The following is a 72,089-nucleotide window of genomic DNA, read 5'->3' as shown; positions in this document are numbered from 1 at the left end:
AACCTAAGCAAAGAAATGAGGGAAATAAACCCTATCCCTTCTTGATCTTGATTCTCCCTTGGGGGAAGCAAGATCCTGAAGGGAAACTGAATTGAAGTGCTGAATGGGATATAGATAACAACAAATTTAGTCTAAATGATATCCTAGCAATGGGAGATGACCTTTCTAATTTTGATTTTGACTTTCATTTTAGATTGCACTCTTCAACTAAGGTGACGCTCTCCCCTTGATTACTCCTAGAGCATGAATGTTTTCCCATGCTCGGTGTTTTGGCAACAAACAAGAAGATCAATAGGGGAAAAAGAAACTCACCAGATTAACTCAAGAACTGCATAAAAATTTGACTTCCAAAGCTTGTTGTGTCCTTCCTGACAACCTAGGTTTGGGCCAAGTTCGAAGTGGTTTTCCTTCATTCTCGATATTATTTTATGAATCCCTCTAGTGGATGGAAAGAGCATGAAAGGACAAAACTACCCTAAAAAGTTTAGATCGATACCACAGTCGGATCTTAATATATGAAGGTTTGAAATTTTATGAATCATGGTCGTGTGGCATTTTCTCTCTTCTCTTGTTATCGCCCACTCATCTTGCATTCCACGTTGAGAAAGAATTTTCTCTGCAAAAATCTAGTGGGAAATTGGATAAAATATTGAAACAATTTCAGAAAAAATTAGCAAACAACTTTAGTGATTCCAAATAAGTAGTATTTGCCTTTTAAAATCTATTTCTTCATAAATCTAAAGCTGAAAAAATCTGCAAAAATTTAGAAAATCTAGAAAAATCGTAAATTCACATTAAAGTCAATTTCAATCAGTTCATAGCATGATAACAGGAAAATAATAACAAGTGGATGCAGATATTTATGATTATGCATGATATTTCTATAGTGATTTGCATGTTATCAACCCTCAATTTTTAGAAGGCCATGGTCACATGCACTCAAGGAATATGAAACATCTGGAACATGAAGTGCCTCGTGCCTCTTCATATCCCGTGTGCCTCTTCATATCTCCACCAATGGGTTACTGTAATCCTTCGATATCATCTACCAATGTAGTTTCAACAGAGAGAGAATAAGATTGTGAGAAAGAGAAAGAATGAGAGAGGAAGTGAGAGTGAGAGGGGAAGAGTGTACAAGGGGTAGACTGAGAGAGGGAGAGGAGGAGAGAGTGAGAGATGGAGCGAGGGGTTAAGGAGAGGGAGCGAGCGAGAGGGTGAGACTTATGAAATTCTATTATATATTATATCTATACGAACAGTCTTCAGGTTGGTTTGACATGCGAACCATTCCCTGACCAAAATTTTCAACACCCCTAAAAAAGGCTGACCAACTGTCCGATTCAGTTTGGCCTGACAAAACTTCAGTGAGACAATGTTCTTCACTAATGTTCTTCTTACTATGACTCGAGTTTTACTATAATGTAATTTTTACTTGACTTCATAAAATTCAATTAGTCATTCTATTGTATCAGCTCAAGTTTTGATAATCTTAAAGACTTGATTATTTACTTATGCAGTAATCATGTTGGGGATGGAGCTGATTTCATGGCCCAATTAGGTAACGTCGATTTGAACCCAAAGCCAACTTTTCATTTGGCGATTTAAGTTTTTCTCCAATAAGAAATTCCCCAGCTTTCCTAGTAAAAGGAGGTATGACATGCAGGTTAACTTTGTAATAGAATGCATTTAACATGTTTTTTTGCATTAACATGACCAAACTTTCGTATTATCATAGGCTAAATTGATTTCAATTGTTTTTAGCATGAATGCCTAAATTTTTTTCCTGACTTTGTTTATTTTAAGGAATCAAAGAGAATTAATTTTATGAGAGAAGAAATATTAAATAGAAATATTAAAGCTTCCTATGATGTGTTCCAGGATTTCTTCCAAATTAACCACTATATGTCGCATGTCATGCATATTCAATGTGAAGATATGATGAACATTTTATAGGTCTAACCATATAATGGGCAACCCAAAGGAAGACATGGCTCTATGACAAAATAAAAGGATTAATTATGATGAATAAGACAACATACCTGGTCAGGTGGATGCATGAGACGGATAATGGAGTAAAGAGAAAGAAACGATAGAGGGAGATCGCGATAGAGAGAGAGAGAGATAGCAAGAGAGAACACAGCAAAGAGAGCAAGTGAGAATGCAGCAGAGAGAGAGATGGCAAGAGAGAACGCAGCAGAAAGAGAGAGAGATGGTGTGAGAGAACGCAGCAGAGAGAGAGAGAGATGGCGAGAGAGCACTATTGGGAGAGAGAGGGTCTGATGGAGAGAAAGAACAATGGAGAAAGGGAAAGAGATTGCACGATTGAGAAAGAAGAGAATGATAAAAAGAGAGTGGGGAGAGAACGTAGACAAGAGAGAGAGAGAGAGGAGAAAGATAGATAGAACACATCCAATAGAGAGAGACGGGGAGATCCAGATACAAAGAGCGATAGAACATGATAGGGAAAGGAGAGGGAGAATATGGTAGTGAAAGAACGAGCAAATAAGAGAGAAGATTGAGAGACAGAATGCAGTAGAAAGAGAAAAAGGAAAGGGGAAAGAGAGAAGTATCGAAAGGTCAGTGGCTGGTTTACTGAAAGGAGATGGCAGCAGGAGGGCGTCCCCTCAGCGACAACAGCAGCAGCAGCAGCGGCATCGGCTGAGGAGAAACCATGGGGCAAAATTTCTCGAAGGAAACTTTTCTTCAAAAACAAATTTGCCGTTGAAAACAAGGAATGTTTGGGATCTTATAGATCCAAAGAAGGGAACAAGAAAGTGGGCAGAGTGGGGGGAAGAGAGTGGCGGCAGTTGCTACTCCAATGACGTTAATCCATGAACACTATCGTTGGTTGTTTGTATCACGGTCGTGGTTGGGTTCGTCCTATAATCTCCACCCATGCATTAAATAAATAAAAAACCCCTGAACATTTCCACACTCACATATGACATGATATGAATAGATGAAAATATATTAATATACATGTAAAGTCCTCATGATTTGGTCTTTGTTTTTTTAAAACTCGTATAAATCCTAATCAGCTGGTAGTGGAGCTGAAAAAGAGATAAAATGGGTGTTGAAAAGTATCCAGCACACAAGATTTAATTTAATTTAAAGCCAGATATTTGACAACCCAGATATGGGATTCAAATGAAATTCATAATTAATATTTTTAATATTTCCCTAACCCATATAGACTCAAACTATATATCATGGTCTAAAGCGACGGTAAATTCATTCTAGAACTTCATGCCAAAAATAGTTGGAAAGGTGGACACAGTAAATTTCTAAAGCTAATGGTCTTGCATTCTGAACTGTAAAACTCTATGTTTCTTCTTCATTGAATGAAACTTTGCTTATTAATTATCAAAATGCTAAGCAGAATGATGGACCATAATGAGGTTTCAAGACTTACACATCTTAAGACAATTTTGGCATCATTTTATGGATACTACCTTGATTTTAATATTAATTATCATCTCAAGCATTAACTTTGACATTCGGTGAAAAGAATACTTTTTAATGTACAATTTCTACATACCCACATCAGAGAGACCCATAACAGATAACATGGTCTGTGCATGCCCGGAGAGAGAGGAAGTGTTTATTTTATTCAATCCATATTCCAACTTAGCATTTATATAGTCATACTATTGTTTATGTGGGATGGTGTCTAACATTTTATTTCAACATATCTTAGGGCATGACGATGGTAGGACCAAAGAATCACAGCCTGTTGGGCGACAATCATAATATAATAAGAAACCAATGAACAGGCTTTGAGCTGACCCGCCCGACATGCGCATCTTATTATGGATATTTTAAAATCAGTGGATATAATCTCAAACAGCTGATATTCTTAAGCAATATACGATGAAAAAAATAAAATACAGGGAAAAATCATTTTTATTTCCCTTTTAAAGCTTCTGATTAATCATCGGTTGCCAATGAGGTAGGTGGGGCTGCCCGACAAACCAATTAGAGAAGCAGCCATTGAATGGGAGCTGATGTGACACATGGATAACATGCTAAGTATTGTAGAAATATAATGCATAATCATAAATATCTGCATCTAAATCTCCATATTTGCGTGTTAACAAAAATAATTAAAATTGTCTTAAGTGTGAATTGATGATTTTCCTAGATTTTCTAAAAGTTCTATGGATTCTCTTGACTGTAGATTCATGAAGAAATTAATTACAGGGCAAAGACTACTATTAAAAATTTATAACAGTGTTTCCTAATTCTTCTGGATCTTTTTCCATGTTTTATAACAAATTCCAACACTAAATTTGTAGAGATATTCATTTCTTAATGTGGAAGGCAAGATGAGTGGACGACTGCTAGAGGAGAGAGAAAATGAAGAAGTCAGACGGCCATCATTCACAAATATTCAAACCCTCATATCTTGAGATTTGACTGTCAGAACGACCTAAAATTTTGAGAGTAGTTTTGTATTATTTCTGGTCTATCCATCAACTAGAGGGTTTCATAAAATAATGTCGAGAATGGGGGAAAACCACTTCGAACTTGGCCCGAATTAGGTTCCAGGAAGGACACAACAAGCTTTGGAAGTTAAATTTTTATGCAGTTCTTGAGTTAATCTGGTGAGTTTATTTTCCCCCTATTTATCTTGTTGTTTGTTGCCAAAACGTCGAGCATGGGAAAACATTCATGCTCTAGGAGTAATCAAGGGGAGAGCGTCACCTTAGTTGAAGAGTGCAATCTAAAATGAAAGTCAAAATCAAAATTAGAAAGGTCATCTACCATTGCTAGGATATCATTTAGACTAAATTTGTTGTTATCTATATCCCATTCAGCACTTCAATTCAGTTTCCCTTCAGGATCTTGCTTCCCCCAAGGGAGAATCAAGATCAAGAAGGGGTAGGGTTCTTTCCCTCATTTCTTTGTTTAGGTATTGACTATTTTAGGAGGATCAAGACCTAAACACCACAACCATTCTAATATTTCATTTAGGTGATCTGAATCTTTAGTGGGAGGTTCAGATTTCTTGATCCCCTTCTCTCATTTTTCATCATCTCTCTATTTATTAGACATCCCATTTCTTCGTTCTCAATTTATATTTCCTAAACCATAAAATAGATTCATGTTTTGAGAACAGTTGCCTCCCTATGGATCGACCCCTATCTCATTCTATACTCAGTATATTTTGAAAAAAGGGAATTTTATAAATTTTATTGCATTATCTTAGATCTAACGACACAATTAAAATTGCATTTAATCACACCATTTTTAGGCTTATCAAGGGTGAACTTGTTCTAAAAGATATGTGGAAATTTTCATCTTGTTATATCTCAGTTTCTTCTTTTCTACCTCTCTTTGCTGCTCACCTAGTATCATTCTTCTCCATCCTGTATCGCTATTCACTTCCTCTTTCCCTACATTCTGCAACCTGTATCCTTCCTCACTTCCTCTTTATCAACACTCCCTCTTAAAATCTCTCCCTCTTGCCGACTCCCTCTCTATCTCTCTCCCTCTATCTCTCACCCGCTCCCCATGGTTCTGTCTCACTCTCTTCCTCTTACATCTGTCTCTCATCCTCTTTACTGCTACCAATCTCCCTCTTTCTGCCTCTCATACTCTCTCTCTCCCCTCCTCCACCTCTTTGTCTCCCCCTCTCTCCCTCTCATTCTCTCTCTCACCCACTATCCTGGTCTCAATCTCCCCTCTTGTTCCCTCTGTTGGAATTGATCGCTCTCTATGGAAGAATCTAGAATGTCTATTTGCTCTTTTTTCCATTTCCCCTTTCACTTCGTGTGACAACCCAAAAATGTTTGGCCTTATTAAACAACACCAAGTTGGTTGCATAATTGTAAGCCTTGGTTATTTTATTTTTCTTTCTTCATTCTACGTGAGCCTCTCTTGTAAGTGAGGTAGCTACAGCTTTTGGCTTTCAGTTGGTATCAGAGCTTATGTGTTCTTGGTGTCATCAGGTCTTAGTGATGATGATAAGATAAAGTGGAGGGGGTGGAGAACACAGTCCTAAAGCATGCATCAGAAAATATGACGTCAATAGGTTTTCCAATGCTAATGAAGGTCACCGATGCTGTATGGGAGAGGAAGATGATGGTGGTTTTAGAAACCCATGTACTCTGGGAAGGCATTCAGTAAGGAATAGTAGAGAAGATGAAGGACATGATAACGCTTATGATCTCAATGGAGAATTGCCAGAAGACATGTTGGAGCAGTTGGACAATGTCGTCTCTGTTAGGGTCCCAAATGGGGCCCTACAAAAGACCCACATTAGATTGGAGAGGGTAAAGCAAGCAAGGATCCATGAGTCTATGATGAGATTATGAACTTCTCCCTATGGGGGAAGAAGAAATCATCGCTGATTTTGGAGGGAAATTCACTAGCATCATTTTCTAATAATTCTCTAGAGTCTAATCATTTTCCTAATACATCAATGCCATCATCTTATCTAGAATATATTCAATAAATATCATGACTATATTCTATTTATTTCATCATTAAGACATATGAATTTTTTAAATAAAGAGAAGGGTCAGCGATTATTTTTATTCAAATAAGCTTTAATGTTCTCATGATCTATAGGAACTTAAGAATATCTGTTATTATGATGAGATGAATGATCATGGATAAAATCAGAGAAACTAAAAAAATTGAGAAAAAAGGCATCGTGATATTAAGAATGCTCAGAATCAGATATTTGAGCTTTATATTTGACCTAATTTGCTCTTGGTGTTTTTATGCCAACATTGAATTTCAGATCCCATCCTATCCGCACCCCAACTTTTAACTTCTAGATCTGTATCCCCTTCTTTACTTATTTAAGTTTTTATGGAAATATATGTGGCCGGCAAGCCAATCACACATTCCACAACTCGTTCCATATTCATTAATAGAACATATTCATTATAGTGCACGTGTGATGCGTATAATGAAGTCCATGAATACATGATCGGACTTAGTGAATTATGATGAGATCATAATGCGGAGATCACTAGTCTTTAAGCATGTGTTCTAAACATTCCTATTCAAAGGATACGCGAGAAGGACATCGAAGTATCCGGATAGAATAGCACTATCTAGCCTCACTCATATGATAAGTATGGCTGGTCCCGTAGGCATTACTGTGGCGACACTAAGGATAGATAGTGGGTGCTCTTTAGTGGAAAGCGTTCGCTGAATTGATCCGTACGAATCCCTGAATGGTATTCTACCGAACTGTCAATCAGGTTGATTCACATCATGGTTGTGTAAGTGGTCCTTAGACTTGAGACACCAAAGACGTCTTGTGGACGGACGGTTGCACTTTGGCTATGGCCAACGAGTCTCTAATCATGGGATTCTAAACGGTCTTAGTTCAGGTGCATCAAGAAGTACACAAAGGCGATTGAGTGGTCAAGATGGGATCGTCCACCCTTGGTATAAGAGGTGACAACTCAAGGAAGACGATGCAACGAAGTCCTTGGCCAAGGCAGTGAAATATCGGAGAAGAGTTTTCCAATGATTTCCGAATGCATCAGTATTAACTCGGATGATCAATTAGGGTTTGACAGTTGACCATACCCTAAGTCGTCCAAGGAGCGTCAAGTGGATGAGGGATTATACATACACGGTAACCGATGATGAACAGGTTCCATGAGAGTGTCGATACACACTCCTTTGTATCTTCTAGGACACGAGGTGTAGCTTGGCACCCCACGTGTCGGAGTCTCAACCTATCGATTGGGTTAAATCAATACGACATTAATTAATCTATATGATGATATAGTTAATTAATTTGGAAGGCCAATAAAAGTTATTTGGCCGTTGGAGTCATTAACTAGACTGATACATGGGCCTAGAGGGTCGCACGCAAATGGTCTTTTGGGCGTTGGAAGATATACTTAAGTTTTGGGGTTTTTTATGAAAAATACCCACTTAGTATAAATAGGGAAAGGCCCTGAACAAAATTCACCCAGGCCAGAATTGTTCAGGGGCCTTTCCCCTTCTTCTCCACTCTCCCCACAACCCCTCTCCATTCCTGATGTGATCGGGACGACTTAACGACGCCGACGGAGAAAGAACGGGGCTTGTCAACGAGAAGGAGGAGATCCGACGCGCCGAGGACCACGTGGATACGTCTAGAGGCTGCACACTTGAGCAGCTCGACTCGTCTCGCTCTGGGATCAAAGAAATCACGGATGCGATCCGTGAAAAAGTATTTTGTTTTAATGTTTTTGTCGATGCCGTTCGATTCGCATAAGTCTTTCACTGCAGATCGTTTTGATTTTTTCATCCATCTCAAGGCCCCTAGAACCCAACAAGTTTTTCCCTTTGGATTTTCATTTCCTAATTCCTGGATACATCATTTCCCTTAAATTTTTTTTCATTGAAGTATAAGAAGTATCATCACGAATTAAAATTAAACAGTGATTGGGTTGAGTTTCATCCAGGTATCAATCGTAACAATAATATTTATTTACAAAATTTCAGCTATTATTTGTTCATTATTTCAATCAACATACCAACCATGATGTGTGATAACATAATTGCTGCATAGCTATTTTCGTACATTTTAGATGATTTTTTCTTTATAATATTGAGTTTATCTTGTTATTATATGGATTAACTGAATATTTATGCCTCAGCTATAAATTCCAGTTTCTACACATTATAGCTATTTTTAACTAACCTCCTTGATTTCTTTGAAGTCAAGCAGTTTAATTACTGATAAATACTTTACAGTTCCACTTTTGCAGAAATTGAGAGGAATGAAAAGAGGCAATTGTTAATGAGCTAGAGTAGTTCTGGGAGCTTATTGAGTCTGAAAATGGGTTTAAAATGGTCAAATGGTGTTTTGGGCCTTCAAAAAAACAACCAAAGGAAGATGAGCCACGATCTGACCTGCCCATTTGGATCTCAAGTACTTTATGAAACAGGGAAGCTGAAAGTTATAAGGAAAGGTCTCAATTGATAGGAAAAAGGGGCAAATGGCGATAAAATAAAATAGAAAATCACAAGGGGGTATTTTAGTAATTCTCCTTATGTATAAATATTCTCTTTCCCCCTTTTTTCCCTCATTCTGGATGTGCTTTAGCAATTCTCTGGCCATAAGGACAAGGCATTATCTAGGATCCATGTTGCTTAACCTACTTATTGTATGTTTGTTGAAGTTTTCATTCAATCTCATCTGTTGTTTGCATTAAAAAATGCCTGATCCTAGTAAAATACAAGGATCCATACTTGAAGGGAGGCATTGAGGGCTCAAGAGACATGCAATAAGATTATAGGAACTTATATCTCCATTTACCTACCATTCTCTATCCATTTCCCCCTTCATTCTACAATTTTGTCACCCTAACACATGTTTTCCCTTATTTCTCTCTCTAGAATCATCTATTCTCCCTTATTTCTCTCTCTAGACTCGGTTTCCAATTTTCCACTGCTGTTGCATGCTGTAAATTTAGCAGGCGCGCAGTAGCAGGTGCGCATAAGGCACACCCTTCCCCCCACAAGTCTACGCGCAGGCAGCGGCGCGTGTACTGGTCAGATGGGTTCCTCCTCTTCTAGACTTAGATGAATTTTAGCTAATTTTGGAATTGGGTGAGCTGCCCTGTACTGGGATTGGACCAACCTAGACCAAACTGAACCGGGCATTTTCCATATTTAAAATGGGGCATTTTTGGTATTAAAAAAACTAACAAATGTGGAAAAATCTCCAAAATTGATATAACCAATTTCCAGCTGTTCTAACATTTTAAAAAATCTAGAAAACTATCTAACTATCACAATTATTATTTCTAGTGGTTTTTTACTGTGAATTTAAGTCTGAAAAAATATACAAGTATATATTTTCAATTTCTAGTTCTAATTAAAATAAGAAAAATTAGTATGAAATATTTTAGTGATATTCTTTACATTTCTGCTTGAAATTTAATTCTAGATAATTATATAAAGAGACCAAAATAAAAAGAAAACCCATAAATTATACTTCTCGCTTTTAAAATCATTTCTTTCACTTCTAAACTTAAGAAAATTTCTGAAATAAATTTTCTGCTTCTCTGTGGATCAACCCCTTATAGAGTATTTAAATGGAAATTTTCATAAGTATTTTTTGGCTATGTCTAGATTGAAACAACGACATAAAACCCCACAAATTTGGACTTATCAATGTGCAGGTACGCCAAATCCGGAGTCATTAAAATTTTGAGATCTTAACTATGAAACTGTTTTCTAGCTTTAGAGTTTTCTAGATGGGACTAAATAAATCAAGTCTTATGGTCATTGTCATTAAAAGAATTTTCATAGGATAAAGACTAATAAAGATTGTCATTGTTAGTTCAAAATTTTAACTGTATGCAGTATGATATGAAGATAAATACTCATATTTATATGGATAAGTATTTGTATATCCATGAGTTTTAGTTTTTTTTATGAAAATTAAATTAATGTATTCAGATAAAAATATTTGTAATAAATTTTAATAATAATAATAATGAACTTCATCTTCCAAACAATGACGATCATTGATAAGTACCAATAGGGGTATTTTCATCTTTTTTCAATTTATATTTTGCCAAAAAAATTATATGATTTTCAAAATTAATTACTCCATACAAATATAGGGCAGAAAGTAGTCAAACCATATGAAGTTACAAATTTAATCTCTGAATTTTTCGATGCTTTAAAAAAGAGTGTTTAAAAATGAGAATCGTATTTTATATTTTTAGAAAACATAAATAATTACATAACTTAAATTTGTAATTATTTATTTGTAATTCTCCAGAAATTGGTAGGGGCAGTTGTGTCGTTGGGCACATTGGAAACATGTGTTGTCATCAATAGCTACACATTCTGTTGTTCTAGTAGCAGCCAGCAGTCAGGTATGTGACCATGTCCCACAGGTGTGCAGACTATGTACGCAAGTGGTGGGCATGCTGTATGTTTCCTTGAAGTCAAAGCGCAAAGTTGTGGGTTGTCAATGGTGGGAATCTGGCAGGCAAAGTAAGAGGAGAGATATCAGGGGAAATTAGAATTTATGTGATTGTATGGCCTGGCTTTCAAGTAATGTATGTGACTTTCTATTCCGCGTCAATGGAGTACTCATCATTCTTCAATGATATACCATTTGACTTCTTCCCTGCCTTTCTTCGACCATCTTGAGCTCATGATGTCGATTATCTTCTCCATTTTATCTTCATATTATGGCGAACAAGTGAACCCACAAGCTCATCCCTGGATCTCATCCAAGTTAAACTCTTCAATTTTTTTTACCTCCATGTTCCAATATTTTGAAAGAGAACTCAAGACTTTGTTGGTAATATCAAGAGTTATAAATGGCTTACCCAATGATGTCATAACGTTTAGGAGCTTGTCTTAGTGCCCCATAATCTCCTTGATCTTCTCCCCTTCATTCATCCTGAAAATTGAATTTTTATAATATATATATGGTTTTATAGACCTTAGATGTACCTTCATGGATAGTACATAATTTATCCTGTGTCTCTTTTGCAGTTATGAGAGATGATATATTCTCATGCTCTACGGTTTCCATGGAACATAAGATAATGTTCATGGCCTTGCAGTTAAGTGATATATCCTTCTAATTAACCTTAAAGTAGTAGGGATGAAGTCATTAAAGTAGTAGGGATGAAGTCATTTTCACTAGCCATAGGATCTGCCCCTAGGCACCAGTTATGGTGTTAGTCTAGGTAGGTTCTGATATAAATTGTCAGTTGAATTGACTAAGGTATGACCTAAGAGAAAGGTTGAATTAGGTTCTTGAATTTTTATTCACTTTCATATATTTAAAGCTTGTGAAATCTGATCTACCTATGTAGGCAATTAGATAGATGGTAGGGTAGAATCAGTTTTTTATGCATCTTAGGCTACTTCTTAATAATTTTTGAAGTTATCCAACTTGAGATGATGATGAGCCTTATCCAGGTTTGTGTGAATACCCTCCAAGCAAAACACTTATAAATAAGGCGTAAGAAGGATACCAATAAAACAAAAGGTTGGCGAAGCTCTGTTAGCCTTGGCCCCCAAAGTCTTCCACAAAACAATGATACTTTCCCTCCTTCAACTCATCTCCCAAGTCTCCTTTAATTCAGCCCTAAAGTTGTACCAAGTTGAACCCCAAAACTTACTAAGATCTACTTAAAGTTTGTATAATTATTGAATCCAAAAACTAAGAAATATGCAGATAATTTCATCCATATAGATATATAGAAGGATATCAAATAGTAAATAATCACTTAAAGCATTTCAATGGAAAAGACTTTTTAATATCTCCAGGTTCTTCCTGTTATCTCTATCTCCTCTTCTATGTTGATGCAGATTTAATCCTTCTCAGGATAAAATTCACAGCCTGTTGAAGATGTGTGGTAATCCAGTTTCGTTGTTTGAAATCTCGTGTGGAGCACTTCTGGATGTTTTCTTGTTCTCTTGTTGTATCTTTCAAAATATTACACAAGAATATGAATAACTATCCATAGACAGAGGAGAACCTAAAGAATAATCAGAAGTTTGTTTTAGGATGGTTCTTTGAGTGAGTCTCCTGTAAATCATCCCTTGATCTTATTCATCAATATGTAAGCTTTAGAAAATAATAAACTAATTTGAATATAAATATTTAAAGTAGGTAGTTTTGGGTTCTATAGGCCTTGACATGGAAGAAGACGACGATTCCACGCAGTGGAAGACACATAACAGATCATAATGGCATTATGGAGGACCAACCAGCTGACCGCGTCCAGACTCATCACCAGCCCTTACGCGGAGCCAGAGCTGACGGGAAGAACCAACACTTCCACTATCAAGCTTGAAGAAACAGTCGCGTCATCTTGGAGAGTGCCGAGACGTCTTTGTGTACTTCACCTTTTCATTGTTTTTGAATTGTTGGAGCCCCCTCCTGCGTGAGTACCGGCCTCCCCCCATCGTTCGTGTTTATTTTTAGTCGTGTTTAAGTGTCATCTTTAGGGGGAGGAAACCCATAATGGGCTTCTTCTCCCCCTAAAGAATCCCTTTTAAAAGGGACGCCCAATAGGCCTTCCTCTTAAAGGGGGCCCAATTTGGGCTTCCATAACTGCCACTTCCCCCACCTTTTTAAGAGGGGAAGAAGTGGAAGTTAAGAACAGGAAGTCATTGTTGTCTTGTTGAATTCTAGATCTCGTTGTTCAAGTTGGCAGTTGTTTATTTTTTTCTTCCCCTGCTCATCGTTCCAACTTGTTGCTGCTGAAGAAGAAGAAAATTCGTCCTAGAAGAAGAAATCGACATCAAAGACGAAGAAATTCAACAACGAAGAATAAAATTAGAGGGTCTTTGTCGCCACCGAATATATCTCTTGATCGCATGTTTCATCATCCACGAAGCAGTTGTTCCTCAGTCCACCAAGCGGTTACTTCAGAACGCTCGTCGGTGAATATTCTCAGCCGCTCGATCCAGAAATTTCACCAAAACTTATCTTTTTTTGGAGAACGTTGGAACTTCCCTATTGAAGAAGAAAAGGTGCTTGGGAGGTCTACGATCTGGATTTCGCTCCTCCCACCCATCGACGGAGAACTCCCACTACCCGCGGCCTGCTCGATTCCCCTTCTCTCCGTCGTTGCAGGGTATCTTTACACGATCGAGATATTGCTGATTTTGCCAACTTTTGCTAACAATCGGCGATTATCAGAAGTCCCTATTGGGCCAAGAAGATCTTGCTTGATCGTCGTTCACCAGAAAAACGATCCTCGGTGGTCAGATAATTTGAAGAAGATCCGACATCCTGTTAGTCCTGGTGATTTGTCCATCGATCTTACTTTTGTGGAGGGGAACGAAGGTTGCTGAAAGCTCTCTAAAGCCCATATCTTGTCGTATTTTCTCTGGAACCTTGCTGGAATCAACGTCAGCTGTGAACATCAGTACGTCATCGCTCTGGTCTCGAGGCTTTAGAGACGTCGTATTAGGCCTTGTTGGCCACCAGACTTGATTGAAGTTCTCCCGAAAGATCATCATATCAACAACATTTATTTTCTTGGGAGAAGATCGATGCCCCCGAGCGAAAACTGCTGTTGACGAAGAATGACAGTCACTCCCTTGTTGGTCCATGATGGGAAGATTCGTGCAGATTACTCGGTGCACACCGACGAATCCACAGGTCATTCATCTTGTCCCCCTTTATTTACTATGCTAATTGCTTCTTTCAGTGCCTGTCTCTAGATTGCTCATCGCCGTCGAGTGAATCTAAACGTGAATTTAGGATTATCCATTTATTAAGTGATAGTGATTCTCATTGACGGTGCCTGATCTGTTCATTCACGCTGACGGTGTGGACGCTCATGGACGGTGAACGTTCCCCCATTACGTTGGCTCGCAAACTAAACACTCGGATCATTGGGAGCTTGAGCGGTGACTACACCCGTCACGTGTCGTCTAATTGAATTACGTCTCGGATCATCGAAGAATGACGTACTTTTCGTTAAAACTTTACTCAAAAATCATACGCGTACTTTTCTTGTTATCTCATTGCATTTAGTGCCGACCTTGCGGACGTAACACGAGGTGTCACTTCCGACCATCGTGTTACATCATGGCATCATTAAAATCATGAAACAAAGTACCTTTGCACGAATCACATCCGTGATTTCTTAGATCCCATAGTGAGATGAGTCGAGCTGCTCAAGTGTGCAGTCTCCACATGTATCCCCTTGATCCTTGGCACGTCGAATCTCCTCCTCATTGATGAGCCTCGTTCTACCTCCACCGTCGTCGTTACAACGTTCTGATCGCATCGGGCATCGAGAGGAATGTTGGGAGCAAGGAGAAGAAGGGGAAGGCCCCTAAAAATTCTGACCTGAGTGAATTACATTTAGGGCCTTCCCCTATTTGTATTAAGTGTGTATTTTTCATTAAACCCCCCAAAACTTAAGTATATCTTCCAACATCCAAAAGACTATTTGCGTTTACCCTCTAGGCCCATGTATCAGTCTAGTTAACGACTCCAGTGGCCTAATAACCTTTATTGGACTTCCAAATTAATTAACTATATCATCATATAGATTAATTAATGTTGGATTGATTTAACCCAATCGATAGGTCGAGTCTACAACACGTGGGGTGCCAAGCTACACCTCGTGTTCTAGAAGATGCAAAGGAGTCTGTATCAACTCACTTCATGAAACCCGTTCATCATCGGTTACCGTGTATGTATAATCCCCCATCCACTTGACGCTCCTTGGATGACTTAGGGTATGGTCAACTGTCAAACCTTAATTGGTAATCCGAGTTAGTACTGATGCATTCAGAAATCATCAGAGAACTCTTCTCCTGATATTTAACTACCTAGGCCAAGGACTTCATCGCATCGTCTTCCTTGAGCTGTCATCTCTTATACCGAGGGTGGATTATCCCATCTTGACCACTCAATCGTCTTCATGAACTTCTTGATGTACTCGAACTAAGACCATTTACAATCTCATGATTAGAGACTCGTTGGCCCTAGTCAAAGTGCAACTGTCCTTCCACAAGACGGCTTTGGTGTCTCAAGTCTAAGGACCACTTACACAATCGCGACGTGAATCGACCTAATTGACAATTTGGTATAATACCATTCAAGGATTTGTACGGATGAATTCAGCGAACTCTTTCCATTAAAGATCACCCACTATCTATCCTTAGTGTCTCCACACTAATGGCTATGGGACCGGCAATACTCATCATATGAGTGAGACTAGATAGTGTTATTCTATCTAGATATTTCGATGTCATTCTCGCGTATCCTTCGAATAGGAATGTTTAGAATACATGCTTAAAGACTAGTGATCTCCCTATTACAATCTCATCATAATTCACTAAGTTCAATCATGTATTCATGGACTTCATTATAAGCATCACACGTGCACTATAATGAATATGTTGTATTAATGAACATGGAACGAGATGTGGAATGTGTGATTGGCTTGTCGGCCACATATATTTCCATTAGGTAGATAAATTCATCATGTTTTCACTGGTCAAATTGTGTCCGACTAGCATAAATATTTGACCCACGAAATAGGACCTGGTTATAAACATGTTATAAGATCTTGTTTCCAAACTTGATGCTTCATTTTGTTGAGCAGATGGTTAAACATAACATGTCTTTATATACATGAAGTTAGTCATCTAATGCATAAGTGAGTTCCATAGTCTGAACCATATGAAGTTACTTAACTTCATAAGCATAATTCTTGATATGCATTATGACGACTGATCTAATGGAAATCCACCAACTAAGGGTTGATTTGGCATAAACCACTTCGAAAATTCATCATAACACTCCTTATAGTAAGGTTGCATCCCTTGATTCCTCCATGTGGGCTCCACCTACTTGGTGTGACAGCTAAAGAAATAGGAAAAAAAGACGTAAAGAAGAACTGGAAAAGGATCCCAGTTCCCATTAAGAAAAGGAAAATAAATCAAACTAAATATTATCACAATCATAAAGCTAAATTTGAAGCATCGTGTATAAGAAACTTGATGCCCATGTGTACATACCGATATTTGAGAATGAGTTTCCTTGTAATTTTTGCCCAAAAAAATAAAACATCAAAGAGATCAAAAGTAAAGAAAACCCTGCTAAAAAATTTCCATTTCCATTCAAATAAATGATCATGCCAATTTTTAAAAAGAATTTTGCATAAGAAAGGTTCAACCTCAATTTCATTACAAATTTTTGTCCTCCTTCTCTTAGGTTGAACTTTGAATAATTCACCACGCTCACTGCAAAATTCTTTCTTCATTTCTTTTAGCATCAACATTATCCTCATTGAATCCTTCACATTGTTGTTTTCCTTCACATGACTTCTGTCATCAAGAAATAACATGTGAACGTCATATATTATTTTATCCACTTCTTCCATTGAGATCCTTGACTCCCCAAAATTATCCCTGCACAATTTTCCAAAAGAATCATGTCTTGAAAATTCTTTCATCTCTTCTCCATTCCTATTATATATGGGTTTACATACAATTCCAGTACGCTGTGCTTCTGAAAATGGAATAGGAGGTTGATACTCTTCAAGATGAGGATGGGTGTTTTCAAACTGACCTTCTTCATCTCTTTCCACTGTTTCTCGCATATCATCCTGAAAAATTAACTTAGAAGCATCTCATTGTGATTCCTCATACCCATGTATTTCATCTTCATAAAAATGTAAATTCAAGATTTCCAAAATCTCCATCTTAATAATTTTCATTTTTCTAAGAAAATAATCTTCCTCGAGGGGACCACTTTCTGCTAATAAATCCTTCAAAATTTTACAAACCTCTTTCTCCATATGTAAGATCCTTAAGAAGTATTCTCTCCTTTCATGAAAATCATTTGTTTTATTAGGAAACCCTCTAATCATATCATGAAGTAGAATCATTTTGGTAAGACATTCATGTTTGAAAACATCCTCATATTCAAGAAAATAATTCATCATAAACTGGTCACTCTCTTCGGAGTCATCAAGTTTAGAAATTTTCTGTTGAATCCTTTCAAACTCATTAACAAACACATGATGCTCGTTGGAAAATCAAGATGATGCATTTTGCAATGAAATTGTAGAGGAAAGTACTAAAGATGGTGATTGCCACCACTCATAGTGCGGATATTCCAAAGGGGGTATGGCATGAGTATGGAAGCCATGATCGTGGTTATTATGAAGAGAAAATTTAGGGATTGTCGCATCACTAGATTTAGGATAATACGAATGCTCATAAAGATTGGGGAAGGCCTCATTTGAATGGTCACAATCATACGTATAAGGATTGATGCCACAATAATTTTCTTCATCATGATGCAAGGAATCTCTATGATCAAGAAAATATTCAGATTGTGAATTTTCATAAAGATAATGATCATGGTGATAATTTTGATGCAACTCATGATAATAAGAACTTTTCCCATAATAGTGAGACATGGTTGCTTCATATGCTTAAAAAATATTATCTATTGATAGCAATACAATGTAGTGCAATAATAAAAATTAGATGAATACTAAGCACTTTAGAGAAAATTAAACCAAAATGATTTTGAATACAATTTTAAAGCACTCAATTGATAGAAATGAAAACTAATTGAATTTCCTTAGCGTTGCTTCCCCGGCAACATCGCCAATTGATAAGCCAAAAATAGGGGTAAATTTGATGCAATTTTAAACCCTTATCATTGCCAATTCTTAGCTCATACAATAAAATTTATAAAACCTCACTTAAGATGTACAATGGCGAGTAGAGGTGTCGTCCAAGGGAAGTTAGTAAGGAATTTAACTTGATGATTTTCTCGATAATTCAACCCTAATTAGAATTAACTTGATTTTTAATGAAGATCAAATCAACCTAATTAGACGAAGTTAGAGAGGGAGGTAGAAGAGATGAGAAGAGTAGAAGAAATAAGGGGGCTCTAAGTTGAATTAACTGATCCAATAGAAAGGATCAATGAATTCAATTAGAGAGGTTAAGAAGAAAAGAATTCAATTGAAAGATTTGGTTGGTTGGTTTTTTGTAGGTTTGATAATTCAGATGTAACTACACTATTAGATAATAATAAAAAAAGAAATTTAATATCCTAGAAATTGAAGTTTTTGTTTAGTTTTCTTTTGAAACGCACTTGAATACCCAGTTAAATTTCTCAATTACTCCTCTCAATCCTAATCAGGGATTGTACATGCCGCTCAAGCCAAGCGATTAAGAAGTTCAGACCAGAATCAAGAAGAATAATCACGAAATTAAACTAACATCATCCAAAATGCACCAAAACTTCAAATACAATGAAAGGAAAGGTACCAAACATGTGGATTTAGGCTGGAGCTCCTCTTTGTCTTGCAGCTGTGATAGAGAACCATCAAGAATGAGCTCCCCCTCTCGAAATTTAGCTTTTATACTTAGGCTACATGGTCAAAATCACCATTTTACCCCTGTTTAGTAATTAATTTTTATCTATCAATGTAGGAATGATCCAACTATACAGATAGAAAGAGGGGATCAAGGCGAGAAAATCCATGAACAAATCATCTCAATCGGACTTCAGGATCAAAAGTTATCAATAAATGAATTTTAAACCAATTTAAGCCATTGGATTTAAATTCATTTATTTATTCATTTCTTTTTTTAACACGCCATTCTCATAGGCGGGCGCATTTTGAATTCTCCTTTTTGCGGAGAAGGCCTTTAGAAAGCTTGGAATTGCTGCTGAACGCCACCCAAAAATAATTGTGTGTATGCCCCTTGCGCATTCTCTCTCCTTTGATTTATCATAAAAACCATTACAAAACAGTAAATAATTGCAATAAAACCCTGTAACTGTTTCAATAATAGATTTACGCCTGCATACACGACCGAGAGCTGTTTTTGAGGGCATAATTGCAACTGAAATTTATGAAAAGCCCCTAGAAGAGTAGAAATTGCTTTAAAACTCATTTTCTCATTATAAATATATCCTTTTCCTCTTTAAAAATTCATTTCTCACTTAAATAAATCTTGAAAAATCTAATTAAATCCTAAATAAATTCTATAAAATTCCATAAAATTCTAGAAAATTCAGTATTTCATCCCCATAATAATTAAACTCGAAATTAAATTTTAAACCTGCCATTTTCATTTAAAATAATTATTTCAAGCTCAAATAAATCTCAGAAATTCATAAAATTAACAGAAAACTAGGAAAAAATCAGAAATCACTTGGAAACATTCAATTTATGTAAATATATGATAACAACCCCATTTTAACTCTTTAAATGCATAAAATTGTGCTAATAGCATGAAATAAAAACCAAATTTAGGGTGTTATCAAAGCCCCCCAAAAAAACTTTACCCATTTTGGGCCACAAAACCAACTGATTTTTAACTAACCACGCTTGACTCAATAGAAGTCAAGCATTTTTATTACTGATAATTATTCGTTCTAGTTTCACATGTGTAACACTAAAATAATTAAATTAGATAGCTATGTATAAGATGATAGGTTCATGATTTAGAGGCCTGAAAAAACATCTAATAAATGTAATTATTGGTACATTTATGATTTTTTCAGAATACTTATGAATTTGATGGAGGATAAGCTAAACATAAGGTTGCCGCTAGGTTTTTTTGGTGATTCTCATATTCCTGTCTTTTAGATGATCCTTTGATAAAAACTGTTGCAACCAAGTTGTTGGAGATATAATCATAAAGTTCCTTACCCATTTATAGAAACAGTAATGACGATTATAATCATGAAATTTCCTTTACCCATTCATAGAAACAGTAATGACAATTATAAACATGAAAATTTAGAGAACCGGGGTTTCAGAAAAAAATAATGAGCATGTAAATATATTCAGCCAAACATTTACCTACACTATTTTCTTAGCCAAATCCTAGGATCACAAAATTCAAAATAATATGATTTTCGTGCTCTTGTGCCAATCACTGCGTCATTCGTTGTAATTAAATAGGGAAAAATTCCACTAGGCTTAGGCTGAAAAGAGAAAACTCCTGGAGAGGGTTGGTTCCAAGCTTTGCCCTCAAATTGTCCAGTTACTCTTTGATAAGTCTTCCATCACCCATACCTCGGATTTCATCCATAGAACTCCCTGACATGCCCTCAAGGTCAGGGTGCTCACCTGATCCACCATCAGCTGGGCCAAACCAACTCTACAACAAGTCCACTAACTCCTCTTCCAAGTCCCAATTTTCCCATAGTTTTAAATTAAAATTAAAACAAATTATAAATCCTCTAAAAAGGGCTGTTCATCTGCCACCTCTTGAATAATACCCACATCACTATCTCTCATTTTCTGCCCACCCACCCAGCAATAATAGCGAAAATATCACACACATAGGAGGGAGATAGATGGGTAGTCATGCAAAGAGCATAAAGATCGCTCCTTTATGTGGGTCTGGTTGGAGGGTTGGCTTCTAATTACTCTGCCCAACCCACTAAATGAGACCCATCTTCCTCCCCAACTCCCCTTTTCTTCTTCTTCTTCTTCTTCCTCTGCCGCCCGCCTTAAATGCCCATTCCACGACTCAATCCCTTTAATCCCCCCAAAATTTCCGAACTTGGCGAGGTGGGTCTGATCGGAGAGCGAGAATGGAGGCCTGCGCGTACTTCCAGTACCTGGGCTCGCTACCCTTTTGGCTGTTCGCCCTCACCGCAGTTGGGTTCTTCTCGCTTTCGAAAATCTCCTTCAAATCGCTCTGGTGGGTCTACATCAGTTTCCTCCGGCCGGGAAAGAACCTGAAGAAATACGGCAGCTGGGCAGTCATCACCGGATCCACAGACGGAATCGGCAAGGCCTTTGCTTTCCAGTTCGCTCGGATCGGCCTCAATCTCGTGCTGGTTGGGCGCAATCCGGAGAAGCTTCAGCAGACGGCGGAGGCGGTGAAGGCGAAGTACGGGAAGACCCAGATCGAAACCGTGATCATCGATCTTGCCGGGGATCTTGATGGTGGGTTGGTGCGGCTAAGGGAGAAGATTGAAGGTTTAGATGTGGGGATTTTGGTTAACAGCGCCGGGGTGTCTTATCCTTACGCCAAGTTCTTCCATGAGGTGGATCAAGAACTGCAGAAGACTATAATCAAGGTAAATGTGGAGGCGGTGACGAAGATTATTCAGGCGGTGCTTCCCGGAATGCTGAAGAGGAAGCGCGGTGCCATCGTTAATATCGGATCCGGCGCCGCTATAGTTATTCCTTCGGATCCGCTTTACGCGATCTATGCCGCCACCAAAGCGTGAGCTTCCTCTAATTTCGCTCTTTTATTCTTCTTCTTTTTTTCTTGAAATTTGGGTTCGTCGATCTTCTTGATCTGTTGGGAAGTTCGAATGTTTCTTCTGTTTTTTTATCATTTTTTGTTGAGCTGTTTAATCTGCTGGGAGGTTCACGGTGCAGTCTTGCCTGTCCGTGCTTCGATTTCTTCTTTGTGAAATTCGGGTTTTTCTCAGCTATTTGAAATGGTGGGAGGTTCAAATACTTAATTAATTTTTCAGAAAAACTTGTTGAACTGTGTTGGGAGATTGATGGTGCAGTTTTTCCTGTTCATGCTTAAGATTCGGCTGTTTGAGATTTGGCCTGGTTGAGCTTTTTGATCTATTGGGAGACATATTATTTTATGCAAGAAAATGGATGAGCTGAGTAATCTGATTTTATATTGTCGCTGCTGTCTTGCATGTTCGTGCTTTAAATTCGGGCTTTCTGGATAGGGAGCAATTTAATTTTTTGTTTTTGGATTCGGGTCTTTTGAGCTTATTGATATGTTGGGAGATTAAAATATTTCTTATTTTTTATAAATTTGTTGAATTACTTTATCAGGTGGGGAATTAAACGATTTCATCTGTTGTTTTTTTTCTCAGCTATGTCGACCAGCTATCTAGGTGCCTTTACGTTGAATACCAGAAGAGTGGCATTGATGTGCAGTGTCAGGTACCATGCTCATCTTTTTTCTGCGCCATGCATTGGCCCATTTCGATTATTTTATTCGTTCTTCTTCAAGGATCTATTTTGACTGACTTGTCATTGGTGAAACTCAACGGTTCCATGTCAAAACCGTGCCAAATTTTAAATTTTCATGGGTAATATGAAAATTTTAAGTTAATTAATAATTCGTGCATGGAAATAGAAAATTAATTATTAAGAATAACGTTTGCACTTTGAAGTTAAAGTATTCATGATTTTTTCACGTTAATTTTAATTGTCTTGAAACTTACAATTAGTAGTCCTGGTGTTGGGTTTCCTACCCTTCCACTTGTTTTAAACTTATTTATCTTCCTCTGCACTTTGTGCTCTTCTCATGTTTACTGGGAGGGCGTCTTCTTCAATGAATCTGTTTTTGGCTGATAAATTATCACTCAAACTTATCTTTTTTAAGTTTGTCGAACACTGCATACATTACAGTAATTTAACCCAATGTTCACGCGTAATGTGTTCTTTCGCCAAATCTGCTTGACTGAAGGGTTCTCCTGGTGTTTACTGATTAGTCGTTGACTTTTTTTGGGTCAAATTATCTGTAATTGCACATGTCGAGAAATCCTTAGTCAAGTAGAACGAATGTTGATGCATTTCAATGTGTTTCTTTCTTGAATAAGGGATTCTCGGAGAGTTCAAGTTTTTCAACACTTTGACTAATTTAGTAAAATCAATTTCTTTACATCGGGTAGGCAGATAAACGCCCATGTCTGATCTTTCTTGTTGATCCTGAGGAGATTTTCTTTGATTCTTCTCCCGTTTCCATCAAAGGATCTCTTAACTTGATGGGTCTTCTTTCCGTTTACTGTCCAGATCTTAGTCTCATATTAGTCAAATTTTCATTCATTGCATTTGCTGCGAAATCTGTAATTCAAGTAGACGAAGCTTTGTTTGATTATCACCATCATAATTTCCATGATCTTGTAGAATAATCCTACAATTTCCTTTGTCCTTTTCTCTATGGTCATTACTTCTGCTTCATTAAATAAGAAATCAGCTTCCATTTGACGATGGCATGGATTCTCTATTTGTGATCCTCGTCATCGTCGGTTTTTCTTGTCAACCTCACCATCATAATTTTCATCATCATCTTTATCTAGAATTTTCCATGTTTTTTTCTGTTTTCGCTAGTCATCCTTTTTATTCATTATGAAATCTGCTCCCAACTGAAGATGGCTAGCAACCTCTCTGTCTTGCCATTGTCGTCGTCATCATCATCATCAGTATCACCATCACAATTGTTAGCGTCATCGTCATCATCATCATCATGACCATCACCATCACCATCATAATTTTCATAAATTATGATGATCGTTATCTCAATTTTCATTGTCATCATCTGGTGATAGAAAATATATGAAACCGTGAGACTCATAGAGAGGGTGAAATGTGAGCAGGTGCCGCTGTACGTGGCGACGAAGATGGCGTCGATCCGGAAGTCGTCCTTCTTGGTGCCTTCGGCGGACGCATACGCGAAGGCAGCGCTGAGATGGATCGGGCACGACGTGAGGTGCACGCCGTACTGGCCCCACTCCCTCCTCTGGTGCTTCGTCTCGCTTCTCCCCGAGTCCCTCGTCGACAATTGGCGCCTCAACTTCTGCCTCAACATCCGTAAGAAGGGCATGCAGAAGGAAGCCGCTCGCAAGAAGGAATAAAAATCGGTATAACTTAAACTCCCCCACTCTTTTTTTTTCTCTAGAAGACTATTAAAGACTCAAAATTGGCCGACCTTGTTCTCCTAACGATGGGTTTCTTTGTATTTTATAAATGAGTGGATGAACCATTCCTGAGAGAAACGATCTTTGACTCCATTGGGGTTTGTCTCGTTTCACTCGATTTCTTCCTTGGGATGGGATGGATTTCACTAGATTAAATCAAGTGGAGAGAGAAAGCGCCACCCGGGTTTTTGATTCTACATAGTTTCCATTCATCCCTGTATACTTTCATGCGATGAGCAGTGTGGTGAGATTTTTTGAACTTATCCAACGTGGAGAAACCATGCTGCATTATCCAATGAGATTGTGAAGTTTTGGGTCAATATTTATGAAAAATACGGCTGATGACCTGTTATTTACGCGAATGATGACTGCAATTTCGGCGAGTGAACACCAAGTCACCTTCTTCTTCCTCTTCATGTTCTTCCTGTTTATCTTCGCGTTCGTCCTCTACATCTGTTTCCTTGTATGATCATTCACCGATATTTTCATTCTTCTTATTGATAAATGGATAATGTATAGATCAGTTATTTGTATTATTAGTTATATGTGGATTCATTTCTTCTTTGTTTCATTTATTTTTCTTCCTCTTTTCATCTTTTCTTCTTCAATTCTGCCTCGTTTAGTCTTATTTTTCTTCCTTTCTCTTCTTTCTTCGCTTCTTGTTTGTTTTTTCATTTTTTCCCTTCCCCTCTTTTCTCCCTCTCCTCTTCTACACTTCTTATTTTTGTCTTCTTTTCTTCTTCCATTCTTCCTCAATTATGTGACGTTTATTCTTAGCTTTTCACACTTTCTATTTTCTTCTTTCTTTTTTCTTCATTTCTTCTTTATTTCTTCCTTCACTTCTTCTCTTTGCCCTTTTGTCCCTTTCATCGTCTTCTTTTCTTCCTATTTTAATATTGTTTTGTTTCTCTTTTTATTTCAATTTTACGTCCTTAATCCTTAATATTTATAAAGTGGTTGTGGGACGAATTCTAAAGGTACTTTCAAAGCTATAAAGTCATTATTAAAATCACTCATATACATCCCATGTCTATTATTTATAAATTATTCGTTAATATTTAGTACTATGTATTGAAATTTATGTCTACCTAACATCTGATATTAATAAAATACTCATTAATATTAATTTAATATGTATTAAATATTAAGTTATATTTATAAGCATAGAATATGAAGAACTTTAAAAGGTATTATCCATGTTACATGGCTATTATTAAAGAAATTCATGTCTACCTATAGCTGATATACATAATATTCATTGAATTTTAATCAACATCTATTCGGAATTAGTGTTTGCCAGATGTATGATGTATATAATATACATTAATTTTTTATAATATTTATAAAATATTCATTAATGTTTAGGAGTGGTGAATGCCAATATGTATAAAGGTATTTCACAAGTTATAAATATTTTACTAAAAAAATTAAGCTCCACCTAATATCTAACATATAATATTAATTATCGTTTTATTAATATATATACATGTATATTCGAAATTCACATCTACTGAATATATAACGTGGATGAAATATTCATTAATATATGCTAATATCCATAAAAACATTTCATAATATTTATAAGTGGTGGATATCAAGACTTATAAGGCTATTCTGGAAATATTTCATGTCTATTTAATATCTAGACATTAATATTTTTTACATCTAGTAATATTTTATGTCTACCTAATATCTGATCCCTAACAAATATCCATTCATATTTTTTGTCACTATCTATTAAGTATTTACGAATATCGATAAGTGATTGACGTAAAAATTAATTAAGGTACTCATAAATGTATAAAGCTATTATTAAATAAATTATGTCTACTTAATATCTGATATATAAAATATTAATTATCATTTGATTTATATCTTCTCAAATTTCATGTCTACCTAATATGTGATGTCTACAAAATATTCATAAATATTTGTTAATATCTAAAAACTGTTCATGAATCTCTATAAGTTGTGGCTATCAAGATTTAAGAAGGTATATTCAACGGTATCAACATATAATTAAAATTATATGTCTGCCTAAAATCTGACGTGGAAATAATATTCATTATTATTTTATTATAGCTACTAAAAGTTCATGTCTACCTAATAGGCGATGACTATAAAAATATATCATAGTATTTTGTTCGTACATATATATGATTGATTAATATCTATAAGTGGTATTAGTGAAAATTTTTTCTAAACAATAATATAAATAAAAAAATTGATGTCTTCTAATATCTGATTTATCTTAAATTTTCATTTATATTTGATTAATATCTGAAGATTAAGGCTTATTGCATTTTAGTAAAATGCCTGAGTATGTGTTTTGACTATCAAAGTGGACTCTACCAATTCTACCTTCATTAAATGGGTTTACCGACATGTTTATTGACATCAGGATTATGCATATGAACATAATCTACTACATATGATTCAAACTATGCAAGGACATAGTGTTTGACCATCTGGTCAACTATAAAAATCATTGAGTTAGGCATTGATATTTTTATGAGATGCTGATAACCAGGTCGTACGTCTCTGGTGAAACATTCATGTTAATTAGGCCCCATTGGAAATTGAAACATAAGGCTCAACATAGACTTATCCACCAACATTAGATACTGATATATGAATTAATGAATTATTTTATAAGAGCTTAAGTACATGTTAATAAACTTAAATATTTAAAATAGTTGGAAGCATATGATTACAGATATCAAAAATAATTTTGTAGTATTTTTATGTATAATCCATGGAGGAAATGAAATTATTGGTCTCACCTTTTATGACTTTGTGGCAAAGTTATAATTTTTCCAATCCAAAATACAAGAAATTATTTTGGCTTAGTTTTCCTCTCAAAATTATATGTATTAAAAAGATAGGTTTGTGAAAATTACATAATTTCCTCTCTCACATTCGAAGCTCATATAGGCAGATCTAGCCCTCATTCAACATTACCTCTTCTTTCTCCCTAGGTAAAGATATTATTATAAAGAGCAAGCATCACATCTGGCCTTCTGTAGAAATCTACAGGCTGTTTTTGAGAAAAGTTTGCACAGTAAGTTTTTTTTCTTACATAGGATTTGGAATCGTGTTTCGTGGTGCAGGTTTGCAAAGTTACAAGTAGACAAATGCTGCACCCTAAAATTTGGGCAGTCAATGACCTTAGGCTGAAGATCACCATTTTTAGGCTTCCCCTATTCGTTTTTGAATTTTATTATTGAAAACATAAGTTATTCCTCGCAATTATAAAAAAATCATGAGCTTTTGAATTTTACAACTTTGATGCAAAATTCAAGAAAAAAGGAGGAGGAGAACACTAAGACCCAAGATTCACATTGTTATCAACTTTGCTCTGAAGAGCATTATTTAAAATTTTGCTATTTTTGTATTTTATTTATCAAATCCATGCCATATATAATCCTGCCATTTGACACAGAATTTAAGAACTTTTAGAGGAACAAAGCAGCTAACTCTGGAGATTTACTCATACAATCATCATCAAATCAATGTGTGCTCATTCTTCAGGTTTATCTGATTATTTAGATAGTTAATTCATATTTCCCCTGTGGTAGTTTGAAAATTACATGCAAGAGAATGAGGAAACATCTGGAAGTTCTCCGACAAGATTTTTAACAAATAATGATTTTTATTCTATATTGAATACACTTAAAATCTGTGGTTGAAATTATCTGCATTTCTGTAAGTAGTTGGATTAATTAAATATACACAAGGCTTTGGGGGCGAAGTAAAAAAGATCAAGCATCATCGCTTCACAGAAGACTTCGGGCATCGAGGACTAAAGAACTTCACTGAATTTTTTTATTTTTATGCTTGGGAGGCATTCATAAAAAAACTTGGTAAGGTTCATCATCATTAAGGACTAGCTTAATTTGTATAAAAAAGAGTATAACATATCATGTATCTCATTCCCTAGATAGTTAGATCATATTTCATATAGTTAACTAGATTGGACTGAATTTTTTTAAAAATAACTAGTTCCCTCCTCTTAGCTCATACCTTGGCCACTTAACTAAGAATATCTAATCGCAATTAATGCCTAACAAATATTTGATGTCTATCAAATATTCACTATTTTTAATAAATATTTTTAAATATTATTTAATATCTAGAAAGTGTTGTATTTAAAATTATAAAGATATTTTAAATTTTATATAGCTATTATTAAAACATTCCTGCTGCTTAATGTATAAAATATAAATAATTTTTACTAATATTTGATAAATATCTACTAAAATTCATAACAACCTAATATGTGATGCTTCAAAGTAATCATTATATTTCAATAGCTATATATACTAATTAATATCTATAAGTGGTGGATGTCAAGATTTGTAAAGGTATTTTCCAACTTATTAAGCTATTACTAAAAACCCCATGTCTACTTGACAGATGATATATATTAATTACTCATTTACATTTTCTTAGGATTTATTTAAATTTCAGGTCCACCTAATGTATGATATTTTGAAAATATTAATTAGTATTTATATATAAAAAATTTGAATATCTTATAACTGGTGGATGCAAATAATTTCAAAGGTATTTTGATTTTTATAAATCTATAATTAAAATTCATCCTACCTAACATCAGTATCTTAAGATCAAGCTTTACAAGCATTTTAGTAAAAAACTTTATAATGTAGTCTGATGAATGTTCTAAATAATGCATGCCTTAATAGGATTCATGACCAAGAATAATAGGTCCTTAGTCAACTAGTTTACTGATTGTAAGTAAAGACCAAATAGTGTCCTTAGTTACATTAAAAGTGTGCTTCCGTTGACCATATGGTGAAAAATTCAAATCGTAGATTTAGAATGTGAACTTTCAATGACATGAAGGTAAACATATTCTCTAACATTTTGAAATATTTTTCTAATTTTTACCTCATCTGATTTGTTTAATAACATTTTCAAATTCCTACCTACTACCTTCGGGTATTTAAGGGTGAATTTATCAATAATCTAATGAAGATTAAATACCGGAAGATATTAGTATCCAATGGTGATATATTGAGAAATATGATGTACAAAAAACACAACTGAAATTTAAAGAATTTTTAAAGCTGAGGTTGTTGGCATAACAATTAGTTTTTAGTCTTAACAATCGAGAGGTGTTTTGAAATGATGTCATAATGGTAAATATAAAAACTTGAAATTAAGATGATTACTATTTCGTATTGTATAATCATGATCAATACATGTGATTGTTGGAGTCTTGATAAATTATCATTGTGGCCTTTCACATGTCTAAGTCCATATATATAGTTTTGAGCCCTAATTTCAAACCCCCCTTTCTCCTTGATAATTGAAAATTACAGACCAAAAGCTAAAGAGATCTTTCACTCTCTGAAGAAATTTTCAAGCAGCTTTTCAGCATTTCCTCAAGAGTATTTTTTTTTTACACCAGTCCAAGTGCATAGAACTTGGAGTCATCTTTTTTAATACAATACAAAGGAGATAAAGCTGACATCTGAATTTTACATGTCCTCTGCCCTTGTGATAAGTTTGATATTTTTAATATACGTTTTAGGTCAATTTTGAGGTTGTGTTTAACTTATAACTAGTTTCTTACATGCTTACAAATCCATAGAACTTGGAATCACATATTTTGGTTAATTTTTGAAATAGTTACAGGGGTCTGAACCTGGACATGGAGGAATCAAGCGGTTGACTAAGAATGTGGAAAGATCAACCTATGGAGATCGACTAAATTTGGTTTTTTTTCTGAGATAAAAAAATTGGTAATCATGTTAAAAATCCATACAATTTAGAATTGTATCATTTGTGCAGGAATGAAGAAGATATTTTAGTTCTTAGCATTAATGGTCAGATATTATTCAACGAATTTCATCCAAAAAGAAACATGGAGAAGAAGATGACTAGAGGAAAGAGTGAGAACAAACAGGGAGGTTCTGCTGCACGGAGGTCTTAATGTCATTTACTAATTTTTATCTAAGTTAAAAAAATTATTATCTTAAAGAGTATTCATGTTGAAATACATGAAATTATAGCTTGTCTTGAATACTACTTAAGGAGACTGATTATATACTAATATATTTTTATACCTTGTCATGTGGGATATTGTTCATAAATATATTTTTATTGTTAAATTATTTTTTTCAGTGAGATTAATGCTTTGGGGCCATAAAAAGGAGGCTTTAAGGGTAGGTTTGTGGCCCAAAGTAGAGAAGGCTTCAAGGGCCAAGTTGAAGTAGGTCAAGCACTGTCGCCCCTTGGAAGACTTTGGGGGTCAAGGATGACAGAGTTTCTCCAACCTTTTCCTTTTTTTGGTATCCTTGTTCAGCCAAACATGGTTAGGGCACATCATCACCTCAGGACGGATACCCCCAAATAGCATTAAGGATTGGCCTAAGCTGTCTAAAAAACATAGCTTTGTCTCCCATTTCCTCTACATAATTTCCTAGTTAAAAAAATCATACGTTACTTAGTAAAGAAAAGGATAATACAGCTAGAGAACTTAATTCACCTCCATCTTAGGTTATTCATTAGCCCCTTAATTTAAAAATATCATTAAACATTTTCATCATCTATTCAAAAATATCTGATGTATATAAAATATTCAGTAATATTGTTTAATATTGATAAAATACCTATTAATATCTATAAATCATTCATAAAAATATAGAAGTGGATGATGTGAATAATTATAAATGTATTTTCAAATTTATAAAGATATTATGAAAAATAATTTCTACTTAATGTCTGATACATATAAATATTCATTAATATTTTCTCAATATCTGTTCAAAGTTCATGTCTACGTTATAGATGATGTCTATAAAATATTTATTAATAATTTGATTTTGATTTATCAATAAAGTGGTGGACGTCTAGAATTATAAAGGTACTTTAAAAGTTACATATATGTCATTAAAAATTTAGGTCTACCTTGTACCTGATATTCATAAAATATTCAATAATATTACATTGATATCTATTAAAACTCGCACCCACTTAGTATTTGATATCTAAATAATCTTCTTTGATACATTGTTCATATCTATAAAATATTTATTAATACATATAAGTTGTGGATGAATGGAATTATAAAGGTATTTTCAAAGTTATAAGACTAATATTATGAATTCATTTATCCTTAAAATTGGTATTATAAATTCGAAATTCATGTCTGGCTGACATCTTAGGTGTAGGATAGATATACATATTTTTTAATATCTTTAAAAAAAATTCATTTATATAAACTGTAGATGACAAGAATTACAAAGGTATTTTCAAAAGGTATAAAGTAAATATTAAAAGATCCGAATGTCAATAAAATATTTTTAATATCATGTCTACCTTCTCTCCAATGTATATAAATGTTGATTAATAATATATTAATACATATTCTCAAATCATGTCTACCTCAAATCTCATGTCTATAGAATAATGACTTATATCAACTGGTGGTAAACTCCAAAAAATATATTTGAATTTTCCAAGTAATAAAGCTATTATTTTAAAATCATGTCTACCTTATATCTGATATATATAATATTAATTAATAATTTACTAGGATCTATTAAAAGTTGATGTCTACATAATATCTGATGTTTATTCAATAGTGATTAATATTTTGTTACTTTGTATGAAATATTTATGAATATCTATAAGTGTTGGATGTCAAGAATTATAGATATATTTTCAAACATATAAAATATTATTTTAAATTTTTTCCCTACCTTGTATATGATATCAATTAATGTTTTAATAATATGTATTGAAAATTCATGGAAATCTAATATCTGATTTTGATAAACATTAATTAATAAGATATAATATATTTTATAAATCCATTACTATGTATCATTAGAAAGCATATTTAAAATTATAAATCTTTTAGTAAAAATTATTATCTTCCTCTTGTCTGATATATATAATAAGTATTATTATTTTATTAAGATATTATTATTTCATTTATGCTTAATGTTTGATTTTTATAACAAATGAACATTTTATTAATACATAAGTGGTGGATGTGAAGAATGATAAATGAATTTTTTGATTCATCAAGCTATTGCTAAAAATTAATCTTCCCCTAATATCTGAATAAAACTAGTAAATTCGTTTATATATAAAGGGGTGTATGTCAATATTTATAATGGTTTCTTTAGGTTATAAATCTATTCTTAAAAATGGACAATGGAAATTGATTCAGATTATTTATAAAATAACATATAATCATAATACCTTATGTGGAACTAATTTCACCCATGACTTGCTCCTTGTGAGATTCTCTTGAAGCTGTTTTTATGCACAACCTCTATATGTATCCATGTGATCAATGTGAGGTTGAATCTCCTCTTATTCTTCTTCTCCAAGTCTTCTTGAAGATCTACTAGATCTTCTCACCATGAATTCTATCAATGTTGAGTGAGTGGATTGAAAAAGAAATAAGAAAGGGGGCTACGCATTGCTGTCATGAGAGCCTAAAATGGATGTCCCTCTTTTCATAAAGCCCGCATATTTTTAAGTATATCCACCAACATCCATTAATCCTATGTGTGTAAGCCTCAAGTCCCATGTATCATTATAGTAATTAGTTTTGTGGCCTATCATTGCCTAACATATAGATTAATGAATTAAGGATCGATTTAACCCAATTGTTAGGTTAAGTTTCCAGCTTGTCGGATGCCAAGCTACGCCTTGTGCTCTAGAAAATAAATAGTAGTGGTTGAACTCTCTTATGGAACCTTAGACATTATTGGTTACTGTATATGTATAATTCTTCATCTACATGAAACTCCCGAGTGACTTAAGGTATGGTTAATTGTCAAACCCTAATCTGTCATACAATTAGTATTGATGCATAACATACATCATTAGAGAACACCTTACCCTGGCCATGGACTTCATGCATCTTCACCTTGAATCAATCTCCTCTTACATCGAGGGCAAGTGTTCCCATCTTGAACACTAAATCACCTTCATAATCTTCTTGCCACGTGTTTGAATTATGTGATTAGAAACTAGTAAATCTTAGTAAATAATATAGCCAACCATGCATAGGATGTCCTTGGTGTCTTAGTTCAAAACACCACTTATATGATAGTGATATAAAACAACCTGATTGATGTTTAGGTATAATACTATTCAGGGATTCGTACGTATCAATGTAATGAACTCTTTCCCTAATGAGTGCCCATCGTTTGTCATTGGTGCCTCCATACTAATGACCATAGTACCAACCATACTTATCTATAGTTTAATGTCATTCTAGAGTATCCTTCAAATATGCATATTTAAAATACATGATTAAAGACTAGTGATCATTCTATTATGATCTCATGATAATTTTGTAAGTCATTCCATGAATTCATGGACTTCATTATAAAAATCACCCTAGAATATTAATGAAGAAAGTTTTAATTCAATGAACTTAAAACATGTCATGTCATTGTGGCTGGCTTCAATATAAAACTACTATTAAGAAAATCATGTCTACCTAATAGCTAACTTACAAAAATATTCATAAATCATTTATTATCATCTATTTTAAATTAATGCCAACCTAATATCTGATGTCTATAAAATATTCATTAAAATCTAAGAGTGGTGGATGTCAAGAACTATACATGTATTTTAAATTTTATAATGCTATTATTAAATAATTCTTATCTGGCTAATATCTGATCTATAAAATATTGATTATTATTTGATTAATATCCATTCCAAATTTAATTCTACCTACTGTTTTATGTCTACCTCATATTCATTAATAATATGCTCATATCTATAAAATAAAGGATGTTGTGAATAATAGAGGTAATTTCAAAGTTATTAAGTTATTATTGAACATTTCATGCCTACCTAAGATCTGATACAAATACACTCATTATTGCCAATATTTTGAAAAATAAATTCACAGTAGATGTACTATATGTACACGACATACAACTTTAAATCAATTTCCCCGAATGTGTGATTTTGTGCAGTGTGCAGTGCAAGGTTTTGCCCCAAAATTGCACACCCCACGGGGAATGGGGAGAGCTGAATTTTCACATACTTGGTGCGAGCCTGAATTGAAATTGAAATCCTAGAGAGAAATAAGTCCACCCAAATCATTCAATACAACAATATGAACACAACTCCAAGGCAAAAAAATGGAACTACCCACTTTCATTGAAATTGACTTGAAATTGAAACCCATCAGACAAAAAGCAGTCCGCTAGGATCATTCCATACAGCAATATGAACATAATCCTATGGCAAACCAATGGAAATACCCCCTTTGTCAAACATAAAGCACTTGAAATTGAAACCCATTAGGCAAAAGCCAGACCAGCAGGATCATTAAATACAACAGTACGAACACAATTCTAAGGCAAACTGATGGAGACAACCCTTTTTATCAAACATAAATAAGTTGAAATTGAAACCCACTGGGTAAAAAAGAAAGGACAACCTGGAAATCAGCCCAAATTCAAAAGGGGAAAAATGGTAGATCCCTCGTAATTGGAGATTTGCTTATAACTTTCGCGTCCAATCTTGGAACGAGCTGAAACCAGTCTCATTGGATTCGGAAGGCGGAAATCTATTGGAATCAACTCAAAAATCGCCTCAAACGGATCAGTATAGCTCGTTCTAGAGGGAATTCAAGATTGGAGGTAAGTTTTCATTTCCGAATTTTATTTCTCAAAGTTCGAGCAATATACAAAAGGAAATATTACGGAATTTGGACTTAAACTGTTCGTCTTGGCGAGGAGAATTCACAGGTACCATTTATTTTTAATTTTTACGTCTTTAGATCATGTAAATTTAAATTTTTAACTCGCCCTCGCCGAAAAATCACAAAAATACAAATCGCGGCCCGCAATCCAATGCGGGCCACTGACTCAGCCGTGGTCCCAAGCTGGCCACCTGACGTGTCCGACACGTCAGGCAGCCAGTGGGACCAGCGCAGCTGCCCATCCGACGTGCAGGACACGTCATCGATGGGCGAGCTGGAGGCGTCCCCGCATGGATCCATCCAGGCTGTCGATTCCGACGGCCTGGATGGATCTAACGTTATTAAAAAAACGAAATAAATTTTTTTTTTTAAAAACCCAAAAAGAACTAGGTTTAGCGCAGACGCCCGCCATCATTACTGCGGGCGTCGTTTGCCCACTCATCCGGACCGTCGGTGACGACAGGTGTCACGCTTTAGACGGTCCGGATGGTGGACTCCCGATGGACCCCCCGGAAATTCAAAAAATTGGGCGGTTGGCGGTGAACTTAGCGCCAGCGCTCGACTTTTATTGACCGTTCAACGCCGCCTGTGTCAGCAGCCACATTTATTGCACCTTCCACACCAGCGGCGCCCGCCATTTTTTACCAGTCCGACTCATCACTGCCGTTAGATCTTCCGGAGGACCACGGGATCGACGTCATTCCGTCCGCACCGAACCGCCACTGATGCAGACACGTCGGCTGAGTTAATCCAAGTCGACATTGTCGACTCGGATGACTCAGCACATGGCGACTCAGCGGGTACCGGCCAAGTCGCTCTGATCGACTAAGCCTCTCCCGCCCGAGTCGATTGGGTCGCGAACGACCAAGTCGACCGGGTCAACTCGGCGAATCACACACGAGTCAACCCGATTGACTTGATCAAGCCAGACCGAGTCGACCCGGTCGACCTGGTCAATACTGACCGAGTTGACTCGGTCAATATTGACCAATCTTATCTAGTTGACTCAGTCAATATTCGCCGAGTCAACCTGGTGGACCTGGTTGACCCGACCCATATTGATCCATTGGTCAACGTAGACCACGTTGACCAATTTGCCTCGGTCAACTCCATGGGTACTGCACACTTGGCGAGCGTTGACCGAGTTGACTCGGTCAACCTGGCTCAAGTCAACCATGCCGACTCAGACATCTCGGGTTGTGAGGAGTTGGTAGCCCTTGATACCCGGGTCAACGCCGACCGTGTGGACTCTACGGTCAACGTTGACCGTGTTGACTCCACGGTCAACTCGATTGCAGAATTGACCTCTACACCTCCCCTTAATGGCACGGTCAAACCCGCACCGATTGATCATTTGGTCACTCCGATGCACCCGACTTGATAGAGTCTATTCGAGTCACCCCTTGTGACTTGGTCAACCTTGACCAAGTCAACAAGAATGACTCCACTAACTCGCTCCAAGCCGAATTGGTTGCCTCGGTTGCCACTGATTTAGACTCACGGACGGACGTTGTCATGACTGATTTGCATCACCCGGACACAGGAGCCCATGCCCACCCCACCCCGGCCACCGAGGACCCCCTCAAGCCGGCCACAGTAGCGTCTAACGGCACGGGATTACTCCCGAAGATGACTTGGGCAGCGAGAGTGGCGGGCGTCACCCATGCACCATCCACTACTTCACTCCCCAAACCTACCCTTCCCCCTATCTACGACGACACGATCCCGACTAGGGGTTTCATTGACTCTAAGGGTGTACGCTTAGTTACCTTCTCCAAGGAGGAGGTAACACGAATGGCAGCGCCATTCGCCCATACACTGATCGGGTGGTTCGCTACGAAGCGACCGCTCATAGATGAGATCACGAGAGTCTATGCAGCACCAGGGAATTTCCTTGGATCGGTGGTCATTGGAGCAAGGAATCACAAGAGCGTATTTATTCGATTCGAGCTTGAGGATGACTTCTGACGGGCATGGAGCCGCACCACATGGACGATCAATGACTCCACGATGCATAAATACCGCTGGACAGCCGAGCAAACAAGGAGCTCACGCGACCATTTTCCCCACTCCGTCCCGGTGTGGATAGGATTTCCTGGCCGATGACCGCATTTATTCACACCTACGGCTTTGGAATCTCTTGCTAGCGCGGTCGGCACTTTCATACGAGCGGACAAAGATGTCCAACTTTTTAGCCGTCCCAGATACGCTCGAGTATGTGTTGAGGTGGACCTACTCGCCCCCCTACATCGCATGATACTCATTCGAAATGGCGATGAGACGATACGTCAAACCGTGGTGTATGAAAACCTCCCGAGGTTTTGTACACACTGCACCGTACTAGGTCATACCATTCACACATGTCGCCAAAAGGCGACGCAGACTCCTACCACTGAGGAGGAATACCTCCCACCCTTGGCTTATGATGACTACATCGCCGCAACTATCTCCGTCACCCAAGGGCGAAGACCTGTCGAGAAACCGTCACTCGGTTCGCGCCCAGTGGTTACATCGGTGCAACCCACCGTTGCATCATCTTCTCTCCCACGAGCCAGCAGGGCAGCTAAGCCTCCAACGGCTAAGCCTGCCCCCTCTACTTCCCAGTGGGTGAGGAAGGGTGCTGAGAAGCGCCCCAAAACCCTACCACGGATTAGAGATGCCTCCTCCCGTAAGGGCAAGGAGGTCAGTGTCGCCCCACTGACCTCGAATACTTTTTCCCTACTAGCGGTACCTGAGGTTCCCGAGGATAGCATTCCCATTACGGACACACGTCCCATTAGGTCCATATCTCCCCACACCCGATCTACCGCCTCTCCTCGACCACCTACTCCGCTTCCCACGTCCTCTCTTATTGTACCGTCCCATGCTTCTCCTATCGCCCCACCCCACCATTCACCTTCCCCGCCCCTCTCCCCCTCCTCGCGTCACTCACCCGCTGCCCTTCCCCAACCCTCTCCACCCGCCCCATCGCCCCATGCTCCACCTCCTCGAGACTCACTTCCTTCTCCACTTCCTTCTCCACCATCATGCGATCCACCTCCCCTCATCCCCTCGCACCCCCACCCAGCTTCCACACTCGGCCCCATCCCCTCATATCCTTCCCCCGCCTCTACACCCGCCCTCCACCCATCACATATACCTTCTGACCAAATAGAAAGCTTGACAAACTGTCAAGCCACTTTCACTAGTTCGGAGGACATGGGCGACGGTACTAGTGGTCGGGATTCCACAAAAGAGGAGGACGATGTCTCCTTCTCGGAGGACTCTGATATGGATACCTCTCCTTTTCGAGACACCATTCGGAGGCACCACCTCCACCTTCACGCCGTACATACAACACCCGATCTCGGGTGCGTCACGCGAGCCGATAGATCTATGATTCCAACTCTCATTTGGAATTGAAGAGGGATCGGTAACCCTCTCACCCAAACACATCTCCTATCCCTTATCACTAGGCACAGATTAGGCATAGTGGGGCTCCTCGAACCGATGATCACATCGGACCAGTCCCACTCCATTGCGAGGAAACTCGGGATGGACCATGTTTAATGCCATCCCTCAAATAAGCTCTGGCTTCTTTGGAAGCGAGAATATTTGATCGCACTATTGGCCGAAGGGACACGGTACGTCAACTTTGATGTACCACACTCCCCAAAGCCCTACATACTTACTATCATGTATGCCTTGCATAGATCCACCGAGCAAGAGGCCCTCTGAGCGGAACTCGCCCAACACATTCACTCCCACTCGCAGCTAGTTGATCTACCTTGGCTTATAGCCGGAGATTTCAACTACATACGGGACAACAGGGAGCGCCAAGGGGGTCGCCCACCTCAGGCTACGCTCTATGCACACCTTCAATGACTTTATCCACGCGATTTCATTAGTGGAACCGCCGACCATAGGGGAGATGTGGACTTGGTGCAATGAAAGTCAAGCGGACGCGCGTATATACGAATGGCTTGATCCCTGTTTTACTAATAGTACCGAATTGATGCATTGTACCCTCACAGTAGAGAACCTTCCGAGACTTTACTCGGATCATACACCGATCCTCCTTCTCCCAGAATCGAGTCATCGGGTCCGGCGTTCCTCCTTTCGCTTCCAAAATATGTGGTTAGAACATGGTGATTTTCATAGCTATGTACGTAGCCATTGGCATTGATCGATTTCTACATCCCCTATGGAGAACTTCAGTTATCGCCTGAGGAACCTCAAGCTCCACCTCAAATGGTGGAACCGTCACGTCTTTGGCGACGTCCATTCACCGGTCGAAGAACTTAAAAAGAAATTAGCTGATGTCGACTGCCACCTACAAGAGTGCTGGACATATGACATGGGAGAGCGCCAGCTACGTCTCAGAGAGCAGCTTGAGGATGCCATGCGACGACAGGAGATATTTTATCTCCAGAAATTGCGTATCCAATGGCTGCGAGAGGGTGATAGAAACACACTTTTCTTTCACACCTCGATCCGTCACAGAGCGTGCCCGAACTATACGACCCTATTGGAGACGTATAGTCAAGATCCTGACCAGCTGGCAGCCGCAGGAGTGGAGTACTATCACTCACTCCTCTCTTCACAGCCTACTGTTATGAGCGAGGACCTTCTTTCCTCCATTCCTTCCTTGGTGACCAACCAAGACAATGCACTTTTACTAGCCCTTCCGACCTGAGCGGAGATCAAAGAGGTAGTTTTTTCCTTGGGCCGTAACAAAGCCCCAGGACCGGATGGATTCACCGCAGAATTTTATACAGCGTGCTGGGACATTGTAGGGACGGACTTGGTGCTAGCTATCAAGGAGGTGTTCAAGAGTAAAGTCATCGCACGCAGTTGGAAATCCACTTTTTTAGCCCTCATTCCAAAAGTGGCAACTCCAACTTCCTTTCGAGACTTTTGCCCCATCAGTCTTTGTAATGTATGCTATAAAGTCGCATCTAAGATCATTACAAATCGACTAGGATGCTTCCTTGATAGACTTATCTCGCCAGAGCAGTGTGGTTTTGTCAAGGGTCGACTGATCCATGACAGTAGCACACTAGTGCATGAGCTAGCCCAGTCCATAGACACTCGTATCCGGGGCTCCAATGTCATCATCAAGCTTGATATGGAGAAGGCCTTTGATCGAGTTGAGTGGAATTTCCTCCTCGAAGTGTTGCGACGCTTCAGATTCACGGAGGCGTTCATTGCACTTGTCGATGCTTGCATTAGGGAGAATCACTTCTCCCTCTTGATGGATGGAAATTCCACTGACTTTTTCACGGCTACGAGGGGGCTCAGGCAGGGTGATCCTATTTCACTTACCCTCTTTATATTGATGGAAGAGGTCTTCAGTCGATCGCTCACGCGGGCGATCAACCAAGGCCTCATCCAGCCGTACTTTACGAAGAGGGGTTGACTGATTCTCTCGCACTCACTATTTGCTGATGATGCCATCTTGTTCCTCAATGGATCTAAAAAATCCATTAAGGAATTTATGAGCGTCCTTACCGCGTACGAGCACGCTTCGAGCCAGCTCATTAACGCCTCGAAGAGTAGCTTTATAGTGGGACCCTCCACCACTATAAGGCGCACTGAGATACTCCATCACTATACACAATTCTCACGAGGATGCGTTCCGTTCGATTATCTTGGATGCCCTATCTTTCTTGGCCCCGTTCGTCATCACTATTTCGATGCCGTGCTGGGTAAGCTTAGAAAGAAGCTAGAGGAATGGAAACTTCGTTTCCTCTCCCCAGGAGGCCGTATCCAACTTATTCGACATGTCCTCATGAGTATCCCGTTACATACCCTTGCGGTCCATTCACTATCTCTTACCGTTCTCCGCTCTGTAGAACACATATGTGCGCATTTTCTATGGTCTGGTCACCTCGAGGGAGAGATGCGCCATCACTGGGCTTCTTGGGAGAAAGCATGTCGGCCGACGGAAGAAGGAGGTCTAGGGATCAGACGACTTTCAGACGTCCAGGACACGCTTCAAAAGAAGCTTGTATGACGTATGCGTACCATATCCTCCCCATTGGGGAATTTTATCCACGCCAAAGATGGCTAATGGGCACATCGCGAGATAGATATTCGGGGATCTAGGAGGTGGTGGGCGTGGCAGCGCCATTGGCTTGAGATGGCTCAAGTCACACGCTGGCATATAGGCCGAGGTGACATTAGTGCGTGGTATGATACCTGGCATGCTGATGAGCCCCTCGCTTGCCACCCCCAGTTTGTTCCACACCGAGTGAGACTCACGGTGACTCAATTGCTCAGAGGCAATACGTCACACCTCTGGGAGCAACACGGTCTCCCCCTTGACACACTTCCTGAGGTCCAAACTACACCACTGGACTCGAGTTCTGACTCTGCTATCTAGACACTCGCATCTGATGGAGCCTACACGTGCCGCTCTTCTTGCGAACACTTTCGCCCAAAATCCCCTATACAGCATTGGGGTCGCCGTATCTGGCATCCGGCCATCCTTACGCGAGTCTCCTTTTTCCTTTGGCAATTATTACATCGAGGGCTCCCGACTGACGATCGAGTGATCCGTATAGGGCACTCGCTACCTTCACGCTGCCATTGCTGTCCTTCACTCCCCACACAGAGACCATGGATCACCTTTTCTTTTATAGTGAGGTAGCATTGGCATGCTGGCGCCCAATCACAGATCATTGGCGTCTACTGACCCCGTTTGAGTGTTTTGGCAAGCTCTTTCTCTCGCCAATACACTCTAAACGGTGCCCCATCCTATACATCACCATAGCTTATCTACTATGGGAGATATGGAAAGGGCGAAACTCTTGTCGTTTTGCAGGTACACCCATGCGCGCTGTGGATATCCTACGTCGGGTCAAGTTATGGCTACGCCGTATTCACCGCCTCATCCCCCCCGAGACGGCAGCTCAACATTCGCTTGCGAGTTCCTTGGATCCTTAGGGATGCCCGTGACCCATGCCCCTATCCGCATTCAGTACAGGATTGTTTATTGGCTCCCACCGCCAATTGACATCCTCAAAATTGAACGTGGATGGCACGGCCAAAGGGAACCCGGAACCAGCTAGGGGAGGCGGTATCCTTCGGAATCATGCAGGGAGTATACTCTTCGCTTTCTCTTCTTTTTATGGAGTACAGACTAATACAGTAGCCGAGGCTACGGCGATACGTGATGGTCTACTCCTCTGTGAGGAGCGGAACCTTCACAATATCGTAGTAGAGTCGGACTCACGGGTATTAGTTGATATGCTTCGTACAGGTACATGTTCCTAGTGGCGCCTCCACCGCATATGACAGGATATTATGCGGTGTCATCATCGAATCAAGTGCTTTCGCCACTAGCTACGAGAGGGCAACCAGACCGCTGACGCCCTAGCCAATCACGCGGTACACGCACGGACCTCCTCCTCTGTCTTTCTCTCTTGGCAGGCGCTTCCTTCTACAACTAGGGGATGTTACTGAGTCGATCGTCTCGGCCTACCGACCCTCCGTACCCGACGAACCCACGCGACGGCAGGCTCGCGGGATTGGAGAATCGCGTGGAACGGTGGAGTTTGAGGAACATATGTACCCGCCCTGACTAGCGCCCCCCATGCACTTCAGCCCCCGCTTGATGACATGAAGGCAAGGATTTCTCCCGACCTACACTGATACCACCGGGTGGCTCTGGAGGGACGATGACGACCACACTTCCCCGAGCGCCTGCAAGGTATCAGTTATGTATTTTTTCTTTTTTTAAACTATGGGCGTAGACGAGTGGGATCCGAGTGTAATTGGGATATATATACTCGCTCCACGCCTAAAAATATTGAAAAACACTTCACTCAATAAATAAAACCCTCCTGGGTGACGTCCAGGACACGGATGGATTGGTCTACGGGCACAACATTAGGTTTGGCCGTACCCGGCACTGTGGTTTTGCCAAAAAAAAAAAAGAGAAACCCACTGGGTAGAAACCAGTCCACCAGGATCATTAAATACAACAATATGAACACAATTTCAAGACAAATCAATGGAGACAACCCCCTTATCAAACATAAAAGAATTGGAATTGAAACCCACCAGACAGAAAGCAATCTACTAAGATGATTCAATACAGCAATTTTAACAGAATATGGGAGTGCGCGACCTCTCGCATAACTGATGTACCCTCTTTTTCTGCACACCTACACGATGATGTCTGATGATGGCGCGAGGACTTCCTTATACTTAGGGATCGTCAAACGTCATCCGTCACGTCACACGTCACCGTGACGGAAACGTGACGGTGACGGGATACACTGGATGTGTGACGTGACAAAATGTCCGTCACAGATGATGGCCGTGACAGATTTTTAATGTATTTTAATATCAAATTTATTGATAGAGAAGGTAAAATTTTTATTGTTTTATTAAATTCCACCACGAAATAACAAAAAATGACCAAAACACAACTGCAAATAAACAAGGCTAGACAAACAATAATCCTTAGTAGGAAATTGAAATCACGAATAAGAGAAAAAACAAAAATTCCACCACGAAATAACAAAAATTGATCAAAAAACAACCGCAAGTAAACAAAGCTAGAAAAACAATAATCCTTAGTAGGAACAACTAACAATCAAGGCGCGCTCGCAATGGAGATCAACCCCGGCGGTGACGCAGGCTGAGGAAACCCCATGGCCAGCGCCGAAGCTGCCGTGGGTGCGAAGCCTGCCACTCCCTGAAACGTGCCATACTACGGCGCCAAGGGCTCTCCACCATGGCCAGGGAAGAGATTTCTTCCATCCATCTGCTTCCCTTCCTCGCTCATCCTCACTCGTCGCCCAGTTCGACGCAGAGAAGTAGAAATTAGATTACAATGTTTATTAACATAATAAAATAAATAACATTATTTCCATCACCAGTGACGGTGACTGCGTCACAGTGACAGTGATGTGATGAAATGAGGATCAAGGGACACGTGACGGGTACGTGACGGAATTTTTTAGAACCCTTGGATGTGTGACGAGACGGTGACATGACGAACATTTTGTCACGTCACAGTTCATCACGCGTCGTCATCTGTCCCGTCACGTTCCGGGCATGTCGTTCCCTACTTATCCTCCATGCATGACCACCTCCAAAGGACACGAGCATGCTATGGGCGCTCGAGGCCTTGTCCGGGAGCTGCACCGGTATCACCTTTGTATATTTTTGTTTTTTTGCATGGGCATGGGCGAGTAGGGTCCAGGTGTAATTGGGACATTTACGCTCGCTCCACGCCAATAAACTCTTATAAACACTTCACTTAATATATAAAACTTCCCTGGGTGGCGTCTATGGGCACGGCTGGATCGGTCTACAAGCACAACCTTTGGGTTGGCCGTACCTGGCACCGTGTTTTTTGCCAAAAAAAAAAACACAACCCAATAGAAATACCCATTTATCAAACATAAATATACACCAACAAACTTCATAACATCTTACTAACTATAAAAAATAGGGCAAATACTATGAAAGAGCCCCAACTTTCACTTTTGTAAAGAAAGTAGCCCGAACTTTCAAATTTGTAAAAAAAATTGCCCGGACGAATGAGACATCGCCACTTGGCGTCCAAATTTTTTTTCCCCACCGCCGGTCAAAGGGTGACGCGGATGCCACCGTGGCACCTAGGTGGACTCCATGGTGGCATCCACGTGACCGCGTGACCGCGGAGGACGCCGTGGTCCATCTGCCCACGCTGCCTCCCGTCTCCTTCTCCCGCCGCCGGCCGAATTCGTCCCCCGCCGCCGCCCGCCTCCGCCGCCGCCGCTGCGTTCCGGCCGCCGCCGGCGCCGCCCGCGGCGTTCGCCGTCGACGCCGCCCGTCTGCCCGCCGCGCGCCGCCCGTCTGCCGCGCCGGCGCCGCCCCTCTTCCGCCGCCCGTCAACGCCGCCTCTCTTCCTCCGCCCGTCGCCGACGCCGCCTCTCCGTCCGCCGTCGACGCCGCCTCTCTTCCTCCGCCCGTTGACGCCGGCAGCGTTGACGGGCGGCGGAAGAGGAGCGGCGTCGGCGGCGGCAGACGGCGGCGTCGACGGCAACGCAGCGGGCGGCGTCGGCGGTGGCGAACGCGGCGCGGCGGCGGCCGCAGCGGCGGCGGCGGCCGGATGCGGCGGCGGACAAATTCGCCGCGGCGGGAGAAGGAGACGGGCGGCAGCATGGGCGGACGGACCACGGCGTCGTCCGCGGTCACGCGGTTACGTGGATGCCACCATGGAGTCCACCTATGCGCCACGGTGGCATCCGCGTCACCCTTTGACCGGCGGTGGGGAAAAAAATTTGGACGCCAAGTGGCGATGTCTCATTCGTCCGGGCTATTTTTTTTTACAAATTTGAAAGCTCGGGCTACTTTCTTTACAAAAGTGAAAGTTGGGGCTCTTTCATAGTATTTGCCCTAAAAAATATTATGGGAGAGAAAGAAGGCCAAGGAAGAAAGAGGCCAAGGAAGGAGGGGGGGGGGGATTGTGGGTTCAGCGAAATGGGAACGGAGGAGACGAGGGACGTGCTGAAGAACGTAGATTGGAAGACGTTGGGGGGTGGGAAGGAGTCGACGGGGGCTCCCGTGGTGAAGAAGAGGCTGCCCAAGAAGCTTCGACGGGTGCCCGACTACTACTTCCTCCCCCGGATGTCCACCTTCTCTGCCCTCGCCCTGTCCGCTGCCGTCTGCGCTGCCGGCGTCGGAGCCGGGATGCTCGTCGAGGTCTGGATCAACAAGAAGATCGAAGGTCCATCTCTCTCTCTCTCTCTCTCTCTCTCTCTCTCTCTCTCTCTCTCTCTCTCTACCTCCCAGTTTGTCTGTCAATCTGTTTCTCTCTGGTTATATCTCACTCTCCCTCAATCTCTCTGTTTATCTCTTTCTCTAACTCTGTCTCGCTCTCCCTCAATCTTTTTGTTCATCTCCCTCTCTCTCTCTAACTCTGTCTCACTCCCCTCTCTCTTTCTGTTCATCTGCCTCTCTCTCTTACTCTGTCTCACTCCCCCCCTCAATCTTTCTGTTCATCTCTCTCTCTCTCTACCTCTGTCTCACTCCCCCCCCTCACCCTCAATCTTTATGTTCATCTCCCTCTCTCTCTAACTCTATCTCACTCCCCCCTCAATCTTTCGGTTCATCTCTCTCTCTCTCTCTGACTCTCTCACTCCCCCCCTCAATCTTTTGGTTCATCTCTCTCTCTCTCTAACTCTGTCTCACTCCCACCCTCAATCTTTATGTTCATCTTCCTCTCTCTCTAACTCTGTCTCACTCCCCCCCCCTCCATCTTTATGTTCATCTTCCTCTTTCTCTAACTCTGTCTCACTCCCCCCTTCAATCTTTCTGTTCATCTCCCTCTCTCTCTCTAACTCTGTCTCTCTCCCCCCCTCATTCTTTATGTTCATCTCCCTCTCTCTCTAACTCTGTCTCACTCCCCCCTCATTCTTTTGTTCATCTCCCTCTCTCTCTAACTCTGTCTCACTCCCCCCTCAATCTTTCTGTTCATCTCTCTCTCTCTCTCTCTCTCTCTCACTCCCCCCCTCAATCTTTTGGTTCATCTCTCTCTCTCTCTAACTCTGTCTCACTTCCCCTCAATCTTTATGTTCATCTTCCTCTCTCTCTGACTCTGTCTCACTCCCCCTCAATCTTTATGTTCATCTCCCTCTCTCTCTCTCTCTCTCTCTCCCCCCCTCAATCTTTTTGTTCATCTTCCTCTCTCTCTAACTCTGTCTCACTCCCCCCTCAATCTTTCTGTTCATCTCCCTCTCTCTCTAACTCTGTCTCACTCCCCCTCAATCTTTCTGTTTATCTCTGTCTCTAACTTGACCTCCCTTTCTCTCAACCTTTCTGTTAACCTCTATCTCTCTCTCTAACTCTGTCTCAATCTACCCTTAATCTTTCAGCTTAGCTCTAACTCTGTCTTACTCTCCGTCAATCTTTCTATTTATCTCTGTCTCTCTAACTCCGTGTCACCCTCCCTCAATCTTTCAGCTTAGCTAAAACTCTATCTCACTCTCCTTTAATCTTTCAGTTTATCTCTCTTCCTCAATTTTTATATTTCTCTCTCCCAGTCTATCTCTTAATCTATCTCTCTATACTTCTCTCGCAATCTACTTATATCTTTCTACCTACTTATCCATGCATCTAACTCTCTATTTGCCATAGAATCTTTCTTAGCTCAATCCTTCTTTACCTCGCTTTTACTCTATCTCCCTGTCTATGTCTCTAACTATCTATCTCCCAGTCTATCAGTGTGTCTTTTTCTCTATAACTCTCTCCCCAACTATCATCTCTTTCTCTATCTATTCTTATTTATGTCTATCTATCAATATCTCTTTCTCTTGTCATATCAATGTCTCAATCCATCTCTCTGCATCAATCTTTCCCTTTAACTCTCTAAATCAATCTATCTCTTTCTTTGTCCATATCCATGTCTCTCTCTATCTCTCCTCCAATCCTTACATTTATCTCTCTATCTCTCTTTCCCTTAATTTCTGTCAATGTCTCTTACTCTTGTCTATATCCATGTCTTTATCCGTCGCTCTCCATCAATCTTTCCCTTTTTAACTCTCTAACTCCTCCATCAATCTCTCTCTTTCTTTGTCCATATCCATGTCTTTCTCTGTCTCTCCCGTAATCTCTGTTTATCTCTCAAACTCTCTTTCGGTCACTCAATATTTATCTATATCTCTATCTACCCAGCTATCCATGAATCCATATCTCTATCTACTCACCTATCCATGCATGTATATCTTTATCTACCCACCTATCCATGCGTCCATATCTCTATCTATCTACCCACCTCTCCATGCATCTATATCTCTATCTATCCACTCACATATCCATGCATCCATTTCTCTATCTTTCACTGTCTCTTTCTCTGAGCTCTGAACATGAAACGGTTTTCCGGAAATTGCAGAAGACGGAGGCGTCATCTGGGAATTTGACAAATGAAGGATGGCGATGCAGAAGTCCATCTCATTATCTTCTATCACAGCCATCATAGACCAACTTGCATGGTATAGTATTTTCTTGGAATGAATTTTTTTTCTCAGCCAGGGATGAACTGTGGTTTTTTACATGGATGAGTTCACTACTAGAAACTGTTCACAACAGATATGAAGGGTATATGCGGGAAGGAGATCAATCTAGTTTATATATCTCCAGAGATAAAGAATATTTCTAGAGAGAGACATCCCGAGATCACAGTTCTTTAGTGAAGATGGTCAAACAATTCAGGGTTAGCGAGAGTAGCGCATCTCTCTCTGAAGAGAGAGAAATAGGCGAAATTGCAGCCGCCCAGAAAACGAGATCGAACAGTTCAGGTCCATAAGTATAAAGTATGTCTAGAGAGAGACATCCAGAAACGATATCAACCCAGAAAGAAAGGGTCAAACAATTATGGGGCAGAGCCAATGGCGCATCTCTATTTATTTGTTTTTTTTGAAACTTTGAATTGTGATCACATGCCCATGCAGTGGTCACTAACGAGGATTTCCCAGGCGGTCACCCATCCTGGTACTGCTCTTGCCCAAGCACGCTTAACTTCGGAGTACTAATGGCGCATCTCTATTTTGTGAGAGAAATAGAACACTACATCACACAGAAAAAATGTCATTGAAGTATATCTATGAAGGTATAAAGAGCATGTCTAGAGAGAGACATGTGGAAATTACATCAACCCAGTAAAGGACGTCAAATAGTTGAGGGCCAGAGCTCTGTGACATCTCTCTCAATAGAGATAAATAGGACCCAGTTAAAGGAGGTATAATTGTTCAGGCCTAAAGCTATAAAGTATAATCCAGGTATAAAGAGCATGCCTAGAGAGAGGCATGTGGAAATTACATCAACCCAGTAAGGAGTATAAAAAGATTAGGACCAGTGCTGTAGAGCATCTCAGTATGACCTCTAGAGAGAGTTATATGCCTATGTAATACCTGCCAAGACATAAAGGTCAAAACTGTTCAGGGACAGAGCTAGGAATTATCTCGCTACATATATTTATGTTATAATGGAAACTATCATCGCTTGTTGGAGGGAGAGCAAGAATTGGAGAGAGCCATGGCCTTCAGCATGTTGGAGAGGGCGGCATCGAGAAGAGGGTCGGCAAGCAAGGCCTGCTTGAAGCAGGCGATGGCGTCCTCCCAATGGGCTTCTGCCACGTGGACGAGACCCAGGTTGTTCAAAGCAGGGGCATAACCTGGGCACAGCTCAGTTGACTTCTCCAGCGTTGACCTGGCCGCTTCCAGCTGCCCCTGCTGTCGGTACAGATTTCCCAAATTAGATAGGATCCCCGGTACGTGCCGAGCCACCGCTAGTGATAACGCCCTTCTATATGCCTTCTCCGCCGATGCTGCTTCTCCTGACAGCTGCAGGGATGTGCCTGAGGCAGAAGTTGGCACGTGCCCCACAAGTCAAAATCACAGTCAAAGGGCATTTTGGGAATTCCATCACTTTGTTCTTTAGATTATGTACCGAGGTTGGTCCAGGTATAGCTGCAATCTTTGCAGCGAGAAACTGCAGCCTTCAAGAACTTCTGTGAGTCTTTCAGCTGCAGAGTGCAGAGGCTGTGCAAACCCAGCTGATGCCACTGAACAGCATCGTCCGGATCCACCTCAATGGCCTGGAGATCAGAATTTAGATAAAAAAAAATGTTAAAATTGCAGGCACAATAACATGAAAATTTGGGGAAAAAAGCCCAGGAACGTGCTTCAAGTCAAACAGGGCCGGCACTAGCTCGTGTTATGCGAAAAAAATGATGTTCAAAAGGGATTTTTTGTAGGAAATTTGAAATAAACTAGGCCATGGACCAGCTTCAAGGAGAAGCGGGCCGGGGACTTCAGTTTGAGGGAAAAAAAGAAGTTAAAAAAACAGATGACTTATTGATTAGAATGTGGGAAATAAACAAAGCTAGTAACCTGCTTCAGGGAGGAACGGACCTGGAACTTGGGTTTGTGGAAAAAAAAGCTGTTTAAAAATCAGATGACTGATTGGTGGAAATATGCAAGCCTGGTAACTTTATTTAATGAGGACAGAGCGCGGAACTTGGGTTTTGTGAGAAAAAGATGACTTTAGAATAGCAGATTAAGACTTCTTGGTGGAAAATTTTGAATATTTAATGTTGGAAACTTACAAAAGCCTAGTAAACTCCTTTAATGAGGTCAGGGCCCAGAAGTTGGGTTTTGCGAGAAAAATGAACTGTCAGAAAAGCATATTAAGACTGATTGGTGGAAAATTTTGAATATATAATAAGCACGGAAACATGATCCAAGTAGCGGACAGGGCCTGGAACTTGTTTTTGCGTCTAAAAATGATGTTCTTTAAGAAAAAAAAAAGATGTTGATAAGCAGATGACGGCTGATTGATGGAAATTTTGGAAATTATTAAGCTAAGGAACCTGCTTCAAGGAGGACAGGGCTCGATCTCTTGTTTCTTCTAACGCTGCTTCCTCAGTTTCAAAACCCATGGAGATCTCATGATGAGCTTGATGGGCCATCGCCAGCCCAGCCCAAGCAATTGGAAGGTCAATAACCGTGGGTTCTCCCTCCTTAAGAATCGATGTCATTTCGTCTACAGCCCATGTCAGACCTTGATCAGACGGATCCTGTGAACGTTCAATATTCTTGATGCGAAGAAGAGCTACAGCATATCGGGTGGACATGATGTTGGGCTCCAATCTTGCTGCCTGCGTAACCACGTTAGACTGTTTAATCTCAAAAAATAAATAATAAATAAATAAATTCCAGATTGGCCAGAAGTTTCAAAGAAGAGATAAAAAAGACAAGATTGAAACTAAAGAAGTGGAGATGGGCATTATGTGTAATTCCCCTTCGAATTTCCCACTGCTGTAAATGGGGGAACCCCCAACCTAAAGTTTGAGTCAGACTTTAAATCGATTGACCTTGGGTGGATTTCTACAGGTAGATAAAGAGGTGAGGATATCATACATGCTCTAGGCATCTTCTCGCACTTTCGTGATCACCGAGGACGTAATAAGCATTTGAAAGATTAACCCAGATTGTTCCAACTTTGGAATCAGCCTTCGTAGCTTCTATAAGGCACTCCTTGGCAACATTAGCAGCCTCAACTTGTTCGGTGGAAGCTCCTTTGTTAGCACCGGTGCCAGGACCTGAAATACATTGAACAAGAGTGATTGCCTTGTGTAATATTTTTTCACCTGTCGTCTTCAAAAAAATTAGCTGGCTACTCAAATCAAGCCGCTAATAAAAATACCAAAAAATCATTTCTGGAGGATGATTCTGTGCGAAGGGGGGAAAAACTCAGTGGACAGAATTCAACTTTCACATTCTCTTAGCCAGACGACCATTAATTAAATTTCAGTGTATCAGGGGAGAAAGAGAGAAAAAATGACTGACTTAATCAATGCATTACTTTTACTTGTATTTTTTTTCCAGGCTAAGGGTACATAAAAGTTAGAGACAAAAGAAATAAAAGGAAAAAAATGGCTGATAATACTTTCTCCTCTGCAGAAAATTACAATTAAACCGGACACTATGAAATGCTCCTCTATGAGCTGAAGCAGGATAGCGGACCTGAAATGACCGATCCATATCTACACAAAAGCATAGCTGCATAGTTGACTAGAGCAGCCGGATGATTTTGATCCTTGAAAGCAAGTTCTTGGAAACATTTAGCTGAGAGCTCCAAATTGCCACTGAATTATTTAAAAAAGGAACAAGTTATAGGGGAAGAACTCACTAGGGTACAAATTACAACGTAAGAATTTAAAAAACAATTTTCGGAACCACATAGCAGCTTTTGGGCAACAAAAACAGCAAGAAATAGGGTCGAAAAAATTGAGAATAAAACACTTCATTTGATTGAGGGCAACTGCGTGTCTAATACAAAACACTTAATTGGACCTATATGTTAGATGGATAGATCCATACCCAATAGGCTTATCGGATCTATACGTCCAATGCTGATACGGTCGTATCCAGTAAAGAAAAATAAAGAAAGCGAAAGATAAGAAAAAGTAAACAATAGGGAAATGTCTCGTCTGCCAACAACCATTACAGTGAATCCATAGTGTCCTGTAATCTCATAGATACAGAAAGTTTGAATGTGAAGATTTGACTTGACGAAGACAAGTTGATCTTATGTTTACACCCCCAACCCTAAAAAAAACGTTAACAATCGATCTAAAAATTATACATTTGAATAAAAGGGCAACAAAATTACATACCTTTGAAGATAGGCTGTGCCAAGATTCGCAAGGGCATCCACGTTGCCAGGACAAACAGACAGCACCAACGACAGAACAGAAATTGCACTCTGAAAAAGGGAGAAAAATGATCAGGTAGTAAGATGAAATAACCAAGAAATTCATGTACAATAGTCCAGGTAAGATATTTCTTTACACGTAATCTGCCTGTCCGAATAAGAATCTGGCCAAGAGTGCTCCAAACGCCACTATTTCTGGAATCAGCAAGCATGGATTCTTTTAACCTCAGACGAACATCTTCCAACTCTTCTGGTTCAAGTTCTTTACTGGAACCATCACCGATCCCGGCTTGCATGATGCACTATTGAGATGATAAACATACACGGTCATTCTTCATGAAGTGTCAATATGGACAAATAAAACTAAAAATACTTACAGTACCAATAATCTGAAATCACCTGAGCTTGGTGCAATTGCACTAAAGAAAGAAAACCAGGGCGTCGATTTTCCTCCTCGCATCCAAGTAGGACCTCTGATGCTTTGTCGAATGCTGACGCTGCCTAGCATGTTAAAGGAGAAAAGGTAGATCAGTGAGTTCCTCAAAACATTTACCATCAAGATAATTGTTCTACACGGGAAAATTTCATAAAAAAATAATACAATGGTCTAAAAAATTACTTTTTGTGGTTGATTTAACCTCTGATACATCAAGCCGAGCAGGAAATGGCTGTGCGCATTTTTGGGCATCTTCCTTGTGACATGAATGAGACCCTGCAGATTTCGGTCACAAATATAAATTTTCCAAAATCACTGAACAGTAAATGAAAATCTGGAAAACATGATTTAAGGAACACGAAGTGTAACAAACTAAAAGGTGTAAACAGAATTCAGAATGAGGTCTGGAAAAAATAATGGCAAAACATTATAGACACGTGCGCTGTTCTGCCAAACCCAAAACTAGCGGACAAAAGTAATAGGATAACTGTTTCTGTTGACATTATTGTCTCCTTTCCTTTTTCTTTTCTTCTTTCTATTATTAGCTCCTTTCTATTATTAGCCCAATTAAGGGCCCTTTCTATTATTAGCCCATTAGGGCTCCCTATAAAACCCCTTGTAATCTCTTTGTTTGGGTATCAAGAATTGTTCTTTCTTCTTGTCTTCATGGTATCAGAGCCCTAACCCTAACCCTAATCCGGGTTCCTGGGCTCGACCGTAGCTCCAATCTCTGGCGTTTCTACATTCGCCACGATCTTGAGCTCCTTCTCCTTCCAGTTGGCTACCTGCTCCTGGCGGCGCAGCTTCTTTCCGGCCACATTTCCGGCTTCCCGCACCGCGCTCCCTCCTCGGCTGTGCTTCTCTCTCGGCAGCGTACGCTTCCCTCTCGACCGCGCGCTCTCCTCTCGGTCGCGGCCGCGCTCCCTCCTCGACTCTTCAGCCGCGCACGCAGCCAATAGCCGCGGGCATTCCTGCAGCCGTGTGCTCCTCGTGCGACACTTCATTCTGTGATCAAGATGACGGAGCCTGTATCGGTTTCCGGTGTGACGCCAGCATCGACGCCACCCAGTGTGGGTCAAACATCAAATGCTTCGGAGGCACCTCTTGAGTCGGGGAATTGGTCGGCTTCACCTGGACCGTTTTCTCTGCCTCGGATGCCTCCAGATGGGATGTTCACCGGCTTTAACCTTCTTCAGTGGCAGAAATATGTCCAGATTACTCTCAAGGGACGATTGATGCGTCATTTACTTGAAGAAGGGCCTTCCAAGACAGACTCCAAGTACTATGACTGGCTAGACGTTGAAGGGGTGGTCCATCGATGGCTTTTGGATAGTATTTCACCGAGTATCAAGGGTGAATTTCTGTCTCTTGAGTCTGCCCGGGCCGTGTGGGAAGCGGCCCTTGACAGCCACTCCAAGAAAAATAATATTGCCACACTGTATGAGCTAGTGCATCGGGCCACCAATCTGCGTCAAGGAGACAGGACGATCATGGAGTACAGCACAGAACTCATTTCTCTGTGGAATGAGATTGATCACTACATGCCTCCGGACCCTCACTCGGTGGATCGCAAGTACACTCTTCAACTTCGGGTTTTTCAGTTTCTTATAGGACTTAACCCGGAATATGAAGCGGTACGGGCTCAGCTTATACACCGAGAGAAAGAGCTTTCCTTCAAGGATGCGCTTCGCAGCGCGAGAATTGAAGAATCTCGCTTTCAGCAGTCCCAGACCCCGGCTTCTGCACTTGTAGCACATTCGTCTTCCTCCACGCGCTCCTCGGTGACGACCACATCGACTGGAGCAGGAGCTTCGTCTCGTGGTCCATCTACTCAGACTGAGGAATCCTCCAAAGGTGATCCTTCCCTTTTCTGCAATTACTGCAAAAAGCGGGGTCACTCCAAGGAGACGTGCTTTAAGCTTCAACGGAAGCGAACACAACAGAGCAATCTCGCTACGGTTGCACCTTCTGTCAACCAAGTACCGATACCTGGTCAAGTGCCTCTATCCTATGGTCTTCTTCCAAGTGGAGCGTCTTCGGCGAGTGCTTCTCTTCCCGGCTTTACACCTGAAGAAGTGGAACGTCTTCGGCGATTGCTTGACCCTCCAGTCGTGGGCTCGTGCTCTCTAGCTAACGCGGGTATGTCCACCATTCCTTCTCCTCCTCCTTCACCATCTCCGTCGTCATCATCATCCACTTGGCTTCTTGACTCTGGTGCCACTGCCCACATGACACCCAATCCTAGAGCTTTTGTGACCTATGAACCCGTTTCCGGCTCCTCCAAAGTTAAAACAGCTTCCGGTGATCTTCTCACTGTGGCTGGGATTGGTCGTGTGTCTCTCTCTCCTTCGATGAACCTCACTAAAGTCCTTCATGTTCCACGGCTTGCTCATCATCTTCTTTCTTTATCCCGCCTTGTTCGTGATCTGAACCAAGATCTTACATTCACTCCTAATACCTGTTTTTATCGTGATAAGGTGTCGGGGAGGACGATTTCCATTGCTGAGGAGCATGAGGGTCTCTATCTTGTTCGATCTCCTTGTCTCCCTCGCTGTTGCTGTCGCTGCAGTTCCCCTTCGGCGTCTCATGAGCGTTTGTGGCTTCTCCATCGGCGCCTCGGCCATCCATCCTTTGCTACTCTTATCGTTTATTTCCAAAACTTTTCCAAGGCCACTCTGTGGACCGCTTTGTTTGTGATGCTTGTCGAATTGCTAAACATCATCGTACTACGTATCCTATTTCTTCTTCCCATTTGACGACTCCTTTTGCTCTCGTTCACACCGACGTGTGGGGACCCTCCCCTGTTCATAGCACGTCCGGTGCTCGGTGGTTATGTATATTCATTGATGACGCTACTCGTTTCACGTGGGCCTATCTCTTGTAAAATAAATCAGAGATCTCCTTGTTATTCCTCAGTTCTACTCTCTCATTCAAACTCAATTCTGCACTTCTATCCCTCGCTTCCGCTCCGACAATGCTTGAGACTATGTCAATTCCACGTTAAGTACTTTCTTCCAAGAAAAAGGCATCATCCATGAAACCACATGTCCTTACACCCCCCAGCAAAATGGAGTTGCAGAACGAAAATTTCGTCACATTTTTGAAATGGCTCGGAGCCTCTTATTTCACATGCATGTGCCAAAGAATTTTTGGGCTGAAGCTGTCCTAACTGCCATTCATCTTCTCAACCGTCTTCCGTCTCGCGTACTTAACTACTCTACTCCCATTGATTGTCTCCAGCATTCCTTCCCCAACATTTCTCTCCGAACCAATCTTACCCCTCGTGTCTTTGGGTGCGTTTGCTTTGCTCCTAACCACCATCTTGGTCGTGACAAGCTTGATCCTCGGGCCATCCAATGTGTCTTCGTCGGCTATGCTTCTACTCAAAAGGGTTATCGATGTTATCATCCACCCTCTCGTCGATTTATTGTCACCAAGGATGCTACCTTTGACGAATTCACTCCGTATTACCCCTCTTCTTCTCCACCTTCTCCTTCTTTACCACCTCAATCAGATCCCCTTGAATTTCTTATTCTTCCTAACTCATCTCCCTCGTCACCAGTCCCAAGTCCTTCCTTGCCTGTTCCTCTCGAAGAGCCTCCATCTGATATTCCCATGAACACCTTGTCCTCTGATCCTCTGCCTGCACCAATCCCAAATCCACCTGTCCTTACTAAAGATCCATCCTCTGCTTCATCGAACCCTCCTGCAGAGTCCCCATCGGATCCCTCTATCCCACTATGTTGTGCCCCTTTACCTATACGCCGTTGCCCGCCAGAAAAACGCTATGGTATCACTCTTGCTCGTCGCAAGCCTCGTGTTCCTCCTACCCCTGAAGTTCCCTCATCCTCCTCATCCACTCCTCTTGAAAATCCTTCATTAGCACTTGTGTCTTGGCCCTCATCCTTCTCCATTGTATCCATTAGCCGCATCCATCTCATCTCATCGTCTTTCCCCATCCTACCACGCTCTTCTCACCTCCCTTGACACTATCTCCCTTCCAAAGACGGTGGACGTAGCCCTCTCTCTTCCTCATTGGCGTCGGGCAATGGAGGAGGAGCTACAAGCACTTGCCCTAAATGACACATGGGATCTGGTTCCACTACCGCCGGGCAAGCACTTGGTTGGCAGTCGTTGGGTTTATGCTGTAAAGCACAATTCCGACGGCTCTATTGAAAGGCACAAGGCACGTGTTGTGGCGCAAGGGTTCACCCAACAGTATGGCATTGATTATCAGGAAACGTTTGCCCCTGTGGCCAAGATGAACACTGTCCGGATTCTCTTGGCTCTTGCCGCCGATCGGGGCTGGATATTGCAGCAATATGATGTCAAGAATGCTTTTCTTCAAGGTGATTTGACTGAGGAGATCTATATGGCCTTACCTCCTGGATATGCCTCCTTAGTGCCGTCTACTCCGAGTTCAGTTGTTTGTCGCCTGAAGAAAGCGATGTACGGTTTGAAGCAATCTCCTCGTGCTTGGTTTGGCCGTTTCACCATGGCCATGAAGAACCGGGGATATCGTCAGTGTAATGGAGATCACACGCTTTTCTACCGTCATTCCACGTCCGGGGGAGTGGCTATTCTTCTCGTGTACGTGGATGATATTATCATCACGGGTGATGATACGGAGTCCATTACTCAGCTGGCTATGTATCTGTCGTCGGACTTTGCCATACGTCATCTTGGCCCATTACGATATTTTCTTGGTATTGAGGTGGCTTATTCTTCGAGTGGGATTTTCATCTGTCAGCGGAAATATACAGTGGATCTTCTTTGCGAGCTGGGAAAGGAAGACTCCAAGCCTATTTCGACACCGATTGATGTGAGTCATCGACTTGGTGCGGATGAGAATGAAGATCCGGCTGAGCCCGGACAATATCGAAGACTTGTGGGCAAACTGCTCTATCTCACCCACACCCGTCCCAACATTGCATATACAGTGGGTGTTCTAAGTCAGTTTATGCAGAACCCTCGAATGAGTCATCTTCATGCTGCCCATCGCCTCCTTCGTTTCTTGAAGGGCACCATTGGCCGTGGATTAATGTTTCGTCGTCACAGTGGTCTGCGTCTAAAAGTCTACACTGATGCCGATTATGCAGGATCTGTGGTTGATCGTCGGTCGACCTCTGGGTACTGCACCTTCTTGGGAGGCAATCTTATTACTTGGAGGAGTAAGAAACAGAAAGTGGTCTCTCGATCAAGTGCTGAAGCGGAGTTCCGTGCCCTTGCGCATGGTCTTTTTGAAGCACTTTGGATTACCCAACTGCTTCGTGAACTAAGGTGTCCGGTTTCTTCCCCTGTGACAACAAATCGGCTATCAGCATTGCTCATGATCCCGTCCAGCATGATCGTACAAAACACATTGAGATCGATCGACATTTCATTAAAGAGAAGCTTGAGTCGGGAAATTTCTGCACGCCATATGTTCCGTCAGCTGAACAGCTTGCAGACATCTTCACCAAAGGGCTTCATGCCCCTCGGTTTGAGGAGCTCTGTTCCAAGCTGGGTGTGGAAAACATCCACGCTCCAGCTTGAGGGGGAGTGTTGACATTATTGTCTCCTTTCCTTTTTCTTTTCTTCTTTATATTATTAGCTCCTTTCTATTATTAGCCCATTAAGGGCCCTTTCTATTATTAGCCCATTAGGGCTCCCTATAAAACCCCTTGTAATCTCTTTGTTTGGGTATCAAGAATTGTTCTTTCTTCTTGTCTTCAGTTTCAAAAAAAAAACCTAATAGGATATTACTAAAGCTCTGAGAGTACTTAACAAATCCAAATATATAAAGCTGCGGATGATGAATGGCTCGTGTCTTCAAATAACCGCCACAAGCCGTTTCTACTTGAGGCATTAAACAAAATCTAACAGCATAGGAAGCCAACGTGGAAGTAAAAAACTCACAGCTTTTAGATTGCTAACTTTTTCTTCACGCATAACTGCTGTGCCTTGACATGGTTGTTCAGACTCTGTATTAATTAGAATTTTCAAAGCCAATAAAATTTTCCATCAGCACTTTAAAAAAATTAAAATGAAATTATGCATCAGAAAATCAGCTTCGTATCTGAGATGTATACCTTCAATTTCCATCACATCAGTATCATTTGCATTTGAGACGCCTTTCACTTGGTTGAACTCTTCGTTTGTCTTTAAGGCATTTACACATCTGGTGAACATTAATTACATTTGTTAAGAAATCTGTAGATCGAAAAGTAAACAGTGATGAACCATCTAGAGGAAAAAAAAGAAAAAGTACAGAGAATGACATTACTCGCAGATAACACGTGACATAATTTGTTAAATATCATGCGTAGTTCTTATACTGAGGAAATAACATTAGTAATTCCCGCTGGGCCATAAGAGGGCTAGCCAGGCCCACCGTTAGGATGAGACTATAACAGAAGATAGCAGGACTGCAACAAAAGCCCACTTATGTCCCAAAACACAGGAATAAAGAAGAATGACACGACAATTGAAGGCCTTATTATATTTAAAAATCGCGTTGGATCTACAATAAGGTTGTTTATTTACAACTACAATGGAATGGTATACAAAGTCAACAGATCTCAACCAATGAAATTCTACTTATGCTATGAAGTACATCAGCAGGTGGTACAATCATACGTAGATGAGTTTTGTCTGGTACAACCACTCTATTGTCCACTTCTAATTCAAAAAAAATTGTCCACTTCTAATAAACATGATTGACCCAATTCTGGATCATCTTCTGGAATTATATAACTGTCAAAAGTGAGAACTGTTCATTGGAATTGTTAGAGTCCGAACACTCATAAGTTTGGGTTGACGCCAGCCTCCCCCCAAAATTTACTTGCAAGTTTCCCCGCAAAAAGTTCTCCACACCTACTCTTATACCACCTTTGACAATGGAAGGGGTCTTGAAGTACCAGGGAGCTACCACCTTCAGTATCTATTTGGAAAATTCGTGATAAACCTGTTCCACTATTTTTCCCAAATTAGATATTCCAGAAGAGTTGATGAAATTAATTGTCCATAGATGCAGAATTATTTCAGATCGTGAGACAGATCCAAGCTTGTAGCAGATACGGACCAGGAAAGATGAGAAGGCGGAGTCGAAGAAAGAAACGATACAAGGACAGATTAGTCCTCTTCTTCTTGTTGCAGAGGTATTCTGAGTGCTGGCCTCCAGCCGTAGCTGCCCCTGACAAATAGCTGCTTTCTTGGAAAAAGAGATGTCCTGGTCACTCCCTCTCCCCTTTTTTATAGGCCTCGCAATGTGCAACCACTTACCGTGGTCTCTTATTGGCGCAGTACGTTCTTTAAAAGAATGTATCACAGGGTGATTCAGCACTTGGGAGATCACGCAGAGAGCACTGAAAGGCTTCGAAGTGTCTATTTTAAGCTTGTATAGTGACATGAAGGTACGGTACTCAGATTTGAATGATACTGAACTTTACATTTTCAGAATATCTCGGGATTTTATTGTCTTTTTTCTTTGCCTTTCTGCAGCCAAGTCATAATAAATATATTTTCTATACTTTTCCTGATGTGGGCCAACTTAAGGTGTTGCGACAGTCTTTGTGACCACTTAATAGGATGTTTCTTTCTGCAAAGATGTCCTTTACATGCAAGGGGGACTGGATTTTGGTTTAGTGGCTGTACGCCATGTGCAAGAATACTTTCTCGGGTGAGATTGAAAAAAGTTGTCGATCGGAAGAAGTTCCTTTTTCTTTAAGTGATGCAAATGGGTCACGTGGAGTAAGAGGAACACATATCTGTATGTTTGTTTATTTAAGGTCTTATGAGTGGGCCATGTGTTTTAAGTGACTTATTTCCACTTGAGAACAAAATCACTTAACTTAATGGGCCCTCCACGTGTACCTTATTGGGTGACACTTTTACCAACTCGGAGAGAAAGTGATTGCACCTTTTGGTTCATTGGAAGAACCTTATCTGCCACAGGAATCTTTGGTCAGCTCTAGAGATGAGCATCAATGGAAGAGCAGCCTCAACCTTTTCTTATAAAGTGCATGTCTACCCCAATATGTTTGGTCATATCATGTTGACAGTAGCAATCGAGGAATTGTAATCACAGATAATCCAATGGAGCCAGCTTTGTCAACTTGCAGAATGGCTTGTTCCTCCCAAATGCCTTTTTTTTAAGAAAATCAGAATGGCTTTTATCCACAGCCCTCCGATACACCTTGAGCCAGCTTTGTCTGACTTCTGATGCTGCACTGGACCTGGAACAACATGTTTCTTCTCACTTCAATATATCACCAAATCCGTTAAAATATTTCTGTAAGTCCTGTGTCCACTCTATTTGTATATATGCTTACTTGAATCTGCTATATAGGCTGAGACTTAATGATTCTTGTTAGGCCAGGCCTAACCCAGTTATAACCTGTATTTGTACAGGCTTTGACGCACTAAAGTAATGATGTTTTTTTAACAAACTATAATCGTCAAAGTGTGTGTCTCTTTCTGAATGAGTGAGGGATCCACATTTCACATGGTATCAGAGCACTGACATGGTATCAGTGCATTGATGAGGAACGTCCAAATGCTAATGTAAAGGGAGAATGATGAGGTTGCGATATCCCCAGTATGCATTCATACAAAAACCAGTTGGTATATCACAAAGGCTGAAAAAGCATGTTAGCGAATGATACAAACCTGGCTGGTTTGTATCGGGGAGAAGACGGGAAGGGAGGGAGAAGGCACCCGGATGGTCGTCGGCATGCCGGGATGGACTACGGCAGGTGGGGGCAGGCGGAGTGGACGTTGCCTACGAGAGGGGTACAGCGGAATGGACATTGCCGCAGGGAGCCAGACACATTCTTGTGATACTTCTTGGCTACCCTCCTCAAGGGAAGGCTGCTCTATTTAAAGGGATTACAAAAGGTCCAAATGACCTAAATGCCCCTATTGGGCTAAATGATGAAAGAGACCTAGATACGTCAGGGCCGTATCAGCAAACTCCACCATGAGAGATCCAGATGCCCTAGTGAGCTCCAGAATGAGCATTTCTGTTATGGGGAGGGAGCTGCCTCTCCAAGGCTATGAGAGGGCTTTGCATCTAGTTCTTCCAAAGGTACAAGTCTCCATCAAATATAATGGCCTCAATCTCATGCACTAGAACCAGTATCTCGAGCTGTCTCTCAAGGGATGAGGATTACTGGACCATCTCACCAAGGTCGTTGATCCAGAACATCCAGATTACAAAATATTGAAGCAGGCAGATTCACTCGTTCAAGCCTGGCTCCTGGGAAGCATGGCTGCAGAGCGCCCAAAAGAATATATATTCTTAAGTCTACAAAAAGGATAAGGAATAACACCCATCAGAGCAGCACCAAGCGAGGTATCAACTGGAGCCTTTTAGCTTGGTAACTTCTGTTATTAACCTGATGCAGGGTGAGAATTATGAGTATTCAACAGAATCATTGACAATATGGAGGCAGATTGATCATTAACAGCCAATAAAAAATCCCAATTCCCCGGAAAGGCAGTCTGTTAAGAATGTCCTTCTTCATTAATTTTTTTATGGCCATCAAATATGTTGTATGAAACCTTGGGAGGTCATATTTTCCAGAGGGAAGGATTCCAAACCTTGAACCTACTTGCTGAACCTGGAAATGGGAGGCACAGCATTTGCTGTCAGGAGGAAGGATGTGAAGCAGAGGAAGACTGCCCTGACAGAGATGAGGGATAGAAATTCAAATTAGCCTGGCAATCAATCTGGCAAGCAACAGGGACGTTTGAAGAAAGGTGACAACAAAAACATCTAAACTGTAAAATTTGACAGCAAAGAAGGCATACCAAAAGAAGTTGCAGGAAAGGTGTATGTGGCTGCTTCTAAATGTCCTGAGAATATGATACAATTCCTATAAGAGTCTATGAAAAGAGGAAAAGTCAAGAGCAGAAAAGAGGGGTCAATGTCCTAGAGAGGGTCACTGGTCCAGGTGGCGCTGACCTGGCAGAGTAATTACTCTCTCTCTTCCTCATGTTAATTCGAAGAACACAATGTGGGTTATTGATTGCGGTGCAACCATATGACCCCTGATGTTTGTAAATTCCTCACATATCGGCCTAGTAATGGTCATAGACGAGTCTTGACTGAAGGAGGAGATATTCTATCTACTGCGAGAATTGGAGATATGGAGGTCTATCCTCTTGGTAAACTGAAGAATGTTCTGCATGGTCCACAAATCGTGGCCCGCTTTATATCTACAAAGAGACTAGTTTAAGATCTTCCTCATAGATTTTAGAATTGACCATGATATGTGTTATTTTTCGGACAAGGAGGTGCATCAGAGAATTGGATTTGTTAAGGCAGAAGACAAGCTACTATTTTTTTTAGGAGGAGTGGGCATCTTTCTTCTGCATCCACAGGCGCAAGCAAGATGGTGCGGGGAAGGTGCAACGAGCTGTCCAAGCTCTACTCTACAAATTTTGTTTTGGAAATCCATCTTCTGCATTGTAAAAAACTTGGTTTCCCTCTCTATGTTTTGGGGTTGAATATTGAAACTTTATTCTTCGAAGCAAGCTAACTTGCTAAGCATAAAGGGCCCTTTATACTATTGTGGGGAGAGATGCAATATCCCACTATACCCAATCACCAGTGATGTGTGGGGACCTAGCCCATTTCCAGGCTTGTTGGGTCACAGGTGATTTATCATATTTGTCAACAACTACATGAGGTTTCCCAAGGTTTATCTCCTCAAGTCAAATGAAGATATCAATTACATTGCAAAAATAATTATAGAAATGATCAAGAACCAATTTGGCAAAGTCATAAGCGATTCACACTTGATTAAGTTAAAACTTCTGAGGAAAGGTACTCACCACGTGAGGATAAATAATGACTAAACTTAGAATTTGAGGCACAAGTATTGATCATCGTGATAATTTTAAAGATACTCTGAATGTTCCCAAAATGAAATCCAATTTATCTATCCACATTAATTGGACAATAATATCCACATGAAAAAAAAATTGATGAATTTTACTAAAAATAGAGAATGGAATTAAATGCAACAAACAAGAAAGACGAAACCAGATTTTCAACCAAGAAAGGCTAAAAGTAGGTTGGATGAAATAAAGAAACATGAAAAGTGAACTCCATTGTATTTTTTTTAGAAATTCTATTCCATCGAACGCGTTTATTCCTTTCTTGAGTTCTTCCTCAATCTCTGTCCTCTTTAACAAACAACAGCTTGTCCTTTGTTATGATCCCCACGGAGATCTAACAATATCAAGAAACGGGACGAGGGATAGAGAGGAGAAAAAGAGAGATGGAAGCAGAAAGAGAGAAGAAGAGAGAGAGATTGGAGAAAAAACTCTCAAGAACCTCCGAATCGTGAGTTCTTGCCCTCACGAAAGCCGGATACAGCTACTCGTGTCAAGAAACCACAGGGTAATCATTCATCAAAAGTCCTTCTAATGACCTTACAAGGGGGTATTTATAACCCTACGATTTCAAAGAATCGGTTATCTCATCAGGACTCTAACATCCTTTTAATTTCAGAAGTAGGGTTCAATCTCTATCCGTTCTTATGGACTCTGGATGAATGCAAGAATAGGAAATCAAGCTAGGTGGCCCCCAGCTCCAATATTTCCTTGCTTATTAGGCCTTCTAAATCACATGAATAGAAAATAGCACAAAATCTGGGTCAGAAGGTAAGCAATGCCGCTTAAGAGCTGGGTTCTGAAGTGATCGTCCTTCGGTCAAGAATCTCGGCGAAAAACAGAGACGTGATCGAGGAAGGCTCAGAGATTACGGCCAAGGAAAGTGGAATTCCTACTGTTTTTCCACCCACAAACTCAGCTTTCCAGTCTGAGATTGATTCTGTCATAAATGGCAATATGAGGCTTATAGTCTTCCAAAATGAGCCTCTGATGATGAATTGATAGGACATAACTGTTTTTTGGGGCTTAACTAATATCAAAATCGAATTATACCCTTCAAAACAAATTTAGCAACTAATTATGAACGTCCTCTTTGCGATTAGCCCTCGCATTGATAATCTGGTTTTTCAGATTATCCGATTGATTCCCACAGTAAACTCATTCATATCTAGACCCATTACTTCAAACAGTTCTCCGATGAAAGTTGTTGTCGAATTAGAGGCCTACAAATGACAGTTGGTTCACAGATTTAACGAACAAAAACAACTTTTTTATCAAACCCATGAAAATCTTTTCATTTCGCACTGAATAACTGTAACTTCAGGCAGAGGCATGTTCACCAATTTCTTCAGGAAAGCGGTAAATTAGCTATGGTGAGGTTGGGCATGTCAGGAAGAAGTAAAGAGGATGATAGAACGAAGAAAACCTGGTCGATGAAGTTGGGAGGGGATAGATATCGTCGTAGTCGCTCTCTGCTGGTGCGACATTGAGGTCGGCGATCATTGGAAGCTTCCTCGGAACAAGATGATCTACACTTGTGATCGAATTACCCCACAACCCACTTTCTTTATTCGGTTTTTGCGCCATTGCCTTCGTCGATCTCGCCCTCAAAGACTTCTAATGATCTCTAGAAGCGAAGATACACTCCCTTATATAGAAGAATTGTAGAAAAAAATACAGTATTTTTTCACAACTATACTGTTTATTTATCTTGTTTAAACTTCCTTTGATGAAGACTTCTTTTGATAAAGTCAAAATTTATTCAACCCCTTAACTCCTCTTTCGAGGCCATTTTCCTAAATATGAATGAATTAGTTGTACTTAATAAAGTAATATTTTAATAGAAAATTGATGTAGCAAATAAATTACCCTTTAATTCTACCAAAACGTACTTATCGTGCAGAACTTTGCTGTGGTAATGATATGGTCTTTGATGAGGCGACTTTGCTATGGAAATTATAATGAATCTTCTTCATCCATCAGATAACCTGAATCTTAATCTTCATGGCTCCTAAAGTCGTGTCTTTTGCTCATCGCTACTGAATCTTTAGATTCATCTTTACTCCGCTCTTGAAGTTGCACCTTCGTTATCCATACGCTCCCTCTTCTTAACGCTCCTAAACTCGCGCCTGAATCTTAATCTTCATCTTCATCATTCCTAATGTCGCGACTGAATCTTCATCTGAATTGACTTTATAACATGAATCTGAATTGCCATTTAATTCATAACCCGCCCATAAATCTAGTCAATCACAATTAGCTTGGGCACTGTTGGATCAGTCTATGAGCATGACCTTTGGGTTGGTAGTGCCCAGCGCCATGTTTTTGCCATTAACTCATTAACCCATTAAGTCTTCTTTATAGGCCTTTTTCCCGAAATATGAGTGGTTTAGTTTGACTTAATAGAATAATATTTAATACAAAGTTGATTGGGAAGTCATTTCCCTTTTATTTATTCAACCAAAATGAACCTATCCCATGGAATTTTGCTGTGATAATTATAGTCTTTGGCAAGGCAAATTTACAAGATCAATACAAATCAACCACATTGAGCAAGCAAAATTCATCATACTTATGCTGACAATTAAACCATTAACGTAGATATTTTTTATCATATATACTTTTTGGAATTAAAAATGGAGATCCTTTTACACGAAAAAAATAATTCAAAAATTTATGGTGGATCAATTTATTACATGCTCATCATCACAATATCATGTAAACATTTCAGGGTCCAAATATGTGTTTAGGTGATATTAAGGACAGATTAATCATAATGTACGGTTTAGAAATTATGTTGATGGCTAAACATATCATTAACATAAATCACACTTAGGTCTGTTATTTTGAAGTCCTGAAACAAAAATCACTAAACACAACATCTACCTGAGTTTGAAAATCATGAGGATTTGACATGAGTGAATTTTTAATAGTTTCGAGTTTCGGCTCTACCATTATTATCTGATTCTTCCTCTCTGTTCCCATTGAGTCCATGCAATAATCAAGGTATTAATACATATAAATTTTATATGACTACCAAGCAGTAGATCCCAAAAAGCCCTTGATACAATTAGAGTGTGCTCACAAAAATCTCACTAACCACTAACATTTGAGCTTTGGGATTCCAGATCAAATCTTCAGATTTGAATGGCTGATTAAGAAGAAAGGTTTTTAATGGATAAAATGACAAAGTCGCCATAAAAATTAGTAGTCCTCCAAATTATTGAGATCTAAAGTATTATCTTCTCCTTGTAATGGTCATGTGCCACAAGAGATCAGCCACCAATGTGTCATTTTAATGAGGTCAACGATGAACAAAGTAAACTTTTCATGTAATGTCTTTTTATATTTCGTATGCTTCAATCAAATATAACATACAAGAATTTGTGGTACAGTGATGATAAATTTTTTTTTTCAATAATAAAATGATATATTTAAGATATTATTCATAATTAGAAGTATAAATTGGATATATATAATTAGACTCATAGATCATGAATGTTTGGAAAGCTTATTTTGCATGCAAATGGTTCTTTGGCTAATTCAAATCCAGGGCTGATGAAAAATTAATTTAGTTTTTACATCTCATTATACATTTACTTAACAAGAAAGTAAAATAAATCTAGTTACAATATATAAATTTAATAAAATATGAAGTAGAAAATAGTAAATGTTATTAAATTTCAGAATAGTGATGTCAGAAATAATAATAGCATAACATTGAAATACAGAGAAGATATTAAAATTAATAATAAGTAACAGAGTATATAATTTCAACATTGATATAGTTTTAAGAGAATGAAGAAAATATAAGATTGATATGATGAGTGAGCTATGTAATTATAAGATGCAGTTATAATATATCAGAATCAAGTTAGAGTCAATGGAAGAGAATTAATTATCCTAAAATATATTTTGGTGAGATGTTAGAGTATATCATTTTGACATAGATTGTTGAAGATGAAGTATTCACATAATATATATCACAAATAGTGAGTCCAATGACTAGAAGAACACTGATGATAATATCGTTATATACTACCATCTTATAACTGGTGATGAATATATATATATATATATATATATATATTGGCCAGCAAGCCAAGCTAAGTGGAAGTCTCTTTAATACTTAATTAAGACAAATCATATTCATTCCTATGCTTATGTGATGCGTAAAATGAATCACAAAGACAAACTACAGTTATTACTCAAATTTAAATACGTACACTAAATATTCTTATTCATGGCATTTATTTGAGAATGGTATCAAGATATCTATAAAAGATAGTGTTAACTACTGGTGCTCATATGAAGGGGATGCTTGATCATACAATCATGTTTGTGGAGACATTTAGAAGAGATAGTGGGAGCTTTTAAAAAAATAGTTCACTAAACTGATCTGTATAAATCCATGGATGATTTGATACATATTTGTCAACAAGTTCTATTTCATGTCACGATTCTGTGAGTCATATTTATATTTGAGACACCAAAGACAATAGATGAATGATTGTGTTTGGACTAAGACTTATGTATCCCTAATCATCATATTCAAAATAGACGTAGCTTTGCATGAAGTCTATGGAGGATATTGTGTTGTTGAGATGGTATCATCTTCCTTTGATATAAGAGGAAACAACTCAAGAAATATGATATGATGAAGTCCTTGGTAAATGTAACATTGCACATGAGGAATGTCCATTTGCAATGTTGACCATACTAAGTCATTTTTTGTCAGTGATAAGAATAAATTAAGTCAATTAAAATGTATTTTATTCTTCATTTAAAACCTTTTCTAGGTTTTGACTTTAAATATTCACTATTTATTATCCTAATATGTATTTTATATATTTTATTGATTTTCTGAGACTGATCCCATTTGACTCCTTGGAGGCAAGTTGTTTTTTTCATATCTTCTTGGATTTTTCTTTAAAATAAAGGACTTAGGTGAATAAAATGGCAAATTTTGGATGCAAATGGGAGGAGAAGAGGAGCCCAAGCCAATTTCTAGTTCAGTACAAGAAACACAATCCATATCATTGATGATAAAAGGCCCAATACATAAGAAGATCATTCTTCGAAAGCCATTTAAGACCTTTTTAGGAACCAGTGAAACTTGCCCATAATTTGAATTTGAAAAGTGTATTTTCAAATAATAGGAGTAAGGCGCACAGATCAAGGGTCAAAATAAAGTAATCATATCCCTCCAAGCCCCTTGAATTAAATCCAAAGGCATGGAGAGTTAGAGGACTCCTATTTAAATTCTTCTTTCATCACTTTGTGTCATGTCTTGTATTTCTGCTCCCAACATATTTTTGGTAGCCTAGTGAATCAGATTTATTTGATCCATTATTTTTATACAAGAGTGTGGGAGAGATAGTTAAAGTTTGATCAAGATTCTTGGAGAAAAAGCACCACTCAGCCCTTGGGGGACATGACAACAAAGTTTGTGTGATTCCTGGTTTGAGGATTTAAATTCTTTTGCTTTTTCTCTAGGTAAGCATTCCATTGGATAGCCTAGAAGAAAATATTTCCAACACAGAAAACCACACTAAAAAATTTTCTGTCTAGCAAATCTTACAATATTTTTCATCCACTACCCGTTGTTGCCCCATTCTACCCTGCAACAGTGTACAACCCCCTGGAAATTCTGTGTCAGTCCATGCAGCCACCTGAAGATTTTGATGTTCGAGCACCGGTCAAAGGTATTTAAATTTATTTAAATTTATTTCATTCTTTAAAAATCCCATAAATTTTTATAAATTATAGAAAAGTAGTAATATCTTCTAAAAGTTTAATAAATATCTATCTCAATTATTTAAACATATTTTTAACTATTTTTCTTTCATTTTGGTAAACTTTATTGCCAAAAACTACCTAAGAATCTCAAAAAATATTACTCTCTCATTATCCACTTCTTGTGGATTTTACCCTTATTTACCATGTACTAATTGAAATTTAATAAGTATTTTTGCATAAATCAGAACCCTAGAAGGGCATTTAAAAGTAGTTTATGGTTTATCAGTCAGTGTCACAGATTCTTAGGTATTTTTTGTCAACGGTAAATGATAACAAAAGGTTCCATGTTAAAGTTGTTGAAATAATCTTTAACTTCTAAAATATAGAGTGTACCCAGCACCTCATATGTAGGTTACTCAACCTATTAGTCGGGTTAAAACAATTCATGATCAACAAATATATATGTTGGATATAGTAAAATAAGAAGATTATGTTATGAAGGGGTGATCTAATTAAGGAGTAATTAACTAGATTGGTTCAGGGAGTTAAATAATTAGATCAGCTGATCCACTCTAACTCATTAGATATTGGAGGACATCAACAAAGAGATTTTTATAAAAAATGATATAAACCTCCATAGACTATACAACCATCAGAGTATTTGTTTTGGTAACTGATATAGCTTCAACTATAGCAATAGAGTTTTTCCCCGATTTGCTCCCCAGTCAAAATGGGATAAGGTAGATTAGAGAAGGCAAGAGAATGGAAAGATAGGGGAAGAGAAGATAGTGAGGTAAAATTGGATATTGATCTTCTTCTGGCCATCGGGAATGCTCCTTCCAACTGCTCTAGCTCCTGCCCCCCGCTTGGGATTCTTGAAACAATATGTCGTAACTGCTTCCTCCCTCGCAGTTTCATTTATAGGTGCCTGGGCGAATTCAAATCGTACTCCCTGCATCGTTTCCCGTCCTCCGGAAGCGACGCCTTCTGTAAGCTTTGCTGAAGTGTTTATCAGCAACCCTCCTTATTCCTCCCTACTTGGGGTTCCCCTCCTAGTACAACTGGAATGACAAGAATATCCTTCACAGATTGATGGCGACCCTATTCAATAGAAGACAAGGAGATTCAATGTTTAAAGGAACATATTAATATATCCAGTGCCCAGACACATTTTGCAGCTCACAATGATTCATTTGAAGAACAACAGTTTTGTGGATTTTATTCTACGCAAGCTGATATGAGCATCAATATTTTTCATTAATTATTCATATTTTATTCAACTATTCAGATACAGGACAAAAGTGGTATTTAAATACTAAATTTTATGATGGAAGAAGAAAAGTACATTATATATTGTTAAGTATAAGAAAACAATAACATAAGAAAGGAACCAATGAAAATAAGTCATGAATAAAGAAATAATAATTTCTGATATCAGACTGAAGTATAATAAAATATTCAAAGTAGAAGAAGAGCCTTAAGTGAGACGAATAAGTAGATATCTTTGAACAACTTATATGTAAAATATGAATTGAAGGTTAGCAATTACACGTGAAGAAAAATCTGAAAGAGCTCTTGACATACATTTAAAGCAATTACCCTTGTGAATTCTCATTACTGTTAGGTAAACAACTTATAAATTAAAATACGTACTCTACTTATCAAAAGAAATTATCAAATGATAAAAATATACCATATTTCTTGTCTTGGGGTAGGGTTACTGATTGCTAACCATTGACCTCACTTTGAATCCTCCAGATAACTCCATACAAGTACTATTCTGCACTTCACTCGCATTTTAATTATGTTAGGCATTGAAGTGGGTTAAATGGAAATTGGTTGATTTGATGGGTTCAGTTTGAACATTCAAACCAACCTCAATCAGCCCAGAAAATTTGTCTACCAATCTCACACGATCTTGGGTGAGGCAAATGGTAAAAAAGGTCAAACATAAATTTAGGTCCAATTCTTGGTCTCCTCAATAATGTAGAAGACCAACCATCAACACTCAGCAGCTCAGTGATTTCTCTCCCCTATATTGTGATCCCCCATTGATATTTTGGATTTGCAGTTTATCCTCCCCTGTTGGTTTCCTAATAGGCATTGTAATGCCTTTCTGCTGTTCTATTATTTCTTTCTGAGATGCCACTATCACTTCCAACCTCCACCTTCACCATCAGATTACTGTAATCGCATGTGGCCTGTTGTGGTCTCTACTAGGCATCCAGCCCCTTTATGGGAAGTATCCATGGCAGGATCGTGGAATGTTTAAAATCTAAAAAATATAACATACATGTATATAATGAATTTACTAATCATTTATTATCATTTTATGTCTATAAGTGACTGAATGCACATTATCATTTATTCCAATAGAGGTCCTTAATTTCATTTGTCGCACCTAGGCTAGTTTTCAGTCTATAAGAAACTTATCATTCGTTTTAGGTCATACTCAGTATTATAAATAAATAAAATTATTACACTAGCCACATCTTATTGGTATTCTCATTGATATTTATGATTTCATAGTTATTAAAGTCATTTAATCATCCAGTTTTGTTTGACTTTTAAATTTTATTATAATCTTAAGTCATCCAAAATATTAGGAAAATTTTAAAATATTAGAATGAGCAGAGGAACATGCACTGATGCGATTATTCCATTAGTTGACTAGAAAAGTTATTTTTGGTATATTGAGCACTCCAGCACAGATTGAAATTTTCAATCGGAAGCTTTTGAAAACATAGTGCACCAAGGTAAATAAGAAATGAGATCAACATAGAAGTTAAACAAGCATACTGCACTCAAAAGGTACCCCACATAGGTGTTCCCAAAAACCCCCATGTCTGTAAGGTAAATAAAGTAGAAAAGCACCAATTTCTGTATAGGTTCCAGAAAAACAAAGATAAATGAGGTGTTTTGTAAATGGGAACTAGGAGCTGCTTTATATTTATAACTGTATTCAAAAAACTCATTCATAT

At 39.5% G+C, this 72,089-nt stretch overlaps 4 protein-coding genes across 6 annotated transcripts; 3 read left to right on the top strand and 1 right to left on the bottom strand.

Moving 5' to 3' along the window:
- The first annotated feature begins 20,877 nt into the window (after positions 1-20,877).
- LOC144704206 (very-long-chain 3-oxoacyl-CoA reductase 1-like) lies at positions 20,878-24,217 on the top strand. The gene is made up of 3 exons (XM_078576522.1): positions 20,878-21,690; positions 22,310-22,379; positions 23,819-24,217. The coding sequence occupies exons 1-3, from the start codon at positions 21,050-21,052 to the stop codon at positions 24,074-24,076; spliced, it is 969 nt and encodes a 322-aa protein (XP_078432648.1). The 5' UTR covers positions 20,878-21,049; the 3' UTR covers positions 24,077-24,217.
- A 21,060-nt stretch (positions 24,218-45,277) lies between these two features.
- On the top strand, positions 45,278-47,887 carry LOC144704441 (krueppel-like factor). Its single transcript, XM_078576862.1, has 2 exons — positions 45,278-45,564; positions 47,728-47,887. The coding sequence occupies exons 1-2, from the start codon at positions 45,318-45,320 to the stop codon at positions 47,760-47,762; spliced, it is 282 nt and encodes a 93-aa protein (XP_078432988.1). The 5' UTR covers positions 45,278-45,317; the 3' UTR covers positions 47,763-47,887.
- An 869-nt stretch (positions 47,888-48,756) lies between these two features.
- LOC144704440 (tetratricopeptide repeat (TPR)-containing protein) lies at positions 48,757-64,991 on the bottom strand. 3 transcript variants are annotated; one of them, XM_078576859.1, is made up of 14 exons: positions 64,796-64,991; positions 62,281-62,325; positions 62,071-62,148; positions 58,560-58,648; positions 58,387-58,451; positions 52,672-52,764; positions 52,452-52,553; positions 52,190-52,354; positions 52,015-52,103; positions 51,362-51,483; positions 50,756-50,937; positions 50,206-50,493; positions 49,284-49,431; positions 48,757-49,191 (listed from the first exon to the last, which is right to left on the bottom strand). In XM_078576859.1, exons 1-14 carry the CDS (start codon positions 64,954-64,956, stop codon positions 48,830-48,832), a joined length of 1,989 nt encoding a protein of 662 aa, XP_078432985.1. In that variant the 5' UTR covers positions 64,957-64,991; the 3' UTR covers positions 48,757-48,829. The 3 variants fall into 3 exon arrangements, with proteins under 3 accessions (XP_078432985.1, XP_078432986.1, XP_078432987.1); XM_078576860.1 differs by lacking the exon at positions 62,281-62,325; XM_078576861.1 differs by lacking the exons at positions 62,071-62,148; positions 62,281-62,325 and having other exon boundaries at positions 64,796-64,990.
- LOC144704430 (uncharacterized) lies at positions 53,237-55,023 on the top strand. The gene is made up of 2 exons (XM_078576849.1): positions 53,237-54,627; positions 54,966-55,023. Exons 1-2 carry the CDS (start codon positions 53,505-53,507, stop codon positions 54,992-54,994), a joined length of 1,152 nt encoding a protein of 383 aa, XP_078432975.1. The 5' UTR covers positions 53,237-53,504; the 3' UTR covers positions 54,995-55,023.
- Positions 64,992-72,089: the final 7,098 nt, after the last annotated feature.

This window comes from Wolffia australiana, chromosome 6, assembly GCF_029677425.1.
Source record: "Wolffia australiana isolate 7733 chromosome 6, ASM2967742v1".
In the NCBI taxonomy this organism is placed as follows: domain Eukaryota; kingdom Viridiplantae; phylum Streptophyta; class Magnoliopsida; order Alismatales; family Araceae; genus Wolffia; species Wolffia australiana.
The sequence above is the reverse complement of the archived record's forward strand: the minus strand, read 5'-3'. Positions and strand labels throughout refer to the sequence as shown.

What these genes read in the sequence shown, in the direction of transcription:
- LOC144704441 (XM_078576862.1), top strand. Translation starts at nt 45,318, where the DNA reads ATGGGAACGGAGGAGACGAGGGACGTGCTGAAGAACGTAGATTGGAAG. An exon ending in GATCAACAAGAAGATCGAAG is followed by an intron (nt 45,565 to 47,727) that starts GTCCATCTCTCT and finishes CGGAAATTGCAG; the next exon opens with AAGACGGAGGCGTCATCTGG.
- LOC144704440 (XM_078576859.1), bottom strand. Translation starts at nt 64,956, where the DNA reads ATGGCGCAAAAACCGAATAAAGAAAGTGGGTTGTGGGGTAATTCGATC. An exon ending in TGATGTGATGGAAATTGAAG is followed by an intron (nt 58,452 to 58,559) that starts GTATACATCTCA and finishes TAATTAATACAG; the next exon opens with AGTCTGAACAACCATGTCAA. An exon ending in GGTTAAATCAACCACAAAAA is followed by an intron (nt 52,554 to 52,671) that starts GTAATTTTTTAG and finishes TTAACATGCTAG; the next exon opens with GCAGCGTCAGCATTCGACAA.
- LOC144704430 (XM_078576849.1), top strand. Translation starts at nt 53,505, where the DNA reads ATGACGGAGCCTGTATCGGTTTCCGGTGTGACGCCAGCATCGACGCCA. An exon ending in GTGCTCTCTAGCTAACGCGG is followed by an intron (nt 54,628 to 54,965) that starts GTATGTCCACCA and finishes TATCGTGATAAG; the next exon opens with GTGTCGGGGAGGACGATTTC.
- LOC144704206 (XM_078576522.1), top strand. Translation starts at nt 21,050, where the DNA reads ATGGAGGCCTGCGCGTACTTCCAGTACCTGGGCTCGCTACCCTTTTGG. An exon ending in ATCTATGCCGCCACCAAAGC is followed by an intron (nt 21,691 to 22,309) that starts GTGAGCTTCCTC and finishes TTTTTTTCTCAG; the next exon opens with CTATGTCGACCAGCTATCTA. An exon ending in GCATTGATGTGCAGTGTCAG is followed by an intron (nt 22,380 to 23,818) that starts GTACCATGCTCA and finishes AAATGTGAGCAG; the next exon opens with GTGCCGCTGTACGTGGCGAC.